The 66,394-nt window shown below is 46.1% G+C and overlaps 2 protein-coding genes across 7 annotated transcripts; both read left to right on the forward strand.

Annotated features, from left to right (window-relative positions):
* The first annotated feature begins 247 nt into the window (after positions 1–247).
* VPS36 (vacuolar protein sorting 36 homolog) lies at positions 248–27,584 on the forward strand. The gene is made up of 14 exons (XM_053916598.1): positions 248–421; positions 7,172–7,240; positions 8,901–8,971; positions 11,822–11,936; positions 13,722–13,811; positions 14,563–14,649; positions 19,379–19,411; positions 19,532–19,609; positions 20,379–20,513; positions 21,986–22,051; positions 23,504–23,568; positions 24,397–24,481; positions 25,646–25,722; positions 25,801–27,584. The coding sequence occupies exons 1-14, from the start codon at positions 326–328 to the stop codon at positions 25,892–25,894; spliced, it is 1,161 nt and encodes a 386-aa protein (XP_053772573.1). The 5' UTR covers positions 248–325; the 3' UTR covers positions 25,895–27,584.
* Positions 27,585–31,188: 3,604 nt separating this feature from the next.
* THSD1 (thrombospondin type 1 domain containing 1) lies at positions 31,189–57,162 on the forward strand. 6 transcript variants are annotated; one of them, XM_071220134.1, is made up of 6 exons: positions 31,189–31,618; positions 32,653–32,849; positions 34,869–35,021; positions 38,365–39,330; positions 45,759–45,917; positions 49,337–57,162. In XM_071220134.1, exons 3-6 carry the CDS (start codon positions 34,964–34,966, stop codon positions 50,689–50,691), a joined length of 2,538 nt encoding a protein of 845 aa, XP_071076235.1. In that variant the 5' UTR covers positions 31,189–31,618; positions 32,653–32,849; positions 34,869–34,963; the 3' UTR covers positions 50,692–57,162. The 6 variants fall into 6 exon arrangements, with proteins under 6 accessions (XP_071076235.1, XP_053772497.1, XP_053772496.1 ...); XM_053916522.1 differs by having other exon boundaries at positions 34,882–35,021; XM_053916521.1 differs by lacking the exon at positions 32,653–32,849 and having other exon boundaries at positions 34,882–35,021.
* The last annotated feature ends 9,232 nt before the right edge of the window (positions 57,163–66,394 follow it).

Raw genomic sequence — 66,394 nt, forward strand, 5'->3', positions numbered from 1 at the left:
ACAGATACGCAGAAATGATGCACAATAAGGAAGGCCAAGGAACGGTGTAGGGTCCATCAAAGTCCCTTGTATGGTCTGGGTTTGTGCCCCAGCTCGGCACGGGGTAGAGTGGGCGTCTCCGCCGACCATTGGCGAATGACCGCCAGGGGGCGCTCCCAGCACGGCTGCAAGTCCCTGGGAGCCGCGGGCCCGCGCGCTCCCTAGAGCGCCCACCTGCCGCTCCCTCCCCTCCCGCCGCCAGGGGGCGCCGCAGGCCACCCAGAGCTCGCTAGCCGTCCGCAAGCCGGGGTGCAGGCGAGCAGCTGGGGCGGGCCGGGCAGAGACCATGGACCGCTTCGTGTGGACCAGCGGCCTCCTGGAGATCAACGAGACCCTGGTGATCCAGCAGCGCGGGGTTCGCATCTACGACGGCGAGGAGAAGGTAGGACCGCCCCACGCGGCCGGGCCCTGCCTCGCGCTCCCCGCCCCCGGCGCGCAGTCGGGCCGGCCTGCCGGGCCTCCACGGCGCCGTCCGCGCCCGCGCAGCGCTGCGCCCGACTTGGACGCCGGCCCGGTTCCCAGCGAGCGCGGACCGTGGCCGCTCCCCTCCGCCCCCCGACATCCACCTTTGGGTGGTCCAGCCTGCGTGGGCCGAGAGGGGCGCTGCGGTATGCGTTCGTGGCGCGATCGCGGCGGCGCCCACTTTGGGTGGTCTCAGCATCTGAGACCCGGATCCGGGCGGAACGCCCGCTCTGGCCGGCCCCGCCTTTGTTGGGACGCGGCTGCAGTCCAGTCCCCGTACCCCGTGCCGTGGGTCCTTCCGGCGACGCCGGAGATCTGGCGCGGCCTGGCGGGGCTGCAGATGGATCGCTTGAAAGGGTTTCTGAAACGAAATGCCTCTTTGAAACCCCAAAAAGCTAAAGGCTTTTTTTTTTTTTGTAATTACTTTAGAAAGGACTTTTGTTTTGTCTAGAGCTGTAGTAGGCGGTGCCTTGTCATCCAAGCACAAGCCTTTGGAGATGGGTTTGCCAATAGAGAGACAAATAGTCGCTGGAAGGAAAGGTTCTGCAGGGACTTCCATCAGACGGCCAACTGTCGTCCTCTCCTGGAAGAAATGTCTAAGCTGGAAACAGAAAAAGATGTAACACCCGTTTTTAGTTTCCAGAAGTTTCACTTGCTGTTTCTCCTTCCTCGTTCTGTTAAGGAACTTCCTTCTGTACCTTTGCATACCTCCGGTAGCTGTGCCTGGTCTGCGCGGACGCCAGCTGGAGGCCTCCCGCTGCCCGGGGAATGGGGGGCGGGGGAATCCAGGCGCTTGCGTCCCTTAGGGCGTTTTCTGGTTTTTTTTTTTTTTTTTTTTTTTTACTGTATTTTTTCACCACCATTTATTCCCCGTACACCCACTCCCAGATTCGCCCCCTCTCTTCCCCCCATCACCATCCTGTTGTCTGTGTCCATGAGTCTTTTTTTTTTTTTGCTCCATCCCTCCACCCTCAAACCCCTCCCCCACAACTGTCAGCCTGCTCTCCATCTATAAGTCTGTCTCTATTTTCCTTATTAGTCCAGTTTGTTCATCACATTCCACCAATGAGCAAAATCACACGGTATTTGTCTTTCTCTGATGTGGCCTATTTCACTTGGCATAATGTCTCCATTATTGAGCCAAGGTCTCTTTAAGTCATTTGCCGCCTCAGCACTGTTATGAACTTGGTCTCAAATTGGGTGTGCACCTCTTGGTTGGAGTGGCTGGAAGATGTTTTTGTTTTTTAAAGCAAGGTGGCACCTTTGGAACTGTTGTAAACAGGATGCCCCAGCCTGATGCGCCTGCCCAGCCGCAGTGGGTGTGATGACTCCCCGCACTCAGAACTGAACCCCAACCAGGGCAGACATGCCCTCTGGGAGTCGAGCTTTTGCAGAACACAGCCCTCCACTGTTCTGTCTAATTCCAGCATGAAAATTAGGAACACCTTGCTGACACCTACTGGAACTTTGATACATTTAAAACAATAAAAAATCAAAACTGTTAATCAAAACTGTTAGTACCTGTGTGTGAAAAACTGTTGTTAAACCAGCAAATTCTGGTTTTCCCTTTAAATTTTTGGCTTCTTGTTTTAGCAGACAAGTAGATGTAGGTATCGGAGGGTTAAGAAAGTTAGTTGAGACCCTTTGATCTAGTCAGGAATTCTCTTACCCATTGTAAGTCCTGGGGGTGGTGAGGGTGGGGTGTGGGTGCCTTGAAGTTGAAGTGGATCTCTAAGATGAGCCAGCGCACTGGGTGGTCCCTGGGCTGGGAATAGTCTGAGCTGTTGCTATGATGACCGAGGGCCAGGCTGGGGGAAAGTCCTATGTCCTGCCTTCCAGACCTCGGTGGCTGAAGATGCTCGGAAGCTGCACATCACCCTCCAGACCTAATTGAGTTCCCTTTCAAAATCTTTCACTGGCTCCCTGGACCACGTAGCCTTCAGGCCTGTGCCTCCCGACACGTTTCCCAGGCAGGCACGCACATGGCTGTCTAGAAGACCAGCGGGATGCTCTTGGAGTGTCCTTACTCACCCTTGTGTCTTCTGGCTCCTCATGAGTGTGAAATACACGTTTAGCAAAAATCTGGAATAATTAGAGCACCTGTTCAGTGCAAGGAGCTTCATGTCCAATCTCATTTAATCCTCTCAGTGGGCATGTGAAGTGAGTATTTTACTGAAGGGGAAAGTAACTCTCGGAGGGAAGGTGACTTGCCCAAGACCCATAGGCATCAGGGGACACAGGAGTTAAGTCTGTGTCTATCAGACTCCCAGGGCCTGTACTTTGCGCATGGCGATGCCGTGTTTCAGAAACACAGCCGTCCCCCCAGCCAGACTCTTTCTGTGACATTTGATGTAGCCCACTGTCTGGAAGATGAAGGCTCTGAGACCCTCAGCTGGTAGGTGAGAAAACTGACCCGTCCCAGGTCACGCAGCCAGTAGTAACGGGTGGAGCTAGAATGGATGCGCTGTCCCCGCCAGCCAGGTGCCTCTGGTGGGTAAATCTGGGCTTGCTTACTGATACCGTCACAGTTTTCTTGGGCCCTTTATCACTGGGTAATTTGTTGTTTCCGTAAGCAGTGTAGATGGGTCTTTTGTTTCCGTTCACAGAAGCTTCTGTAGCCGCAGCTAATTGTTGTTTTAATCCTTATTCACAGATATTGATTTTTAGAGAGAGAGGAAGGGGGAGACAGAGTGAACAACAGAGATCCGTTGCATCCCATAGGCACCTCGACTGGGGATCGAACCCGCAACCTTTTGGTGTATGGGACAACACCCCGAACCACTGAGCCCCCTGGCCAGGACTATAGCCTCAGCTAATTTAAAAAATACTTTAAGAAGGTTTGTAGCATGTAAAGTGGCAAGTTGGCAGCATATACTAGAAGGTTTAGAAAGTATTTCTGTTCTTTCATCTAGCTGTTTTCACTTTTAGGAATTTACCCTTAGGAAATAATCAGAAGTACATAAAAATATAGTGAATGAGGTTGCTCATTTCAGCAATATTATGTTACATATTAGATATGTAGAGCAACTGGAAGTAATCTGAATGTCCACTGTAGGGATTGGTTAATTAAATATGGCGTGTCCTAATCAGCATGAGGAATTTGCTAATGATAGGCTGCTAAGTGGAAAAAGCATGTTAAAAACTACAAATATGGCCTCATTTTATTTAAGGATTATACACATGCACACACATATATATATATGAGGTCTGTCCAGAAGGTGTCCAGCCATGTAATATGAAAAATAGAGACATTTACTGAAGAAGATACAAGAAACATTGTACACAAGACAATGACACCTCAGTCCCCTTCAAAGTAGGCAACTTGGGACCTCACACAGTTCTCCCAATCACCATCAGCTGCCCTGTCATATTTTCCTGAATCTCATCGGTGGTCTGAAATCTCTTCCCTTTCAACGGTGATTTTAGTTTTGGAAAAAGCCAGAAGTCGAAGGGCACCAAATCTGGGCAGAAAGGGGCTGAGTCACCTGGGTGATTTTGTGTTTTGCCAAAAAATCTGCATGAGACATGTTGCATGAGTGGGCACGTTGTGGTGATGAATCTGCCAGTTACCAGCCTATAGCTGCAGCCTTCTGAATCATCTGAGTAGTTTCCATGGAGGAATGTTCAAGTTTAAGCAAAATGTGATGCAGATTTGTTGCTCTACTTGCTCAGTCATGTTGAATGCGACAGCCACACAGTACACACGCTCACTCAACAGCATGCACCACCCCTACTGACTAGTACAGCGGAGTCGTCATTGTTCACACATGTGCGTTCCAGGCCACTCTCCCTGGCTGCCAGGTGACATTGATGTCGAGCAAACCATACTTGTTACATTAACAATGGCTGGGCTTTTTCTGGACAGAGCTTGCTCACATCACATATGTGTATTGTGTGTGCATAATATGATCGAGTGATTCCATTTTCTTTTGTAGATTTAAAAAATAGTTTCCAGATTTTCAACAGTATGTTATTAACCGAAAAACATGCTAAATAAAAAAATAAAACGGGGATGATAAACGGTAAAGAAAAAACATACAATAAAAGTGAAAAAATCTTTAAAAAACAGAACGAAAGCGGGTATGAGCGTATTCACCCTACGCCTAAGTTAGATCAACTTTTAAGTAGTTAACATTTTTCTGGTGTTAGAAACAAACCAACCTAAACTTGTCGATCAGGTTCCGCTCACAGTCCCTGGGAACCCCTGAAGGGAACTGTTACACAACTTCTTCACTTGGAGCAGCAACGTTTTATGTTTTTACATTTGTACCCTGTTAATTGTCATTGCAACGGAACACACCCTGGCCTCCCCTTTAAATTCACACCCTTCTGTGTGGGTTTCGGTAAAATAAGGTACGGTTTCTTAGTCCGAACTCTCATGCTCCAATGTAGCATCAGGTATTCTTACGTTGATAAAACATTTGATGTTGGAAAAGGGAAATCTTGTTGTCAAAAAAAGCAATTTTAAAAATATCTTAAACTCAGTTATTTGGCTTTACATACACAAGATTAACCGAAACCTTTGAAGCCGCTCGGAACTCAGTGACAGCAGCATGTATGTTCGACTTCCGATTCACAGGAAAACGTGGAATTCGTAGTCATCGCTCTGTGCTGTTGAGTGATCTCTCACGGAGTGTATTTAAATTACACGGTTTCATGGGTTTCTTACCATTAAAGTTTACTAACCATATTTGTTAATACTTACTAATATTAAGATATTGGTAATACCATCATACCTTACTTTTAAAAAATAATTTTTAAAGTTTCATGTCAGAAGTGTTGGGTTTTTATTACACAGGGACTTTTTAAATAAAAGAATGTTTCCGCATATGTTTGCTTTAACAAAATTAATTTATAAACATTTCAGAGGTACGCAATGTTACGTGTGAATGTGTATTTCCCTGTTGATGGACATTTAAATTCTTTCCTACCTTTTGCTTCTAACAAACAGCAGCGCATGAGACAGTAGTATGTCATTGTGCACACATGCGAATTCACCTGTGGGATAAATTCCTAGAAGTGCAATGATTCAATTAAAGGATACATGTATTTGTATAGATTTTAACACACTTTCCTCCTCGTGTGCAAATGCTCATTCCCCCACAATTCACCAGCACAGTATCATCAGACTCTTGGAGCCCTGCCAATCTCATGGAAGAAAGGGGTATCCTGATGTTCCCTTAATTTGTCTTTTTCTTATCAGTGAGGTTGGGCATCTGTTAATGTGTCATTTGTCATCCCTTTTCTGTAGACCTTCTGTTAAAAATGGCCTTTGCCTCTTTCTAATGGATTACAAGCCATTTCCCTACTGATTTCTAAGAATATTTTATATTTTAAGGAAATCAGCCCTTGATCTCTGATGTCGGTTACAGTTATTTTTCCAACCTGTTACCTGTGCCCTTGGGGGTTTTGCCATGAAGAATTTGTGGGCATACATGTTGGATTTATCAATCTTTTCCTCTAATGCTGATTGCTTTACGTTTTTCTTAGAAAGAACTTCTCCACTCTGAGATTATTTTTAAAATTCTCTCATGAGTTTTGGAATGCTTTTATAGTTTTATCTTTTAAAAAGCTTTTATATATTTATATTTAGAGAGAGGGGAAGGGAGGGAGAAAGAGAGGGAGAGAAACATCGATGTGAGAGAGAAACATCCATTGGTTGCCTCTCTATGTGCCCTGACCAAGGACCGAACCCACAACCCGTGCACATGCCCTGACTGGGAATCAAACCCACGACCTTTCGCTTTGTGGTATGATGCCCAGCCAGCTGAGCCACACCGGTTAGGGCTAATTTTACCTTTTTTCAAGCTCAGAGATTTGATCCATCTAGAACTTACTTTGATGCAGTGTGTTCGGTATGAATCCAACTTTATGTTTGTCGTTTTTTCCTGCTGGGCGGCCCTGTTTGCCCGGTGCCGTTGGTTGGGTCTCCACCTACACGTACTTTGTGTTTGTGTCTGTTTCTGGATTTTCTGAGTATTTAAACATTATTTTTAAAAATTATATGAGTGTTATACATGAATTCAATCTCATGCGGAAAATTCAATCAATTGTGAAGTCTTTGAAAAAGGGCCCTTTGCTTCTGCCCATTCCTTCACATTTTTCTGAGATAGTCATTGCTGACGGGTCACTGAGTGTCCATGTAGAGCTTTTTCTACGACTTCTGTGTGTATGCCTGTAGGTTGGGGAATATGGAGATTATATCTATCTATCTATCTATTTATCTATCATCTATATCTATCTGTCTGTCTATCTACCTACCTACCTACCTACCTATCTATATCTGTCTGTCTGCCTGTCTACCTACCATGGGTAATACGCCCTAAGCTGCTTTCTTTCCCCCCAACTCTGTGTCTTGGAGTCCCGTGGCAGTGCACGGCTCTCGGCCTCCCCACTCTTTTCAGTCTCTGCGCGGAGTCCCGGGTGTGGAGGCAGCCCGCTCCACCCCACCTGTCCAACGCCCCCGGTGTTGCACACCTAGGCTGTTTGCAGGTTCCCCCCAATTTTAACAAGGCTGTACATAAAACTTACGAAATGTGTAACATTGCTTCTCTTTAATTTGTGATAGGCCTCCTTCCAAAATTTACTGCTGCGTAGTTTCTGAGGAAGAAAAACTGGAGCTCACGGAGTGATATGTTATTAATATTTTGTGATGATCTTGCCTTTCTAGATAAAATTTGACGCCGGGACCCTCCTTCTTAGTACGCACCGGCTGATTTGGAGAGATCAGAAAAATCATGTAAGATCCCGTTTTTCACATCTGTTTCTGGGTTTTAAATCACTGGAGTGTTTCTTTCCTGTTTCCCCTTTCTGGCAAAACTATACACAGAACCTTCCTGCAACGAACCTTCCTTTGCAGAATGTCGTCAGGGCGGTGCGTGCCCTGCGGCCTCCCCAAATGGAGTGCAGATAGAGGGTTAGTGCCGTCGCTCCTTCAGCTCCAGAGAAGTCCAGAGTCACCCAATTGAGACTCCCCTTGACTCCTTTTTAAACCCCAGTCGGACCCTACCCTGTGCCTGACGTTCCACGTGTAACAGGAAAACCTCCCATCAGTGGTCAGGGGCCCCTAAAAAGACTCATTCCTGCTCAGCACAGCCCGCTCTCCCGGTTGCTGTTGAGAACCAGGAGGACAGGTTTGCTGGGAAGTGTGCACTTCTACACGGACAGTGAGAAGGACGGCCTGGAGGTCCCTCGGCAGGAGGAGAAACCCGTTTCTTCGTTTCTGGCAAGAGAGAGCAAGTTACGTGTACAGAGCGGATAGCTTTATGCCAAAGAGCTTTAACCAGAAAGTGTGTGTCTGGGAGTAAATTTCAGTGTCACCAGTAAAATAAACAATGTCCTTTATGTTATTTGTATAATAGTGCCCCCCCCCCATGAAACTTTAATTCCACGGATAATCCGTGCCAGGGGTGTCTAACCTGCAGCCTGCGGGCCGCACGCCGCCTGGGATGGCTATGAATGCGGCCCAACACAACATCGTAAATTTACTTAAAACCTCTTTTTGCTCATCAGTTTTCGTTAGTGTTTGTGTATTTGATGTGTGGCCCGAGATAATTCTTCCTCCAGGGTGGCCCAGAGCCGCCAAAAGGGTGGACACCCCTGCTGACTGTACTGAGGTTCTTCGAAAGGTCACTAACTATGGCAAAACATAAGACTCCTTTTGCTCCTCAGGAACCAATTTTTTGTCCCCTTATTGATGATATTTCTGTTGTGGATAATGCGTGCCCCAAACTATTAATGTTCTCTAATTCTTTTAAATGTACTTTCAGGAAAGAACTCTTTTTGGGGGGATAGATATCTTTAAACTGTATGTTTAAAAAGAAAAAAGAAAAAAGCTGTGTGTCTTAAATTAATCTTAGTATAACTTTTTATTATTATATAATGAGACTAATTTAGAAATCTTTAAGCCAGCCATTGAATGCTAGTCATATATAATAATTTTAAATTTTTAAAAAATTTACTGATAAAGGAAAGCTACATTAGTATTTTCTGTTAAAAATGGTGTGTGGGTGAGTAAAGTAGAGAAAATTATAAAGAAGAAAGATCAGTAACACTCCTTAAAGCTGTTTCGATTTATCTGTTCTATCTTTTCTTTTTCATGTAAGATGTATTACATGTAAAAAGTCTTATACGAATACTGCTTTTAAAAAGAGGCACCTACTATAAAGTCAATGGCAGTCACAGCTGTCTCTAAACCTCTTCTGTTCTTCCACTAAAATGCTACCACGGTGCTGTTTTCATCCCGTTTTTCCTTACGTTTATTTCGGGGATAGAGTAACCTAGTGCTTTCACCGTTTTTACGATTAAGTGGCGGGGAGGTCCTGGCACCGCATGAAGCGCTGTAAGCCGCGGGTGCCTGACCAGTCCCGTGACCCGCGGCTTCTGTCGTCTCCCCCCAGGACTGCTGCATGGCCGTTCCTCTTGCCCAGATCGTGTTCATCGAAGAGCAGGCGGCTGGAATTGGGAAGAGGTGAGGTCCGTATTTTACAGTTTTTGTCCACCACATACATTTGCATTCAAGCGGATGTCATCAATTTAGTCGGGGTATTGCTGTGCCAGGGCCGCGTGTGTGGGCGTGGATCTCACGATGGTGTTTGGGGGCGTTATAAGTCACAGTCCTTGGCCAGGGGTTCCTCTCAGGAGGTACTGTCCCGCCTCACACTCCTGGGTCAACGAAAGTCTTTCCTCAAGCGTGAATCAAGTAATAAGGTTTGCTGTAATGTCCTTGGGTTGTCATAAATAAATGTGGTCCAGTTGTCGTTGGGTGCATTTCCACAGACCTTGCTTTTAAATGTCTGTGTGCCTTATCACTTTGTACTTAAAGTCAGAAATGAGAAAAGGAGCTGCCTTTGCCCCTATTTCTAGTTGATCATTGAGTTTCTCACTGTGAATGTTTGAGGAATCAGTGTCAGAGGGTCGCAATAGATTGTCCGGCCAGGGACGTTTATAAGCGATAGGAGCACTGTTTACAACTGGACCAGGGCAAGCCTGAAATGTGACGGTCACAGGCAGCCCCAGGGGCTGTGGCCGCCCTGGTTTAAAACCACGAGTTAAAATGAAAAGTATACCGAAAATTCTTTATATTTTATATTTTAAGTGCATGTAACTGAGGTCAACTTAGGAACAAATATTGCTGATAAGGAATTTTTTTCCACATGGGCCCATCTTTAGCTTTAGCATAGTTAGATACTTCAGTAGATATTAAATGTGTTGAACCTCACTGGAAATGCAAGGCCTGCCTTAATTGTAATGTTACAGCTCGCCTAAAAGGCATTTACTGACACAATAGCAGCCAAGCAATGTTTTGAAAAGATTAGTAAGGTATATATTTTCAGAGTAGGCTATTTCTCTAATTTATATTTTGTCCCTTGTCACTTTTTCCCATCTTATGTGTTCTCTTTTAAAACTTTTACTTTTTGATTGAGGTATAATTGGCATACAACATTGTATCAGTTTCAGGTGTATAATATTCACTATGTAGAAGTTCTGCAAAGTAAAACTTCAAGGGTGTTGCAGATCATTTGAATTTTCCTCTGCTGTGTTCCCAGGAAATCCGAAGTATAGCAAATATACTAGAAATAACTACTTTCACAATAGTGTCTTGTTTTGGAGCATCTTCAGTGAGGAGAAATTTGGTAATTTGCCAGGTTAACTTCTCTTAAATAGTCTCTTTAGTTCCTGGCTCCCCTCCCCCGCAAGCATTTACCATATCTCATTGATTTAAAGATGGATGTAATATATTTTCACCTTTTAACATCTCTGAACCCGAGATGCTTCTTTGATTTGGTCGATTTCAAACTTGATGAAACACGATATTGAATGACCCAAGAAATGAGTGTGTGAGGAAATGGGCATGGGTCTTTTACCCTGACTTTGGGATTTTTAAACGTCATGGTGTATCATAATATTTTAGCTTTTCATTAGGTTTCCTTTGACAAAATCTGACAGCAAGGCTCAGCATTTTCAATTTTAAAGATTATGTCATGCTTTTGCCCACTCACCCCCTCCGAAGTGCCATAGTTTCATCATTCCACCTACCCTGCGAGCAGCCCTGTGAGCTCGCTCGCACGCTCGTCTGCTCCGGGCACGTATGCTTCACCGCAAACACTAGGTGAAGCGTCCTCACAAACCAGTCCCAGTTCACCAAACCAAACATAGGGGCATTAGGGAGGCCCCACACCTGGTATTTCAACTTTGCAGTGATATTTAGGTAACCATATGGGCTTAAACAAAGGGAAACTGAGTGATGGGTGAATCTGTAGTGTGGCCATTAAAAAAAAACAACAACCCTGGCTGGTGTGGCGCAGTGGTTGAGTGCTGGCCTGCAAATCAAAGCGCTGCTGGTTTGATTCCCAGTCAGGGCACAGGCCTGGGTTGCCGGCCAGGTTCCCATGGGGGGATGTGTGAGAGGCTACCACACGTTGATGTTTCTCTCCCTCTCTTTCTCCCTCCCTTCCCCTCTCTAAAAAATAAATAAATAAAATCTTTAACAATAATAATAATGAAATAAAAAATAAAAAAGCTTTAAGCTAGATACGCAAAATATTTTGGCTAATTCTTTTGGTTTTGCTGATCTTTGTAGGACATTGTTTATTGAGCAAGTTAGGAAAAAAGACAAAACTGAACAAATATGGAACATTGTTTATTTGGCAAGTTGGGGGAAAAGGAGGAAGAGGGACGTAAGACTGAGCAGGTGCGGTGGTGTTTTTCGTGGCAGAGAAAATAACGGCAGCCGTAAAGACGACGGTGATTTGTGTTCCTGCCGCAGCCGCATTTTGCCAGTTGTTTTTGCTGTTGAATATCCTTCTGGGTCGTGCTGCTGATCAAGCGGCATTTCCCCCAAATAACAATATACAATGTTAGTTTTGGATGGAGTTTTAGTGAAATGTCCGCTGGTCCGTTTTACACAGATAAGTTTTCACATTTTGTTTTCGCCTGAGGAAGGTAGTGTGCTTTGGCAGAAATTACCGGCCCCCTGGTGACCCCTGGGGTGAACTCTGAAGGTGGGGAATCCCTAATCGTAAACCAGAATCGTAAATCACCTCCGGTGTATTTCCAGCCAATTTCCTAAAACCACATTTTACTGACTCTATGGACCTAGATGCTTGAACTTTTTCATTCATAGCTTGTACATGTTAAGTAGAGAGATCTTTGAGAGCTTCATTAATAGTGAATTAATACAAACTTTAAAAGGATCCTTTTCAGAATATTCTTTTTCTACATGAATTTTAAACATGACCTGACATAGATGAAAGGTTATGAAAATAGAATTAGTGATTTTAGAAAGGCAACTTGGTACATCACATTTGCTTTTTTTTAGTGCCAAAATAGTGGTTCACCTTCACCCAGCTCCTGCTAACAAAGAGCCAGGCCCCTTCCAGAGCAGCAAGAACTCCTACATCAAACTCTCCTTCAAGGAACATGGCCAGATTGAGGTAAGTCTCTATGTGAATAAAATGGACCAAAATGTGTGCTTGAATATACGGGGTCTGTCCAGAAGGTATTCAGTCATGTAATATGAAAAATAGGGACATTTATTGAAGAAGATGCAAGATACAAGAAACATTGTACTCAGGACAATGACACCTCAGTCCTCTTCAAAGTAGGCACCTTGGGACCTCACACAGTTCTCCCAATCACCATCAGCTGCCCTGTTGTATTTTCCTGAGTCTTGTCAACAGTCTGAAATCTCTTCCCTTTCAAAGGTGATTTGAGTCTTGGGAAAGCCAGAAGTTGCAGGGCACCAAATCTGGGCTGTAGTGGGGCTGAGTCACCTGGGTGATTTGATGTTTCACCAAAGAACTCTGCCTGAGATGTGATGCATGAGCGGGCATGTTGTTCTGATGAAGCTGCCAAACACCAGCTGCCCATAGCTGCGGCCTTCTGAATCATCCAAGTACTTTCCAGAGGGGAATGTTGAAGCTTAATGCAAAATTGGATGCAGATTCGTTGCTCTACTCACTTAGTCATTTTGAATGCGACGGCCACACAGTACACATGCTCACTCAGTGGTGTCTACCACCCCCACTGACTAGTACAGTGAAGTCATCATTGTTCACGCATGTGCTTTCCAGTCCACTCTCCGTGGCTGCCAGGTTACACTGATGACTCGCAAACCATTCTCGGTATATTGACAATGGCTGGACTTTTTCCTGACAGACCTAGTGTTTTTGTTGTTTGTTAATAGGATGGAAGACAATATTGTTTCTCCATTGTTAATATGATGAAGGCAACATACCAGGCTTCACCTGGTTCACAATAACATTTCTGATGCCGTACGTCTTGTCAGTAGAGAATGGGCAGTTTGGATGACAGTGGGAACGGACAGCAGGAGCGTGTGAGAGTCAAAAGCGGAGAGAGAGAGGAGGGAGGCTAAGTCACGCTGGTGGGCCACTCGCCAGGTTGGCAGTGGTGTGGGCAGTCCAGGCGGAGGGACGGAGAATAACGCCCTGATGTGGTGATCGACCTCGGTCGGTCGGCATCTAAACGCTCGGCAGCCTTAAATCAGGTGGTCTTTTGTCCCTTTAAACTCTGCACAAATATAACCACTTAAGTGCTTCTCCCATAGTATAATAGTTCATGTTTGCTGATTAATAAGTTGCTGTGTAACTGTTCTTAGACACTTACAAGAGAGTTTCTCTCCCCGCGGGTACCACACGCTGTTTACACTCCCTTTTTCTGCAGCTCCACGCCCAGGGCTCTTCACACAGCAGGCCCCAGGCACATAAGTCACCAACTCAAGTCGGTTTCACTGAGGCGAAAAATACAGTTTTGGGTGGGTTTTTTTTGTGAGCAGAGGCATGTTTTGACCTCAGTTTCTGACTACACATTTTAACTAGACAGATTATTCTCTGCTTCCTTTATGGATAATGGTTGTATATTTTTCTTGGCACTGTGTCTGTTTCACTATAGGTTGAAAACAATCCACAGAATTGTTTAAAGTAAGTCTATTTATTTCACTGTCACTCATCTCTTTGTTGAGAATAGCTCACTTTATATAGAAGGTCAGTTCCTTCTCTTTCTTTTTTCTTTGTTCTTTCTGAAGTTGATCCAAGAAAAGAACTTCCTTTGATTTTCTTTGATGTCTGAAAATTCTAGCCTTGTTGCAAGTGACTGAATAGACCTTTCAGTTAAAGAAATGTGAAGTAATGACTTTTACGAGGGTGCCCCCACCTGACCGACTCCCTCCGCGTGTATCTGTGTGTGTGTGTGTGTGACAGTTTTACAGGCGTTTATCAGAGGAAATGACGCAGAGACGGTGGGAGAACATGCCAGCGTCCCAGTCACTCCAGGCCAGCCGCGGACCCCAGGTATGGTTGCACCTTCACTAAGAAAGATGATTTCTGTGAGTCTGGAACTTCCCAGAAATAAAATACTGGTGTTGGATTAAAAATTAATTTTCACAGAACCTAATTTAGTGCTCTGCTGACAGTCGCCACTTAGTGAAACCAATGACTGCTCGGCAGAGCAACTCAGAGAAGGTGGGAGGTGGATCCCACTCACTCCGCTCTGCTGTTCGCACTCCGGGTGGCACGGGAGGGGCCCTGCAGAGCTCCTGGGGGATGTTTTCCAGGCCGGCCACACTGAACCGCCCACTAGGGACGGACACTCACACATGAGAAAGTTGTAGAATAGCCACCAAGTCCCAGAAGTTTAACTACAATTGTCGGCACATTTGAGACCCTGTTAACTGTCTGACACATACATAGTTTAAGTTTGCCAAAGAAAACATGGATAGGAAATTTCATTAATATCCCAAGGGAATTAATATCTGAGGGTTGCCAAAGAAAAAACGGATAGGAAATTTTGTCGATACCTGACGTGAAGAGTGGCATATGCCATTCACTGATTGCCCGGTGCTGCTTTGTCCTGCTTTGAAGATCACATATAGCAAGAAACTGACATATGTTTTGAAAGGAAGTGAGATGTAATTGTTTGCTGTTTTCTGTGGTTCTTTGTGGGTCCTTTCCCACCATTGAAAACACAATGCGGTGGGTTACAAAAGACTGTGTCCTTCCTATGTAGTGTGTTTTATTTTCTACTTTTTTTTTTTTTTTTTAGCCAGGAAGAATAAGGGCTGTAGGAATTGTAGGTATTGAAAGGAAACTGGAAGAAAAAAGAAAAGAAACCGACAAAAACATTTCCGAGGTAATCCTTCCCCAAGCTCCAGTCAGCTGCCTTTTCAGCTATTTGTGTTTATTCTTTTGGGTACAACTGGGACTAATTCCATTCTGTGGATCGGAGTGTATTTAGTAGTTTGCCTGAAGCTACATAGTGTTTTGTTGCATTTAACAGGTCCACTTCAGGTTGGCAAAATTTAGCCGAAATGTGTTTTGAAAACCTTTTCAAAAAAGGAACAAAACAGCAATGCAAATTTGTTTTCTGTGCTGTTAGAGGATATGATGCATTGTGGCGTGTTAACTTCCCAGTCTAGATGGAATTCACTGGAGGATACTCCTCGTGAATTCAAGGCACTCTATGTAGTTCTTTTGGACGTTTGGCTAACTTAGTTGAGGGGGAAAATGCTGTTCTGTGGCCCATAACCCTGGTCAGACCCCCCCCCAATGTGATGCGGATGGCCACTCGGGACCCAACACAGAGACAGTTAAGAAAGGATCGAACCAGGCCGTCCCCTAGGAGAGCAGCCCTGAGCGGGTACTTCATCGTCCGTGAGGAAGTTCCAACCGTGGGATTCTGCGACTGGTTAATGTGTCCACACATACCATTGGTTTCCTCTGCTAATATAAAAATGGTGTTGGGTTTTTATGAAATGATTCAATGAAGTAATTCTTTAGTCTCTGTAACAGTTTGTAAGTAAAATTCCTTTGATCAGTGCTATTCATAGAATTTCAAAGATGTATATTGATCAAATGAAGTCTAAACTGCAAATAGTTATTGAATACCGTATTAGTCAAGGTTCTCCAGAGAAACAGAACCCACAGGAAACAGGTAGATATCGACTGTAGAAACATTGATATCTGTAGCTATATGTCTCTACACGTAGAGATATCTATTTCTGTATTATCTACATCCTTCTCTCTACGTGCACCCAATGAGGTAAGGAATCAGCTCATGTGACTGTGGGGACCGAGAAGCCCCACAGTCTGTCACCTGCAGGCTGGTGACTCAGGAAAGCCGGTGGGATGAGGTCTAGTCTGCCTTCAGATGCCTGAGAGCCAGCAGGGCCAACGGGGGCAAGTCCCAGTCCGTGGGCAGGCGGGCAGGCAGGGGAACGCGGGGTCTCCCTTCCTCCCACATTTTGTTCCTTCACGCCCTGGACGGACTGGGTAATGCCTCCCCACGCTGAGACGGGCAGTCTGCTTGGCTTGGTGTGCCCATTCAGGTGTGCATGTCACGTGGCAGCACCCTCTCAGGCACACTCAGAGCAACGTCCCATCACACACCTGGGCGCCCCATGATCTAGGCAAGCGGACGTGCAGAATCACCATGGAACACTTGTTCCTGCTGGGCCCGCTGGTTGGAAGTGCGGGTCACTGTGGTGGAGGCACCAAGGGCGTTTGTCCTGCGTGGTGCCCGTGGTCCAGGCTTTGCTGATAGCTCATGTGTAGCAGAGCCATCTGTGTACCTCGGCCCTGTGTGCTTCCAGCAAGTTGTCAGCGGGTCCTGAGGCTTGGCCGGACCTGGGTGTGGGCCCTTCGGTAAGACTGGAGGTCCTTGTTCCTTCATCGGGGGCACACACCTCATGTCCCTTCTGATGGTGCCCGCAGCTGTGGGTGTTCAGTGCAGACATCAGTTGGTTCACTAGTGGCTACACATGCCGGTAGTTTATCATTTATTTTTGGTTTGTTAGTTGGAAGGCTTTTTAAAAGAGATGCTTCCCTTCATCTACTGCTTGGCAGCTCGGTGGACAGTTTATATAGGGAAGGAAGGCCCAGTGCCTCTCCTTCATCATCAGGATGCTGAACTGGTTCCTCGTGCGCCACAGGTGACTGTGTTTCTTTTATACGTATTATAATGAATTCATAAATTTAACGTATTTGATGAGTTTCAATCAATGCAGTTATTATTCCATTTAAAGCTCAGATGGTCCCATCTTTGGCCAGTGCTAGGCTCCTCAGGTTGGCTCCTGAGTGCTTTTGGTGTGACCTGGTGGACTGTGACAGCTTACTTGCAGTCTGCTGTGACAAAAGTTCCAGGACCACCTGCGGACATTTCCTGCCCCAGGTATGGAACCAACCACACCTGAGAAGCCCTGCAAGGAGAAGCCCTTCCTGATTGGGAAGTGGCATTTCAAAGCCACAGTCTACCTTTTAAGACCACGCATCTCTGTTAGATAGATCTTTATTTCTAGGCCTTTTCCGTGGAAAGAGCTAGTTTTTTCTTTTTTTTTTTCTTAATGAAAATACCTTATGAGGTCATACTGATACGTCCTGTTCAGATTTGGGATGATACTAGCAAGTGCTTATTAAAACAATTAAAAAGATATTTTTGGTCATAGCTAATGTCGCTCAGTGGATTGAGTTACAACCTATGAACCAAAGGTCACCAGTTCGATTCCTAGTCAGGGCACATTCCTGGGTTGCAGGCCAGGTCCCCAGTAGGGGGCATGTGAGAGGCAACCGATCTTGTATCTCTCACATACTGATGTTTCTCTCCCTCTCTTTCTCCCTCCCTTCCCCTCTCTCTAAAGTAAGTAAATAAAATCTTTAAAAAAATTAAAAATTTTAAAAGATTTTTTTGTATGCAAATAATTTTGCATTATTAGTGTTCCTTTTTCTGAGCACTGCCATACTGATTTAGTTTTCAACATATTATCTTTCTTAATTTATGAAATGTTACTGTGCTTCAGTCTAATTTTCACAGTTACATAGCTCAAAGTATCGCACACGAGCATTGCGCTCTCCCGTGCGGGTTCCCGATTTACTCAGCAGCTGGTCCCTGCTCTGCGCTTTGTGTGAGCTCTGCATCGGATGTTCTAGGGGCTCCAGTGAGGTGCCAGGGAGGCAGGCAAACAGCCTTCCTCCATAGTGTGAGAAATGCCGTATCGGGAGAAAATAGTGGCTACAGCAAGAACCCAACCTGCCCCCTTACTCCTGGTGGAGTCAGGGAAGGCTCGTTAGCGGAAGTGACGGAAGTCAGGGCCTGGAAGTGGAGCAGCTGCCAGCGGACGGCCAGCAGGGATAAGAGGAGCCAGGTGGAGGGAATGGAATGTGCAAAGGTGCAGAATCAAGAATATTGAAACAGAAAATTCAAGAATACATTACTGAAGCTAATAACCAGAGTAATGGCTGAAAGTCAGTAAGAAATAACGCCACAAATAGGCTTAAAAGGGAACCCCCTGGTTTTACGGTTGATGCTACTTTTTCAGAATTGGAAGGGAAATTTGGAATGCCCATGGCAGAGGGATGGAAGGTTCTACAGACTGGCAAATGAAAAAACAGAGTGAACACATGCGTCTGTACGGCTTTAATTTTATTGTGGGTGGTCTCCACCCACTTTTGGGACAGTTGGCTAATTTCAAATTTTAGAATTTAGAAATAGAAGTGAGGAAGTTTTTGTTTGTGTTTTATAATTATTCAAAATATAGGGAATTCTATAAATGTAAAATATTTATATTCATCTTTATGAACTATAAGGAATAAGGACTAGTCTATGCATTCTGTATGAACTCACTATTTTAGCATTTTTAAATGAACTTACATGTAGTAAGTTCACTTACATATAGTACAGTAAGTAAAGTGATTTACCATATAAAATTTAAAAGTGTAGTCTTCCTCATTTTCCTTAAACTTCTTTTTGTAGTCTAAATGAAGACCTAGTGTGCCAAGTGTGAGAGTGTTTCAGTTCTGGACGCCGGGCTGGTGCGGGGTCTGCCCTCCGCTGCAGGGCGAGGGGCGGCCGGCTGGGCACCCGAAGCTGGGCCCCGCGTTTCCCCCAGAGGTTTCCTGCCCTGCTGGCTGCTGCTGATAAGCCTGCAGCGCCCGGCCTTTTGTTTTTCTGAGGAAATTCCTGTTAGGTGTGTGCATATTCCCCTTTGTTTTCGGTGCTGGCGTGAGGGAGTGGGCCGTGAGGATCCCACACCACACTCTCTAGTGAAGCCCTCTCGCAGATGGGGCTGCTTTCCTGCGTGTGATTGCGGTGGGCAGGGGCTCATCCGAGCCTACGGGTCACCGCTCTGCGTGGACCAGGAGCCCGTCCATTGGTGACAACTGCTCAGTGGGTTTTATAAAGCCACATCTGTGCACATCAATCGGACAGAGGTGTTCTGCACCGTCTGTGTATTTGTGGTGATTTGACAGCACACGTCTCATTCAGTGTGGCGAGATCTTTGACGAGGATAGTCACTGCAGTAAATGAAACAATCAGTGGATTTTACTCAGAAATGTTTTTCGTGGCATCTGAATGTTCTTCTTTAGCGATAGTCACTATACCCAAAGCCACAGGTCTAACCCGCTCAGTGCTCAGAGGCTCATGGTTTCGGTTCAATCGCACCTGCTGCTGGAGCCCGAGGTGCCCGCCGTTTCCACCCAGCGAATGCGGCGGCGCCTCCGTGGGGAGCTGGTGTGGGGAGGGGCCAGTGGCGATTTGCTTGCTTGCGTCAAAGAACAGTAAAAACTGTTTTCTGGACGACTACTTAAGTCACCTTCTGTCTGCTTAGTCAACAGTAACTTTTCTCTTTGCAAATTCGAGAAGTAGTTTTTGCAGTTTGTTTTGGAAAAATGTATGGTTTCTTAGCTCAACTGACTTCTTAGAATAAGGTAGATGTATTACTTGCATAAATGTTTATGTAAATAAATTGACATTTGTAAGAAAATTTCACAAATTTTTCCCAAAAGGAAGAAAATAGAGTGCTTCATGGCTTTAAAATGTTTTAATTCTTTAGACAGATTCCAACAAAACTCATTTCTCCTTTCAGGCCTTTGAAGACCTCAGCAAGCTAATGGTCAAGGTATGTGTCTTTCATACCTATTAAATTGATTCCAACTATGGCGCAGTTTTGAGAGCATATTTTGTTAGCGGACACTTTGGGGACAGTAGTTCCTGCAGTCTCTCACTGCTCTCTTGACAGGCTAAAGACATGGTGGAGCTCTCCAAGTCCATTGCGAATAAGATTAAAGACAAGCAAGGCGACATCACAGAAGACGAGGTAAGCGGGCGGCGTTTTAAGGCATTTGAAACTATACCCATAATGCTTTGATGTTTTGGTGGTTTACCAGCTTGCTTTTTTTTTGTCTTCGTCCAAACACATGCTCATTGATTTTAGAGAGACTGTAGGAAGGGAGAGAGAGAGGGAGAGAAATATTGATCTCTTGCACCCAACCTAAGACCAAACCCAAAACCTAGGCATGTGCCCTGACCGGGAATCGAACCTCTGGTGTACTGGTTTACAGGACGACGCTCCAACCCACTGAGCCACACTGGCCCAGGACCCAATGTGCTTTCTTAATGTGATGTTTTATTTCTTTTAGGACTTGAAGATATGTGAAAATGCCAAAGAGAAAGTCAGCCATGAAAACTGTTAATTCTAGTAGGATTATAGGATATTTCTATAGCTTTTCTTGGAGTATATAAAGCAGATATCGGAATATGTAAGGAGTGTCTATTTTATACATCATAAGTTTGCTGTAGCATTAAATTTGTCTACAATCTGGTCACAGCCATTTTTCTGAGTTTGTAGTTGGAGCATTTGGTTGGCATTAACGATAGCATCCTTGTTACTTAAATCACCTGTCACACCAAACTTGTGAGGTAAAGGGAGTGAGAGATAGCAAGGTGGAAGGAAGAATAATCAGATTTATGCAGGGAACTCCTGGAAATAATGGAGTAGAACTGAATCTATGGTGGAAGGGTTTCGAGTGTCGGGGTGGAGAGACTAATTCTGGATTATCTTTGTGCATTTTTTCCTCTCATTACAGACCATCAGGTTTAAATCCTATTTGCTGAGTATGGGAATAGCTAACCCAGTTACCAGGGAAACCTGCGGCTCAGGCACCCAGTACCACATGCAGCTGGCTAAGCAGCTGGCTGGAATACTGCAGGCACCTCTGGAGGTAAAAACCAAACCTGAATGGTCTTTTGAAACTGTGTTAGATTATTTCCATGTCTTCAGAAACCTTAAGGGCATCACTTCTTTCATGGTGTGGCTACTGTTGAACCAACGTGTTATGTTTTTCTTTCAGGAATATTAAATTAGTTCAGTGTACTTATTAATAGACTCTTTGTCAACAATCTTCTAAATTGTTTTCAATTTTCTTTTCAGATATCTATAACTTTTAAAATCTATTTGATATGAAGTTTTTCTTATCTCATTTTCAAAAGGAAATATATGATCTCTATATATTTAGGTATAATGTATATACATAGTCGGTAGGCAGGGTGGGGCAAAAGCAGGTTCATAATTTGTATGGAAAATAATGCAACAATTAATAAATAATAAGCAAACAAATTGTTTAGTGTACGCACAACTGTCAACCTACTTTTGCCCCACCCTGTATGTGCCCTATTAATTTCATAGTAAGATTTCTCTTCGGGTCCAGCGTTCAGGCAATCAGAACTTTATGTATTAAAGCACCAGCATTAAGAAACACCTCAAACATATGACAAAGCAGAAGAGTATCATGGATCCTGACGTGCCCGTCACCCAGCTCCAACCAGACCATCACTCGGAGTGACCGGAGCAGGCGCCAGCCGCCACCACGTCGCTTTGTCTGTAAACACTTCAATGTGTGGTTACGATAATAAACACGCCTTTACATGTAATTAGAATCCCTTTTCACACCTAAGAGTTAAAAGTAATTTTAATGTTCTTAAGTATCTAGTTTTTGTTCACATGTTCTCTTACAGTTGCTTTGTTCAAATCAGGATACACTGCAATTGGTTGATCTGTCTCTCAAGTTTTTTCTTTTTAATCCTATGGCTCTGCCCTCCTCCCACCTCACCCCACCCCTGCCCCCAGTTTACTTACTGAAGAAACCAGTAGCTTGTCTGATAGAGTGCCTCAGAGTCTGGATTTTGCTGACTTGTGTGTTACCGTGGCTCCCTGTACAGTGGTAGTTACATCTAGAAGTTCTTTTTTTTTTTCTGATGAGAACATTTCATAAAGGTGTTGTACCTTTCCATCAAGAGCCGCGTGTGCCTGTCTTTGTGATGTTAGCAGCTTTGGCCGTCCCTAGTAGAATAAAGCATCTACCTTATTCCATGGAGAAGTAGTGAAGTGGTGCTCTCCTTACTCAGCTCTCCCGCTTCTTCCTTGCTTATCGGCTGGAGTAACAAACACTGTGGGAACACGGCGGGGAGCCCCTCTTTTCCTCTGAGTAAATGTTGAGTAATAATGACATTGAAGCCCCAGTTTTGAACTTGAAATGTCTCACGGTATCTAAGTTCTCCTGTGAGTAAGCAGTATTTTTAAAAGCTTCTGAAGACATTTTGTAATTTCTGATTGCACTCCGACTATGATTTCTAAGACATGCTAGCGGGTGCTCATTACAGCGTAATACTTTCCCCACGTTTCTCATTCTCCCAGGAACGAGGGGGCATCATGTCGCTCACGGAGGTGTACTGCTTAGTGAACAGAGCTCGAGGAATGGAGGTAAGCACAGAATACTTAGATCTCCTTCTTTTAAAACTAAATACAGACTTTCTCCATATCATACAAATTTCCCTACAGGGAACACAATTTGAAGAAGGGCAGTGACTCTGCAAACTGTTTTGACAAAGAGTACGGTGCAGCGCAAAGAGCACTACTCTGGGGCCCGGGGGGGATTCTGTGCTGGTTTGGCCGAGTGGACTCGAGTAGCTACTTGACCTCCCAGACTCAGTCCCACCTTCAACATCAGGGTTTGGACCGACAGCTGCCTTGCAGCTATAGAAGTCTGTGCGTGTGCTGTGATTAATACGGTCGCCCTTGTGCCCTTTCTCTGTGGGCTGGACACAGAGTGCCCGTAGCGACCACCGAGGGAGAGCTGCCACGCTCCCCGGGCTGTGAGTCAGCTCTCGCTGACCCTTCATACCCGCATGTCCTTGGCCACCAAGGCTCTGTCCGGCACTCCTTGTGCCCTGATGGTCAAACGTGGTTCTGCGGCATCGCCAGTGAGCCCCATCTTTCCTGCTCCCTTCCCCCCAATCCCACCCCACCCATGAGGTGAGCCTGTGCCCTCTGGTCCTGTTTGAATGTCCCTAACTGCTGTTCATTCACTCTCCCCCTGGGGGTTCCCACCTCGGCCCTCCCAGCAACCCAGGGAGGCAGCTCCTGTGACTCTCCCAGGCTCAGGTTACCTGCAGAGGAGGAAATCGAGGCTTAGACAAACGAAATGTTTTCACCGAGGCTGCCCTTGGAGCCGGTGGTTTGTCAGGGGTTTGGATCCAGGCTGGGCTGACTCCAGGGTCGTTTGGTGTGGCTCAAGGCCATGCTTGACACTCACCCCGCCGGGCTCATTCTCTCAGGCTCCACGGCCCACAAGGGGAGCCACTAGCTAGCTACATGTGATGACAGTGAATCCAAATTGACACATGTGGTACATGTAAATCACACACCTCATTTAGAAGAGTTAGTACAGAATGAAGAAATGTAAATATCTCAGTAGTAATTTTTTATACTGATTATTACAAAGTGGGGCAGAAGTAGGTTTACAGTTGTGAGTACATAAAACACAGTTTATTCTTACATTATTACTTATTAATTATGTTATATTCCATACAAACAACTGTAAACCTACTTTTGCCTCACCCTTACGCTGCATTTTTTACGTATTGGGTATATTAATTTCACCCGTTTCTTTTGACTTTTTAATATGGCTACTAGAAGATTTTAAAATTACTTATGTGACTTAATGTACATTCCATTTCTATTGGCTAGCACTGGTGTAATGAATAGAAATCTCTGCATCTTCATTAACATTTTTGCCTTGTAGTGATTAAGCCACCCAAAATCCTCGATGAGCGATCAGCTTTAAACTTCCTCTTCCGCTCAGTGATCATTACAATTGCACAGCGTCACACCATTAATTCGCAGTGTGAACTGGATTTTTTCTTCCCCCATTAGCTGCTCTCGCCGGAAGACCTGGTGAACGCCTGCAAGATGCTGGAAGCTCTGAAATTACCTCTCAGGTAAAAGCGCCTCCGCAGGGAGTTTGCCAGCTATGGCCACTGCCCTGCAGAGTCAGGCAGGAGGGCTGGCCAGGTGCACCCTCCTGGGGGCGAGCCAGCACCCGGCCCGGCCTGAAATTAATGTCAACAGAACAGACTGGGCACCACAAGCACCTCCGTCACCCCAGCTTCCATCATCTGTGTGGTCTGAGGAGCGTGGTGGCCTGGCTCAATGGTGTCGGGGCAGAGAGATAAGAATGGGGCCCCTCTCATGGGGTCACAGTCCCTAGCCCCTCTTCCCTTAGACGGTTCGTGTTTGTCTCTGGGGACTCAGAAGTGCAGATGTTCAGCTGTGAGTTGTTTCCCTTATCCTCAGGTTAAAAAACAGTTAGCCAGTCAGGGATGGCGGCCCCGAGAACAGAGGGAATACTGTGGTAACAAGTGTGTGTGGCGCCAGGCGAGTCCTGGAATTATCGGGGTGATGCTTCATAAGTTACATTGCTGTCTCACCACTGTGGTACACCTGAGCCTAGTCTAAAGTAGCATCGAATGTCAGCTATGTTTGCAGAATATTAAAAAAATAAAAATAAATGAAAACTGAAAAAATCGTAGCCAGACATAAGTATTTATTTTAGCATGTGGATGGTTGTTCGCAATTTTATGAACTGTTCATTCATGAGCTTTATAGCTCTGCCGTAGTTGCTTGTGGTTGTTAAGTTTTAGCTGTTGTTCTGTGTTACTGTTGCTGCTCTCCTACCTGGGCGTAGAAGAAGGTGCAAAATACTCGCGCCTCCTTCGTGGTCGGAGGTCGCAGGTGCTCAGCTCTGCTCTCCCTCCTGCGCTTTGCAGGCTCCGGGTGTTTGACAGCGGCGTCATGGTCATCGAGCTGCAGTCCCACAAGGAGGAGGAAATGGTGGCCTCCGCCTTGGAGACGGTGCGTGAACCCAGCTTCCTCCAGGCACCGGGGCATGGCAGGGGGACCGGTGCCCTGCCCGGCAGCTGGAGAACAGGATTTCCTTTCGGACTTAACTTTCCTCACAACTAGCATTTGCCGGCCCGGTTAAAAATGGGTTATCATGAACAATGGATAAATATCAATCAGAGTTATTCTTTGAAAGCTTTTCAAAACTTACTAACACTCAAAACATCTTAAAAGAAAGGAGAATTAGAATTAATGAGGTGCTCTCTTTTTGTTTGAAGCTCAGTCTTGAGAACAGGTTTTTAACTCTGTTAATGAGAATGTTTTCCATGACAGAACTTTTCCTTCTGCAACACCTACACAAGTAGCATTATAAAACATCACCAGTTGTTCTAGGAAATAATTGTTTCAAATAATATGAACAGCCCTGGCTGCTGTGGCTCAGTGGACTGGGTGCTGGCCTGCAAACCAAAGGGTTGCTGGATTGATTCCCAGTCAGGGCACATGCCTGGGTTGCAGGCCTGGTCTCCAGTGGGGGTGTGGGAGAGGCAACCACTCATTAACGTTTCTCTCCCTTTCTTTCTCACTCCCTTCTCCTCTCTAAAAATAAATAAATGGAATCTTAAAAAAATATACGAACAGCAACTGTAGTTTAGGTGGATTTTATGGCCAAACTGCTAATACTCGTTAGGGTACTGGAAATAGTCCTGCCTGCATAGACTCTCTGGTGAGCCTGTATAATTTAAATAACTCACATTTATTACATGTTTTATTTTAAACTAGATGAAAAAACCCAAGACTATAGATATTTTGACCACATATTTTAAACCAAACCTATATATATGGTCCTTCACTGGATCACGTAACATGAATTCAGTTAGAATTTGTTATATGTTCCTTTTCAGAAGATCAAAGTTTTTTTTGACCTTAGTATAGTGCCTTTATTATATTATAGAGGGCTCTATGTTATTTGAGCCTCTACATGATTTGACCTGGGTCCCTCAGCTTTTGTAGAATTAAACATTAGTAAAGAAGACTTAGCTCTGTAGTGAGTGTTCGCTGGACTCTGGTAGAAAACTCAGGAAGTTATTTCCTGAGTGTAATGGTAGGCAGTCTCTCTGTTAGTACCTGCATGGTCTCCACGGTGACGTTTTTTTTCCTGCTGTGTGTTTCTGGTAGGTTTCAGAAAAGGGGTCCCTTACATCAGAAGAGTTTGCCAAGCTCGTGGGCATGTCTGTCCTCCTGGCTAAGGAAAGGTAAGTGGGGTCCTCACTCCCTGTCACAACCTGTGCTTCTGAACGGGCAGATGACTGGCTTTCTCCCTCAACCCCCAGGTTGCTTCTCGCAGAGAAGATGGGCCACCTTTGCCGGGACGACTCCGTGGAAGGCTTGCGGTTTTACCCAAATTTATTTATGACACAGAGCTAAGGGTCTTTTGTATGTTAAATACTTCTCCTCCATATACTTGCGTTGTATAGAGTTTGTATGATATCAAGCTAAGAATAAACACCGATAAACTGAGAATGCACTGGAGCTCTGCAGTACAACGTAAAACCCTTTTATTTTCTCCCTAAATATTATGGTCTAGGAAGTTGACTTAGGGCAAATATAGGAAAATAGAGAAAAATGAATGCCAGTGTGAATTTGAGATCATGCCACAGTTGTGTTGAACCCTTGTAGTTTAACTTGAAATATGGTGAGTTTTAACTTGATCATCAGATCTAACCACTTTTTAAAGAAAGAATTTAGTTCGTGGGGGAAGAAAAAGAGAAGCTGCGCATTTGGACAGGTTAGGTCGTTATTTTGGTGTGACTAAAACTCACCGAACTGTAAATAAGTGAAGTTTTTCTGTGTCTAATGCGCCCCTTTTGGGGGGTTTCCAAGAAGCCAGCTCTGCCACCGAGCGGTTTAAGGACCCAACACTGTTGGAGCAGAGCAACCGAGCTCAGGGCACCACCAGAGGCTGCCCCCGGGGGCTTTCCGTCAGAAGGGGTCACGGCGTGTCTTCCCAGACCAAATGAAGCACCTTAAAAACGTAGGGAATTTTATTTGACTTACACAGGTATTGTCTGACTCATTTCTTTTTTTTTTTAAGTGGTGATTTCATGGCTGGCATGCAAAGAATGCAACTATGTCATTTTGTTTAAAAGATGCTGTGGATTTTGAAACTGAATTAAAGAGCTGTGTGGACATGCCCAGAGCTATGACTGCAAATTCGGGAAGCAGATGGCTCAGGAATCCCCTAGGACCGTGTGGAGGGGCTGGGAGAAGCTTTGGCCTAGGGACCTTGGTGCCCTTTGACCTCAAGGCCAAGGCATAGGAGTGGAAAAGTGATACGTCTCCTTTCCCATCCCTCAAGGAGTTTCCACACTGAACTTTTAAAAACCTTGCTGTCATATTCTAGCAATTATTTTTTCTTTGCCCGATACATAATATGTCGCGTGGAGAAGCTTTCCTGCCAAAAAGTATTGCGGAGGTGACAAAAACTGGCCGACACCCAATTTAGGTGGCTCGGGTGTTCAGGTGGCCTCCCCGACTTCCTGTGTTCTGGCCGTACAGCTCACAGTGTGTAGGATGCACCTCCAACTCAGGGCCTGATGGCCACCGAGGGGACCCTCCTCCTGAGACTGAGTCACAGGGGTAAGGGACTGATGGGTTTTGGCCAAATGTCCGGAGGGAGGGACGGACGGGCTCTGTGTGGAGGAAACCATTGAGACCCAGAGGAGATGGTCCCCAGGGTCACACACCGGGGTCCCCGAGATATCCTCACCGAGTGAGGAGGCTGCTCCAGATGCCCGCTGGGAGGGGTCCTCTGCCGCAGGCCCAGGGGGTCCCTCTAGGAGCAGCCACAGTCGGTCCCCTGATCCAGCCCGAAAAGTGGCTGCGGCCGCCTCACCTCCTCCAGCGACTCAGGAGCATGGTGGCTGAGGCGTCCTTCTCCAGGCTTCACTTTGCAGACCCGTCACTGATTCTGCTCTGTGACGTCAGTCCCGATTCCCTCACCACGCAGCCTCGGGCTTGTCTTGGGGAAAATTCAGGGTCCGGCTGCCCAGGTCTTCTGGGCCTTCGTGGAAGCCTGTTTGCATGTCCCCTCTACCCCCAGCCCCCCCCCCCCCCCCCCCCCGTCTCTGGGCTGCAGAGCTGAGACTGTTTGAGCCACTGGATGCAGCGCTGGTGGTGCACACTTGTGGCAGCAAACTCCCACGTTCAGCACGTGCATGTACGTTAGTGGTTAGTGTGGCAACACAGTAGCAAACATGGAGCAACCTGAATGGTGTAAAGTGAACTAAAGAGGCAGTGAAGTGACATGTGAATATATTTTGCAAACAAAAAATAATTAAAAAACAAATATGATTGCTTTCATTGTTTTACTTTAAAAGTGGGCATTCTTCACTCTTTCCAGACCTCAGTATGTATATTTTTATCTCTTTTTTATTTTTGTCCTGTATTGGTAGAGGTTATGTTAAATACAATCAATTGGGCTCTAAGAGCAAAAAAGTTCTGTCTTGGTGCTTGTCAGAGGTATAATTATCGTTTTTGTTTCCTGACTTTGCTTGGGGGCATCAGTCTGTTTGCAGCTTTACGGTAACGGAACATTTCTAGTCACATACTGTCAAAAAACTTTTACACTGTACAAGTGAAGATTGTTTTCAGGGGTAAATGATTGGTATTAATGTATGTAAAGTTATTGCAAAATTTAAAAGTGATTTCTTAACTTGGTGTCTTTTTAAATACTCTTTGAAAAAATATATGAAACTGATAAACTTTTAGTCAGCATAAGCCAGTATATGTTACAATGTTATAATCAAGAGTTGATTATAAATATTAATGACCTCAAGCTCTTACTATTTTAGTGGTTTTAAAAGAATGGCGAACGGCTCATGAATTGTTTTAAAGTTGTGGATGTGATTCCACTGTTGATCGACCGGTGTGTTCACGGGAATGTACTCCGTCCTCCTCCCTGTTACCGGACTGAGATGACCAGATGTGAATCCGTGTCATCACTCTCAGCCACTTACCATGGTGCTTCCTGGTCCAGCCATCTCCGAGTTTCCGTTCTGGTGCGGCAGAGCCGCAGCTTATGAGATGGCTAGGTTCTGAACGCTGTGCCTGAGTGTAAAACCGGACATGCTCAACATGATCCTCGAAAATCTCTCACGTTGCCAATAAGGTTCTACGTATAGTCTTACATTAGGATTCCTATAGTGGTACCCGGGCATGAACATTTTGTGAATTTAAATTGTAAGTACAATACATAATAAAAACTGCGTATCAACTGCAGACTTTTACAGCACTGATAATTAAACTCTTCAACTGTGTGTGTCTCTTTCTTAGCTGGTAGGTGTGGTTGGATTTATCTACATTTACCGCTAATCCAATCTCTCAGATCTAGAGTAGACGCTCCACAGGGGCAGAGATTTTTGTCTGTTCGTGGATATATTCTCAGAGCCTGCAGCAGGGCCTGGCACACAGTAAGCACTTAGTAAATGTGTACCGAATGATTGAACTCTAATGTGTTTACCTGTTATAACTTGGCTTCACTTCTTCCTACTTTGTCTTCCATTTAATTCAATTAAAAAATAGATTCTTTATTACGTACTGACTTAGTGTGAGGAACTGTGTGGGCCACTGGTGGGCGTGGGCTACGAGAGCAAATAAGATGCAGCTCCTGCCCTTCAGAGGGTAGCCTAGTTGCGGATATGGACAGGGGAGAGCCTTCGCTGAGGATGGAATGACTTGTGTGTCGTGGAAGGGGTGTGCGCACTGGGCTGATGGAAGAATCTGGGAAGGCCTGTGGGAGAGAAACAGCTCAGTAAACTACTCACGAGGACCAAGTGACCAGCAGTAGGTGGGAGGCACTGGGTCAAGGGAACAGCACGAGGTGCCCCCCTTCCTATTTCTGGGACGCATTTCCCTTGTCTATCCAAACTTCCTTCTTTCTTCCCACTCGCTTACCCACCCCCATCCATACTAACCAATCCCACCTGCTCTAGAAAAATTTGTTTCCAGTGCACAACTCTACGATCTCTAAACTCCATAAGGGTTATTGTCTGTCCAATAAACTTGACTCTATTTTGTATTGTTCTCTAATGGTTGTCTGAATGCCATAAGAAAATAGAGAAATTGGTTTCCTTCAGGTTCAAGGATTGTCAAATCACACTTCTTTTGAATTCCGATGGGCCTAAGTCAGTGATTGTACATGGTAGGGTCCTAGTTAAAGTGTTAATGAAAATGAGGGATTCTGGATTTGTGTTACGAGTTGACTCGCAAACCTAAATCTGCGTCTTTTACCCACTTCCCAAGAGCTTCTCAACCAGACTCATCAGGGCCCAGCCCATCTGAGACACACTTTGTCTATTTAAATTGTATAACATGGTCCCTGTCCATGGCTCAGTGGGTTTGATGTCCTCCCACAAACAGGAAGGTTGCTGGTTCAATTCCCGGTCAGGACACATGCCTGGGTTGAAGGCCAGGTTCCCCAGTGGGGGACATGCAAGAGGCAACCTATGGATGTTTTTCTTACACACTGAAGTTTCCTCACTCTCTTTCCTCCTCCCAACCCCTCTCTCTAAAAATAAATAAATACCATCTTAAAAAAAAAAAAAGACCAGAAAAGGAAAACACCAGGGACTATGGTATGTAGTTGACAAGGAATCCCAACTCGATAAATGGATATTAGTCTGGGTAACTCTACTGGCAGTGAAATTGAATGATGGCGTTAAAGCCTTTTTTTTGAAACTTTGGATGGATTTAATTAATACTGCTAGAATTAGCAATCCTGGACCTTAAGACAACCTCTGAGGACTGAATAATTGTGCTACCTTTTGAAGGCTAAGTGACAGATCCAAGGACCTGCAAATGTTGTTTTAAGAGTTTTAAAAATTGAGGTAAACTTTACAAAGTGAAATCCACAGATCTTACTTAAAGTGGATACTTTTGACAAACGCAAAATCCATGTAACACACATTCCAACCAACGGAACTCATCTGTCACCCCCAAAAGTTCGCTGGTGGGTCTTTCCAATCACTTGCCCTCCCCCCGCCCCCTCCCCCCGGGAGGCCACCACTGTGCTGGGACTTCTATTACCGTATTAGTTCTGTCTGTTAAATGGTGTATTTTGTGTAAAAGAAAAGCAAGTGGTCAACGGTGTCACACATTGCACTGTACTCAGCAACAACTGTTACACAAGGTGGAACAATATTCTCTCCTGTTCTTTTAGAAAAAATTTAACCTGCCGATTAGAGTGTTCTTAATGTTATTCTAATGAATGTGTGCCTTCCCCTGAATTGTTTTCTTTCGAAATGCTTCCGTGACCTTTAGGAAACCAAGTATTTGGGGGAACAATGTCTCCAACCCACCAGTTGTGTCATTTCAATGGCTCACTTTGTGTGCCCCCAGAGGAAAATGACACTGGAAGGAAGCGACTGAACGTGAGATGTCGGGAGACCGTTGAAAACCAGGGTCCCTCCTGCGGGCTATGGGTGTGTGCGTCTGCGCCCTCTCCCGCTGGCCCCGGGCGGGCTGCGCGCGTTTCCTGCGGGGTTTTCTGTCCCCAGAGGGCTGGCGGGGCGCGGGCAGGAGAGGATGCGCTGCCCAGAGCCCGTGGGCGGGCCGGGCCGGCTCGCACAGGCCCCCGCCCTCCGAGGGCCGCCCACCCCCGCCCCGGGCCGTCGGGGGCGGGCCCGGGCGGGGTCGCGGCCAGCGCAGCGAGCCAAGGCGCGCAGTCCCGGACGCAGGATGCTCGGCGCGGTGCCTTGCGGGCCCTGAGGCTTCTCGCCCGCCGGTGCCCCTCATCACCGAGCTCGCCCGGGCCCGGGCTGCTGCTCCGCCAGTCCCGAGAGGTAAGAAGAGCCTTCCGCCACCAGGCGGGCGCTCCTGTGCCGCGGAGGCTTCCCGGACTCTGTCGCCCCCACCCTTCCAGCTGCCAGAAAGCACAAGCCCTCGGGGGAGCAAGTGATTGGAAAGGTAGACGGTGCCAGGCCCTCGACGTACCCAGTCGCCTCCCCTCACTACTTGGTGCTCTGCCTCCACCCCCAGGGGACGCGCTCTAAAGGTGTGCATCCCCGGGTCGGTCGGTTCCCGACTTTTAACCTGCACCCGGCCCTCCCCCGGCGCAGGTGTTGGCGAGCGACTGAGGCTGGCGGTGGACTGGTAAGTCCGAACAGTTGGAACCCTTGAAGAATAGAGCCTGAGGACACTAAGCGTTTCTAAAAGTTTGCTTTTTATTCCCCCCAAAGAAATCCTTTCTGGGATGTAAAGAGTATGAGATATGAGCATTTCAAAACAATCCTCATTTTTAAGGGACCTTTGTTTGACGACATGGACAGGGCTAGATTTCCAAACATGAACTTGACTCGCGGGCCTTTGGAAAGCTGAGTGGAGGTGGGGAGTGCGCAGCTTCCCTGGGAGGCTGCGTCCCACCGCGGGGGACCAGGGCGGAGCCGCCTGGACTGCATGTATAAATAAAGCCAGTTTACACGAACTGCTTTGAAATTAGGGATTTCCTCCTAATAAATATTGTTATTAGATATACACACACGGGCATGTGCAGTTTGTTGGGAGGGACAAACTCATTTTGCTGCTTTTTCTTTTCCCTTTTATTCTTTAGTAAGCCATTGGTCCATGGCCTTCAGGGTAATTCATTGTCTTTTTCTGCAACTAGGAAGGCCCTGCGGGGGTCACTAAAAACATGGAATCTGAGCTTGTGTGAAACCATTAGTCAGTGAGCATATTCACAACTTCTGCCTACCCTATAGTTGATACATTTAAAATGTGTCTGTAAACGGTTGTCTGTGAATGTTATCTAGAAGTATTTTTAAATGTGTGTGAAATCCACCTAAGTTCTTATTTTCTCAAAATGATTCTCAAGTCAAACATTGTAAGTAGCAAGTACTGTATTGGAAACAACACGTTGGGATTAAGTGAAGCAAGTAAGTTTACAAAAAAAAAGCATGCTTTATTTTTTATTTTTTATTTTTTTATTATTTTTTTTAATGTAGTACTTTTTACCCAGCAATTCATTCTATTTTGGGATGCTCTGTTAAAGTCTTCAAATTAGTGGTTGAGCTAGTAAAAATTCAACTTGAGAATATTAAAAAAATCTATATTATGATTTCAGGTAGACTGGTTCATTTTATAATCCCATTTCTACTCAGTACTAAATATGGATTATTACACTATTCTAGGTTTTACCGGTCATTTTCTGAAGGAGGAAGATTGTTATAATCACAGTCACTTGTAATTAGGAGCTGCTGCTGCTTTTTTAACCCTCACCAGAGGATAAGTTTATTGATTTTGGGGCGGGGGGGCAGACACTGATGTGAGAGAGAAACATCCCTTGCATCCCAGGCACACCCAGACCAGGGATCCATCAGCAACCCAGGTATGTGCCCTGACAAGGGATTGAACCCGTGACCCTTTGGTGTATGGAGATGGCACTGCAACCGGAACACCCTGCCAGGGCAATAATTTGGAGCTTCTTTTAAAAATAGCTATCATGGGGAAACAAGCAATTCGGAAAAGCTAGTCCACCTTTTGGGAGCTAGGGACGCCTTGTTCCTCCTTACGTTGGTGACTGAGTATCGCTGACTTAAAGGAAGCGTTTGAATTGCCCTAGGTCCCATGCTTGCCGGGGCGTTACGTGATGCTCACCTGCTGTCTTTGGCCAAGTTTCCCAGTCCGTGTTAACAAAAAAAAAAAAAGACTTACCGTATTTTTCAGACTATAACATGCACCGCCCCCCAAATTTGGGAGGAAAATGGGGGTGTGTCTTATAGTCTGAATGTAGCTTACCTGGCTTGCTACGGGATTTCTGCTTTAAAGGATGTTATTAAATATTTTACCACATTTTTTGCTTCAAAAATTTTTTGCCTATTTTCCTCCTCTAAAACCTAGGTGCATCTTATGGTCCCCAAAACACAGTAGGTCAAATCTGTGCCTAAGTCCAGCAAATGAATTTTCTTTTTATGTTGGGGAGGGAAGGAAATGCTAATCATCTGCATAATTATGCTTTAAATCTCTGCTTCCCTTTAAGGAAGTTCAGTACTTCCTTTGTTCAGCCAACTCCCACTGAAAGGAAGCTAATAGAGACACATCATCAGTTTTCGTCCCCTTGAATTTTTTATTATTCCAATCAGTCCCTTTAAGTCCATTATTTTCTGTCTTATTTGAGTGGATATAGCATACTTATACTTGGAATAAATATATTTATTAAAATTAATAAATATAAAATTATATTTGTTAAAATTATTAACTGAATAAAGGGAATATAAACATTCAAAGTATATATTTAGTTATGTTCAGTAGTCCAGTTTACTAAGTTCTAGTATGAAAAAAAGGGTACTTAAATACCCTGCATCTTATCCCATGGTCTAACAGTTTTTTATATCAAAGTGAGTGCCTCCTCCCCCAGATCCTTGGGAAGCACAGGCCAGCAAGGTTTTTCCGGCCTGCCTAGGTGGTCTGGGAAGGTTGCTGCATGAAGTCATCCATCTCCTGATGCGCACCAGCAGCAACAAGTACTAGAAGAATGACAGATGATGCTAATTGTTATTTCTCTGTTTTCTCTCCCCACCCCAACCCAAGGATATGTTTACTGATTTTAGAGAGAGAGGAAGGGGGCGGGGAAGAGAGAAAGAGAGAGAGAAACATTGATTGGTTGCCTCCCATACACACCCCTATCAGGGATTGGAACCAGCAACCTAAGAGTGTGCCCTGACTGGGGATCAAACCCACAACCTGTTGGTGTACTGGATACACTCCAGCCAACGGAGCCAGCAGGCCAGGGCTCTGTTTTCTTTTTACAATGCCCAGAATGGGGAGGTCGGGCCACATGGAGTTCACATTTAACCGCAATAGCCTGGGTATCTTTTTTTCCAGGTTTGGTAGTTTGGGTATAGCTCCTAGGCATTAAGAACGAAGCAATTCAGATAACACACTGATTGTGCGGGAAAGATAGCATGTCCTTTTCCAGAAGCAAGGCAGAACTTGCAGGCTTGTGTCTACACAGCACCATACAAAGTGAAAGTTTGGCAAAAATGTAGTAAATTTACTAAACTGTAGTAAGTCAGTGTGAAATACCCAGCAGATAAGTAGGTGAGGAGGTATTATCAAGATTGACTTAGCTTTGATGAATTTAAGCAAATTACAGCAAAATCTCCACTTCACGCTGTGCTACAAAGGTGTTGGGTAAAGATAACCTTGGTGTTGGGCATCCTGAATGTTCTTACCAGGTGCGCTCTAAAGGGACAGAGGGAAGTGTGTCATTACAGATCATGTCCCCAGTGACAATTGGTGTCCTTCCTATTTTCTTTTCACTCTTGCCTAGGAAGTTTGACTTCTTAATAGAATGGTCTTTGTCATTTCGCAATTACTATTTTAAGAATCACATCACTTTTCTGAGGTTCTAATTTCAGGTGTTTTTGGGGAAAAGAGTTCACAATTTTGATGTGAGAAAGGACATGAGGAGACCAAAGCCCTGGGATTTTGCTGATCAGAATGAAACAAATGTTGAAAGACTTTTCAAACCTGTTGTTGGTGGTTCTCTGTGACTACGGTGAGTATTGTGAGTGTAATAACGCTACAGGAATCGAGACACAGAATCGTGAAGTTTATAAACGCATTGGTGTTGATGGCCCTGAATGAGGGAGGCAGGGCAGTGGAGTACCTTTTACACTGTGATCCTTGCAACCCTGGGTTCTTTGAAGGTTTGACATCATTGATTGAAATAGATCATTAAAAAAAAATCTCTTTCAATTTAACAAATTGGAGACCAGCCTGTTACACACACATGAAATGATGTTGTACATATTGGGATTTTTTTTTAAAGGAGTTATTTATTTATTTATTTTTAGAGAGAGGGAAAGGGAGAGAAACATCGATGTGAGAGAGAAACATCAATCAGTTGCCTCTCCCTGGACCAGGGACTGAACCTGTAACCCAGGCATATGCTCTGATCGGGGATCAAACCAGCAGCCTTTCACTCTGTGGGACTATGCCCAACCAACTGAGCTCACCAGTCGGAGCTTTATGGGGGTTTGACATAAAATTTCACTTGACAGGAGAGTTTTGCTGCTAGAATATCTTTGGAACCCATTCGAATTTCAGTCCTTGCCAGTTGCGTGCCTTCGATAATTTCTGAATCCCTTTCCCCCTTAGCAGTAATATTGACTTCACAGCGTTGTTGTGTTGGTAAAATAAAATCAATAATATGAAACACCTTGAATGGCTGAGCATACAGTAGGTGTTCAATGTGAGATGTTAGTTTTCTTCATTCAGTTTGTCTCAACTGAATATTGAGTTCTTTGCTTATACATGCAACCACTGAACCAATAGATTCAGTAATATAATGCTAACTTTGATGATTTTCAAATTATTTCATAAACATTTAAGTAGTTGATAGTGCGAAAGTAGAAATTTTTTTCATTTTCATGAAAAAATTATGACCCCAGAGAAAGAGAATCCTGGCTCGGGTAATACCAGTGGCAGAGCAGGTAAGTGCACTCGAGTGTGTACTGGTCGTTTTGTCTGGCGCATCTCCTTCCTCAGTCATTTCTTTTTAAAGAAGTTTATTTAAACAAGAAGACACTCAGTTTATGGAAAACCAATCTTGGGTTCATTTCTTTTAAAGGCATTTGTCCCTAATTAAAAACAGATTGTTCTGCACGTGACAACCTCATACAAAAAAGTGATAAAAAGTGTCCTTGGTTTCATAGGGGTAAATAAAGACATCAAAATCTTCCATCTAAATAAATTCTGCAAGGATATTTGTCATTGTTGAGCATAAAATATCTCACTGGAATATAAAAATAAAAGTTGAATGAGCATATAATAGAGCACAGAGCATAAAAGTTGAGTGCTTGGGCTACTACTAATGGAAGAGGAGATATTTTCATAGACCTGGGTTTTTATTTCCCTTCCTCCACTTGATGTTGATCAGAATAAGCCAGCAACATGTTTGTATTGAGACACTGATTTCTTTAAATGCAGTGAAAGGATGGGGAGAGAAGAAATGAAAGAACAGAGAAAACCATACTGCAGTAGTCAGTATGGTGTACCAATTGTAGTTTTCTGAACGCAACGGTATTCTTGTCTGGAAAAGTGAGAGTACACTAGGCTGGAACCCATTGTATGTTTTCTCTCCATTCGCAGCTGGGCATGTGTGTGTCTCTCTCTCTGATTGGCTGCCCATCAAATCAGACTCTGATCGGCCTCACTGACAATCCCTGTCATTGGCAGTAGGCTCCCATTAGTGAACTAAGGGGTGTGTGCTTCTTAATCTTCATCCAGTGATCACTGAAGGCTCTTTAGCCTCCTGTTCACAAAAAGGTACCAGAATCAGCCACTTTTTGCAGCCTTAACCTTGAACTGTCTCCATCCTAAAGGAAGTATCCCTCAATTTCTGGTTTGGCTAAATAATTTTTTTTTTTTTTAAAGGACTATCCTACCAGGGCTTTCAAGCAAGTTGTGACCAAGCATTCAGGACTGTCCCAGTTTTATATCTTTTATTTCACCTCATCTTAAATAAGAAGTGGAAGAAGTGCAGAGCCAATTAAAAGAACCCCCCCAAATCTCTATGTGCCTATACATTCGTGTGCTGATTCTAATAATCATTGATTGACTACATGTCAGGGTATATTTAAAGACAACTAACACTGCCAAACAACCCATTGAGGCCCTTTGGACATATATATGATATCATGTGTGTATACTGTATATGTATGAGGTACATGTAGTAAGACAGATGACTGAATAGTTACACGTTGTTTCACACCAGAAGGACACTGCGCAGCCCTTTACACCTGGAGTCCCTTACACGGGCCAGCCAACCGCAGCATTGCCAATCTATCTCTTTTGATATGTATTTGGATAGGGTTCAAAATGAAACAAAGATTCTGCGTGTCGGTGTTCTTTTCCAGTCTTTACTTTAGCTTCTCTGATGGGTCTCTTTAAAAAGGTATGACTGATCCCAACAGAGAGATACCTGAGGGCCAGTCGTCATCTCTCCTGTCTGGGTCAACTGCAGTTGCTGTGACGTCATTAAAATTGCCACGGACCAGTTAGTTGCACTCTCTCCTTGGATGACCCATGGAGAACAGTGTCAACATTTCTTATTTGTCTAAAAACTTCTGCTTCGTTTAAACCAAGGGCACTGGTTCCTTTATGGTGAAAATGCCCAATTAAATATTTGTATGTCAGAAAATAATAATTTTGAAGTATGTGTGGGGTCTTAAATTTTAAGCAAGCTAGAGCAGTTTTTGTTAAATTATTTAAACCAAGCTTTCTCTCACTTCACTGTAAATCCTTTTCCCCTCAAATCCCTAAGCACCAGAATATGATTAAAATGAGAAAAGTGAGGTGTTGGATTTTTATCTTGATTGTAAATCATTACACTTGCTTTATAGATTTTCACTGTGGATATTTTCAGAGTATTTAACACTGTTTATTTTAAACCTCACCATATAAGATGAAGATAAAAGAACAGAGCCACTTTTATTTAATTATTTATTTAAAAATTTTATTTATTTATTTTTAGACAGAGAGGAAGGGAGGGAGAAAGAAAGGGAGAGAAACATCCATGTGTGGTTACCTTTCTCACACCCCCCACTGGGGACCTGGCCCACAACCCAGGCATGTGCCCCAACCAGGAATCGAACCAGCGACCCTTTAGTTTGCAGGCTGGCACTCAGTCCACTGAGCCACACCAGCCCGGGCAGAGCCACTTTAAAATGGAAACAGTACAGGGCCTGGCTCCCAGAATCAGCACTTAGCATCCTTTTATTTTATCCTGGGCTCAGTCCGAACTTTCCTTGTGTCTACAGAGCTTTTTCTCGTTGATGTCCCTCACTGCGCTGCTCAAGTAGCCCTCTGTAAAACCCATTCTGACCGTTCCATTGCAGTTCTCGGAGAAGCGGAGTATCTCCTCTTGGGGGAGCCCGGGCACGTGGCGCTGAGCAACACCAGCGTGTCCCTGGACTTCCAGTACCGCGACGGCGCTAACGGGACCCTGAGGAACGTGTCCGTGCTGGTGCTGGAGGCCAGCACCAACCAGACTGTGACCACCAAACACCTCCTGACCAACCAGTCCCAGGGGACGCTTGAGTTTGAATGCTTCTACTTCAAGGAGGCCGGTGACTACTGGTTCACCATGATGCAGGGAGGGGCAGAGAGCAGTGCACCAGCCCCCGGCTGGGAGAAAGGGGCCTTTCTGAAGGTGGAGTGGCCGGTCTTTCACGTGGATCTGAATAGGACATCCAAGGCAGCAGAAGGCACCTTCCAGGTGGGCCTCTTCACCGATCAGCCACTCTGCCTGTTCCCTGGGGACAAGCCTGACCTCTTGGTGGATGTCATCTTCACCAACAGTCTTCCCGAGGCTAGAACGAGTCAGGGGCAGCCCCTGGAGATAAGAGCCAGCAAGAGGACAGAACTCGCTCAAGGGCAGTGGGTTGAGTTTGGCTGTGCACCTGTGGGGCCAGAAGCCTACGTGACCGTAGTGCTGAAGTTGCTTGGCCGGGACTCAGTCATTACCTCCATCGGACCCATTGACCTGGCCCAGAAATTTGGATACAAATTGGTGACGGTGCCGGAACTCACATGTGCGTCGGGGGTGGAGGTGTTGGTGCTGCCCCCGCCCTGCATCTATGTCCAAGGAGTGATTTCGGTCTTCAAGGAGGCCCCCAGACGTCCAGGGGAAGGGACCACGAGGCTGGCTGCAAACAACCTGAGCCTGGGACAGAGGAAGACAGTGTTCAACTGCACTTTGTTCGACATGGGGAGGAATAAATACTGCTTCGACTTTGGCATTTCAAGCAAAAGCCCATTTTCCACAAAGGAGAAGGAGTGCGTGCTAATTCAGAGAAACATAGGTTGGTATTGAGATTTAATTTTTTTAAATTAAATCGATGCCTTTATGTCGTCCAAATCATTATTTTGAACTTAGCTGAACTGAATCTTCTATGAACTATATCATCATTTTCAGGGATCACTCCTCATAACAGCACTGATGTCACATAGGATGTGACATTAGCTATTGTCACACCCTATGGCAAGTCCATGGCAGGTGTGATCACAAATCAAAGCTAAATCCCAAACTGTGTTTAGTAACTCGCTGGCTTGCTCTAGCTGAGTATGTCTTCTGTCTTTCATTATAAGGATGAAGCCTCTTTAGTGAGATTTCAAAACAAGATTTCTAGATGCTTCTTCAAATTCTGCATTCTTCGCATAATGCCCTACCTAATCACAATAAGTGGTGTTATTACAATTCCACCCGTGCCCCACGCCTTATATCTCTCTTTGCCCTTGTTCCCTTTTCCTGGGTGCAGGCCGGGACTGGGCAAGAGGGTTTACTGGAAGATACTGTCCAGTTCACTTACATGTCACTTGTCATCATCCCCACCAAGCCGCATGCCCCCTGACAGCCCAAGCCTCCCACCTCCTTTGTGAATCCAAGTGTCTACTGCTCCAGGTTCGCCCACTTCCTCTCCTTAAATGTCCCTTTCCTTTTCGTGTCTGTGCATCCCCTATCCACTTCCCTGCCTAGATTACATGGCTCATCCGATCAGTCCTTCTACTACTGACACCCTAAACTCTGCCTTGTTGTCCTTCTTGTGCATCTGCCAGGCCACAGCTCAGCTCTGCCTGGATCCAGCCAACTGCTGGTCACCCACTGCACTGAAGTTGCACAGGAAGGGAACACCAGGGCAGACGCCCTGGCTGGCTCCGCCTCTATGCTCCACAGCAGCTCTTCCCACCTCCTCTGCTTGCTTCCCCCCAGCCTCACCTCTGTCCCCCAGTCAACTCTCAGAGCTGACTTTGCCTCCTACCACACCGAGCAGCTGGAGGCCAAGGTGCAAGCTCCCTCACCCTCCCACCAAAACCTCTCAGCCTACGGGCTTGGGTCCCATCCTCTTCACATCCTGCTGCCACTAGGGAGGAAGTGACATTCCTCCAGCACAAAGCCAACCCTTCCCTCCTCTGCGGAGCCCTGCCTCTCTGCCCATTTCAGGAACCTTCTGCTAATTATCCCCCCTCTCTCCTGTGTGTCTAACTGTCCCTTCTTTGCTGGCTTATTCCCATCAGCTTTGAAGTGTACTTAACTCTCATATCTAAAAACAAAACAACCCCTCACCGCCTGGCTCATCCTCAGAAATCACCCTCGCAATCTCTTCTTCCTTTTATAGCCCAGGTTCTTGAAAAAGGCGCCTAGACTTTGGGGTTTGTGTACTCACCTCACCTTTACTTTTTAGACTTCAAACCCACACCCCTCCCCTGAAAATGCTGTCACTAACACAGCCAGTGGATGACATCCAGGTCCCCAAATCCATGGGTGTTTTCAGTCTGTATCTTCACTGGCCTGAGTCTGTGATGTCACCCTTGCCCTTTTTCCTCCTACCTCCTGGCTGTCCTTTGTGGACAGCCTGCTGGTTCCATAACCAAAAACAACGCAGGTCCAGCTGCCCGCCACAACAAAAGCCAAACTCGTGAGGCAGCTGCTGGTGCAAAAGGAAAGGGATTTGTTCAGGTGCTGTGTGACCTGGGAAAATGGTGGACTCCCATCTCAAAGACCATCTTATTTTCTGCCCAAGCCCACCATTCCTTGTAGGGATAAAAAGGGGAGGGCTTTTTCTCCTATGCAATTATCTTTCTATCTTTTGGTGGGTGGGAGCCAATCCATCTTTCTAGCTTTGGGTGCACTCAGTGTAAGAACCTCCCCCAGCTGCTGTCTTGGCCAATGGGGGACACTCCCTGGAGCTCCAGCTGACTGTATATGGTAACAACGCACCCCCTCGAAACTCTGAACCCCTGTAGTCTTACAAGGGTAATGGATGAAGGTCTCGTCGTCTGTAGTTTCTTTCTGCTCTCAAGGGCTGTAGTCTTACGTGTTCTCAGGGGCAGAGACTCTGGCATCGGGATGGTGAGTGGCATCTCTCCCCTACATTCAAGCGGCACTGACTAGCTGTCACCCTTCAGATGTCCCTGAGCCACCTCAATAGCAACATACCTGGAGTTGGACTCATCCTTCTACCCCCTAACCCTGCTCCTCAGGACAGGACTCCAGCACCCATCGTTATTCAAAGCAAACACCCATGAGTCTTCCTCTTTTTCATCTTCTTCCTACAAAAATTTCCCCATGTCCTCTGGAGGCTGTCTCCTCAAAGAATTTCCGAATGTCTGAGTTTCTCCACGTCTCCCCAGTTTCACCAACACCAGTTGGCCTAAGCCTCCATCATCCCTTACCTGAATTCTTGCAGCAGGCTCCTAATGGGTTTCCCCCATCCACTTCATTCTCTGTGAGGCCACAGGGGTTGTTTAAAATTCAGGTCAGCGGAGGCTGTCCCCTGCTTAAAGCCTGACAGTCACCTCATTTAACAGGAGGTTGAGAACCACAGGGTCCTCCATGGCCGCACTGACCACCCCACAGTCTCAGCTGTGAGCCTGGGACACCCTCATCCACCTTAACCTGGTCAACATTAACCCATCCCCCAAGTCTCCGCGTGGGCCACTCTTTCTCAACGCAGACTAGTTAAATTGCCTGCCGTAAGCTGGCACCCCACCCTTAGTTCCTCTCATGGCGTTGACCCTTCTGTCGTTGTTCAAGGTCTTCCTTCCCCGCTGCCCTCCCTCCACCTTCAGCCCCCCACCCCCTTCCTCTGATTGGGGACGCTCGTTTGGTGGCAAAAGCCAACCTGTGCTGCCACGAAGCTATTTATGATTTTTCTTTGGCCCACTTACTGTGCCTGGCACATTAAGAGGTGCTCCATACACGCTGATTAGAGTGAAAATTGAACTCAGAGGCGGTTAGTCTCATTAGTAGAAAAACAATGATATTAAACTCATTAAAATCATTCAAGATGGGCTTGCCTTTTCAGAAGAAGTTACTTGTTAAGAGGGAAAAAAATTGACATGACTGAATTTCATGGGAATTCAAACCAAGGGGAGTGAAGACATCTGGGCCAGGTGATGAAAGACTCTGGAAGCTGCTGCTTCTCCCAGCTGCTGGGCCTTCCCCAGATCCTTCCACTCACAGTCGAAACACTGACTGGGGGTCCCCCCAGTCTCCCGTGATCTTAAATGTGAGCACAAGAAAAAGGATAAACTATACATTGACTTAATTTTCCTTTCAGATTTCACAGTAGTGGAATTCCCAGTAGATTTTTCAAAGATAAATCACAATACTTGAAGTCTCAGAAACTTTTATAATATCAGATTCTCAAAGCTTGGCAAATGCTGGGGGCTTAGTGTCTGAACAGCTCGGAGGCTCGAAGGCAAAGCCAGGCCCCCGTTCTGCCATGTGAGGGGTGCGGGGTGGTCTGGGAGGCACAGAACCACTGTCCTGTTCAGTTGAACCTCTGGATGGAACATAATTACCACACCCCAGTTTATGTTTGTCCAGGATACAGGTTTGTAACACTCCTACTCTTGCGTAAAGCCAAGAGACTTTTAATTGGTGTAAAGAACTCATCTTCCATGACTCATTCCCAAGATTGCAACACTTGGCTCACCTGAGAATGTGTCTTCCTTACATACTCTCCTTGTTTTTGTAGTGCTCTGCGTACCTTCGACTGCATCGTGAGACTTTGCTCATAAAGGAGATGAAGAGAGACCTTTATGCAGAGGATGTTTTGGAGCCTAGTGCTGGCATGACTAGTTGGCTAGGTCCGCTGTTGGATGGGTGCTGAGACAGGAGGGACTTGGGGTAATTCTTCAGAGGGGACGATTCAATTATTCCATCTGGCAGTGATTGCGTACGTGCTTGGAAGAGATGGTTGCATTTATCTGTCAATAACGACTGTCCTGGGAGTGATTTGGGTGTATTTTGAAGCTCTGGTGTTAGGTACATGCCCAGTTAGTGGTGTTGAAGCCTGAAGCTCCCTGTGCAGTCGACCCTTTTGTCATACAGAATGTCCCTCTTTATCACTGACAATATTCCTTGTTCTGCAGTCTATTTTGTCTGATACTAATATAGCCACTCCAGTTTTCTTTTTTATTTCCTGAAATCTTTTTTTAAAATTAAATTTATTGGGGAGACTTCAGTTAATACAGTTATATAGACTTCAAGTGTACATTTCTATGGTACAGGGTCTGTGTATTGTGTGCCCACCACCCGAAGTCAAATCATCTTCCATCACCATATATTTGGCCCCTTTTACCTTTTACTACCCTCCCGCCCACCTCCCTCTGGTAACCACCACACTGTTGTCTGTGTCTGTGAGTTTCAGTTTTATGTCCCACATGTGGGTGAAGTCATATGGGTCTTAGCTTTTTCTGAGTGACTTATTTCGCTTAGCATGAAATTCTCAAAGGCCATCCACGTTGTCGCAAATGGCAGCATTTCATCTTCCTCACGGCTGAGCAGTGTTCCGTTGTGTAGATGAACCACACCCTCTTCATCCAACCCGCTGTCAAAGGACACTTGGGTGGCCTCCATGTCTTGGCCACCGTGAATGATGCTGCAGTGAACACAGGGGTGCATGGATCTTTGCAAATAAACGTTTTGAAATGTTTCAGGTAGATTCCCAGAAGAGGGGTTGCTGGGTCATAGGGTAACTCTAAGTTTTTTGAAGAACCTCCATACTGTTTTCCATAGTGGCTGTACCAGTTTACATCCCCACCATCACGGAATGAGGGCTCCTTCTCCACAACCTCTCCCACACTTGTTACTACCTGTCTTGTTGATAACAGCCCTTCTAACAGGTGTGAGGTAACATCTCCTTGTAGTTTTGATTTGCATTTCCCTAGTAGCTAATGAAGTTGAGCATCTTTTCATATATCTGTTGGCCATTTGTATGTCTTGGGAGAAGTGTCTGTGGTGTACTATATGGTTTTCTTTCGATTAATGTTCACAAGGTATAACTTCTCCCATCCATTTACTTTTAACATATTTATGTATTTATACTTAAAGTTAATTTCTTTTAAACAGTACATAGTTGGGTCATTCTTTTTAAACCCAATCTCACAATCTCTGCCTTTTAACTGGTATATTTTGGTTATTTATATTTAGTGTGAGCATTAAGTGCTTAGATTAAGATTATCTGACTAGTTTTATGTTTATTTGATCTGTTCTTTTTTTCTCTTCTATTCTGTCTTCTTTTGGGTTAATTGAATTTTTTTAATGTTTAGTTAAACTACTCGATTGTTTTATTGTTTATATCTTAAAATGCTTTTTAGTGATTGTCCTAGATTTTACAATATACATCCGATTACTTTCAATCTACCTTCAAATTACATTATTTTGCTTCATGTGTGGTGTGAGGTCCTTACAACAATACACTCACAATTCTTTGCTCCCATTCTTTGTGTGATTGTTGCCATACATGCCTGGTAAGGAACTGAGCTGTGTTTGGGTTCTGTGCTGTTACAGCCACCTTCCGTGCATAACAGAGTCCAAAATTCCCTCTGTTACTTTGTGGTCAGGGTAGGGTTTGGGTTGCTGGAAGGCTTTACTACATGCTTCTGTTGTACCCTCAGCTCTAGGCTTGAGTCTGCTCGTCAGAGAGGTTTTGACCCATCCCCTTGTCCCTGCCGCGGTGGTAGGCTGTTGTTCTTTGCTACTTGGCCATTGCTTACTGGGCGCAGGGTTGGGGATGGGCGGTCAGAGCCGGAGAGCACACTCCTGTGCCAGTTCGGTCTTCGTCTTCGGTGCATACTATACCCTGAGTCTCAGCAGTGGGGCCTTCCTGATGATCCTGCCCCTCCCTGGTGGTGGGAGCCCTCTAACAACCTGGGCCCAGGGTATTTTCTGCCCCTCTCCAGGAGCAAACTTCTTTATTTATTCCCTAGCGACACCAGGTGCTCTTAGAGTGATGGGGTTCTCTGGTCTTGCGCCTCCCCTCAGTCCTTCTTGGGAGCATCTGGTGAGATCCGTGGGGAAGAGCCTGAAAACAGGCACAAACTCCCCTGGAGTGTGTGGCTCCCAGGGGTTCTGTGTTTCAGGGGCCCCCATAGGCAGTCCATGCCATTTTTAATGACTACTTCTCCCCAGCTTGTGTGGAGCCTGGCACCTGCCCCAGGAAGCCATGTTTGCATATGTCTTTTCTTAGGGGGGCTTGTCTTTCCTTATATTCCAGGCCATCCTGCTGCCCTGTGATGGGTTCTGGAACGGTTAATATTTTGCATGTATACAGCTCTTCGTGTTAAGGGTAGGAGCAAAAACACTCTTTCCAGCTAACATCTTTGGGAATATTTTACTTACTTGTCAAGGCCCAGGATTTGAGTTTCGCTGCCTCATGGGGTTGCAGTTCAGTTCTGATTCTCAAATGAACTCACATTAAATGCCTGGCTAATGTCCTTGCAGAAACCTGGGGACTGTGGCAGCCGTGGAGCAGGTGTAGTGCCACCTGTGGGGACGGTGTCCGTGAGCGTCACCGCCTGTGCCTGACTTCCTTCCCTTCCCAGCCTGGCTGCCCTGGAATATCCTCGGAGACCTCCCGGTGCTCCCTGGAGGAGTGTGCGGGTAGGTATTATTCTTCCTTTGGGGCCTCTCCCCAGAGAGGCTGTGGAGCCAGTCTGCCTGAAAGTCACCGGTCCTCGTTCAGGAGGGGACTCATTAACGTCCTGTGATTGCTGTTGGCTGTATGAGTCCTGTCCGTGTCCATGAGTGTGTCGTGGACTGGGGACAGCTTGCCAGTGAGCGCCAGGGACTTAACACTAGAAGAATGGGAAATGACAAAGCCATCTATCTCAATTAAAGGTTCAGACATACAAAATTATTTTTAAACGTATAAAAATGGAAGAGATGATTGTTTTCCCCCCAAAATTTTCTCTTTGTTTTTACTTTTGTTTTACATCCTCCTCACCAAAATTGTGGAAAAACTTTAAAATTTAAAAATTGTTTTCTGCCCATCATCCCAGAGAAGCTCCAAGGGACCATGGAGAATATTTTTTGTCAGAATGGGACAAGACACCCTGTCTTGTCCCCGGGGTGGACCCATAGGCATTCTTCGCCAGCCTGACCCAGGAGGGGGAGGCGGGGAGTTACTCCTGCCGTCTCCTGGAGACTGGCCTTCCCTCCATCCTCCGAGCATCGCGAAGGCACATGCTAGCAGGTGCGCAGTGAGAATCTGATGTCATTGTCTCTAGATGTGATGCTCACATTGGCTCCGTTACATTTGCTGTAGCTCATGGAGCTGAATCCCATTCGTCTGCCACAGGTTATGGTAATAACGAAGCCTCGGTCTCCCCACACACCTTCTGGTACATAACCAGCCCCCGGTTGAGTTGGCTGGCTTTTGCTCTGATCCTGACCCTTAGAGAAAGTCCTCCAGTCAAGCCCTGGCTTTCTCCACTTTCAATTTCAGGTTAGGAAGCCATCCCTGGTTCCTTGTCCCATTCCTATCTGGGGAAGGTAGATGTTTCTCTGTGCTTGGATCTCAGGGGAGCTTTTAGCCAAAACTACAGGCATCACCTTGGTCAGTGTCCAGGCCTGTGGCCTGCGAAAATCATTCTTCCTATCTCGTCTTTCCAACCAGGGCTACGGTGCCTCTTCGCTTTACTCTAGTATCCTAAGGATGGGCTCTCCTCTGTGTTTTTTTCCTTCTTTTTAAAAAGATTTTATGTATTTATTTTTTAGAGAGAGGGGAAGGGAGGGAGAAAGAGAAGGAGAGAAACATCAATGTGTGGTTGCCTCTTGCATGCCCCCTGCTGGGCACCTGGCCTGCAACCCAGGCATGTGCCCCGACTGGGAATAGAACCAGTGACCCTTTGGTTTGCAGGCTGGCACTTAATCCACTGAACCACACCAGCTGAGGGCTCTGTGTTTTTGCTATTAGAGCTTCAGACCCAGGCTCTTTTCCTAGCTTTGAGCTTGCGCCTCTTTTTTCCATAAGACTTGGGCCCCATCCGGAATCTGTTCTTTCTCCGGTTACATCTCATATTCCTTGATAAGGCTCTCTTCTCTGTATACCCTTTTCTTTATAAGTTCCCTTCACCTGCCACCGTTCCTTCCTTGTGTATCACTTTCTCCAAATACACCCGTTCCTCTGAAATCTGAGACGGTGTGTTGTGTTAAGACATTTCATCTGGACTTCCATAATCATCCAATGGCTTTAAAGCCAACTCCACTGGCTTTTACTGCACCTTGATATTGTTGAAGTGACAACATCATCAACCATTTATGAACTGTCTGCTATGTGCCAGCCTAACTTTAAATACATCATCTCACCTGAGGCTCACAAAGAAGGATAATGATGCTGGGCTCCGTTCCTAAGAGCTTGCTGCTGCCCAAGCATTTTTCTAGGGCCTCGCACACGTGAAGTAGGTGCTTCATTACCTCCACATACAGAGGACAACTTTGTGGCTTAGCGGGGGTAAGTGGCCCACCCAAGACCATAAATCTGAAAAGCAAGGGTCTAGACCTGACCCCATACTGAGCTACCGATCTTGAATACTTTGCCTTTATATGCAGGCCCATGTAGTTTTCTAGAAGCACCAGCAACCTGAAACTAGCAATCTTTTGTTTTAATCTTTGAAATTTCATTTTTTATTTTTGTGCAATTACAGTTGTCCCAATTTCCCCCGTTGCTCTCCCCTGCCCTGCCTGAAACTAGCAATCATTTTTGAGGACATGTGGTGTTATTTCATGTTCTGGCATCTTAACTCTTTAATGCTGGGTGGAAGCTACAAACTTGTATGTAATAAATTAGCCAAAAGGGTAAGTGCTACAGGCACCCCTACATCTTCTCTAGGTGGTCCTCAGATAAACGCTTCTGTGGATAAATAGGCTCATTTCTTTCAAGTGTTCTTTTTTTCCTATTCAACCTATCTTCCCCTCCTTGGAAATACAGAGATCTATTTGCAGGCTGCTGAGCATCAGGAAACCTTCATTTCAGGCGGAAGAGGAAAGACTGGTTGAGGCGGCAGCCTGGGGCTGTTCTCCAGCTGTGGTTTAAGGGGACCCGGCCAGGCCGCAGACAGCAGCTGAGGGAAGCTAAGGGAAGGGCAGGCAGTGTGGAACAGCCATGCCGCTGTCCCCTGGCGTCAGCAGCCACAGCAGATGGAAGAAGCCATAAGTCAGGAAATGGGTTTTTCGTCACTTGACTGTGTTCACTTGGTTGAGAGTTTAGAGTTTCGTTTGGCTTGGAAAGGCTGCCTTCACGTCGAGGTCTGAGTCTAGCTCTGTGTTAATTTGGTTCATCTTGTTCAACACCAGAGCAGGGGGACCCCCGTGCCACTGCACCCACCTTCCATCTGATGAGATAGTGGTTGTTTTGCTATTACCTTTTTAATGATGAATCAACGGATCAGTTAATCTTCCATTTATTGAGTAGCAACTATGTGCGAGTTACCGTGGCTGGGGGTGGGAATATACACATAAGACAGGTCCTTGCTGTGAAGGGAGCCCTGGGGCTTTCTCCAGCTGTGGTTTTGAAAGGCCCTGGCCAGTGAGTTCCTTTGTCACAAGCCCGTTCATGTATGAGCTTCTCTTGACATGTGCTAATTTAGGTACAACCCACCTAAATCATACTGCATTTCGAGTTTCAAACTTGTGAGAATTTCCCCATGTCCACCTCAAAGGTACACCTAACTGCAGGTGTCCCATAGCTTAAGTGAAAACTTTGATTTTTCCTGGAAACTCTCCTCAGGCTGCTTCTCCGTAGAAGATTGGAGGCAAGCGCCAGCAGGACCTGGGGGCACTTAGTACCTCATACGGTCACCTCGCTTCTACGCTTCTATGGGTCTCTGGTTTTTCGTTTGGCTTAAGCTGCCAGCAGAGAGAATAGGCAAGACTACAAATCCTAGCCTCGGTTAGTTTTACTTCTTTCTTTAACTGCTAGATAATGAGAGATCTTAGCACCACACACCTCTTAACACCACTCCCAGAAAACAGCCCCTGGGAATGGCCACAATACCCATTTGTTCTTCCTTTTCCCCTAGCGCTCCACGCCTCCAGTCCTCCTCCTCTGCCGCCCCAGGGCCCCGAGAAGTCCAACAACATCGTGACGGTCACCGGGATATCGCTGTGCCTGTTCATCATCGTGGCCACCGTGCTCATCACTGTGTGGAGGAAGTTCGGCCGCGCCCCGAAGTGCAGCACCCCCGCCCGGCTCAGCTCCGCGCACTCGCCCGGCTTTCGGAAGAACTCGGACGAGGAGACCATCTGCGAGCTGGGCGAGCCGCGCGGGAGCTTCTCGGACGCGGGGGACGGGCCCGCGGGGGACCCGGGCATCCCCCTGACCTACAGGCCGAGCGCGCCGGCCGCGCCCGACGACGAGGCCTCGGGCAGCGAGAGCTTCCAGTCCAGCGCGCAGAAGATCATCCCGCCTCTGTTCAGCTACCGGCTGGCCCAGCAGCAGCTGAAGGAGATGAAGCAGAAGGGCCTGACCGAGACCACCAAGGTCTACCACGTGTCGCAGAGCCCGCTGACCGACACGGCCCTGCAGGCGGCCGCCCCGCCCGCGGACCTGCCCGTGGACGTGGAGAGCCCAGAGGAGGCCGCGGCGCCCAAGTTCCGGCTCAAGTCCCCGTTCGCGGATCCGCCGGCGGCCGGCGCGGCGGAGAGGCCCGCGTCCCGGCTGCAGGGCCCCGGAGCCCCGGCCGCCTGTGCGGTCAGCCCGAGCCAGACCCTGATCCGCAAGGCCCAGGCGCGGCCCGCGGGCGGCCGGGCGGGCCCGGCGGACAGGAGCCAGCCCCGCAGCTCGCATTTCCGCCGGACCGCCAGTTTCCACGAGGCCAAGCAGGCGCGGCCGTTCCGGGAGAGGAGCCTGAGCTCCCTGCCCCCGCGGCAGGTGCCGGCCCGCGCGGCGCGGACGCGGCCCTGGGAGCCGGCGGAGGACCGAGCGCGGCCGCCGAGTCGGGGCGCCGCCGCGGGTCCCGGGACGCTGGAGCGCGGCCCAGCGAGCCCCCTCCCCAAATCCTACCCCGTGGCGCAGCCCGCGAGGAGGCCGGAGCCCGGCGTCCGCCAGGCGGGATCTGCGGCCGGAGGCGACAGAGCGGAGCCTCCCAGGGCTCGGAGGGGCCCGTCCCCCAGCCACAGGAGCGGCGCGAGGAAGCAGCCCTCGCCCACCGCCCCCAAAGAGAGCTACCCCAGGGCCGGCCCCCTGAGCCCTTCGCAGTGTAGGAAGGACAGGTGTCAGAGCTTCCCGGCGCACCCCGAGTTCGCCTTCTACGACAACACCTCGTTCGGCCTCACCGAGGCCGAGCAGAGGCTGCTGGACCTCCCGGGGTATTTTGGCTCAAACGAAGAGGACGAGACCACCAGCACGCTCAGTGTGGAGAAGCTGGTCATCTAGACCCAGACCAGCCCCGCGCTCCGCCCGCTGCCGCCCTGTGCCGGCTGCACACACTGCTCTGTGGGCCGTCCCGCGTCCCCGTTCGGGCAGGAGGACAGACGGTGGGCAGCGAGTGACTCCTGCGTGCGCACGCATCTTCAGTCACAGGGAGAGGTTATCTGTCCTGACTTTCCCCTTGTCGTCCTATTTCTGTTGATTTATAACTAATAACTACGTTAATAACATTTAAACAAGAGTGAAATAGGGCTTGGTCTCGTGCGGATATGAGAGATGACCAGACGTGACTTGTGTGACATGCTTTGAACACGTCATTGGCAGTTTCCAACTTGACACAAACTTGACCCTAAAAGGGGCTGGGACAAAGTCAGCTTGCTAACTTGACTCTGAATTGTAATTTATTGTTATAAATACTTCAGATTTGGGCACCTGTTTCATGTTTGGCTAATTAAGTCAATTAGGACTGTTAGGTACTAATTGGTGATACTGCGAAATAGTCCAGAAGAACGTTCAGGCCAGAGTTGGGTGATATCTTATTTTTTTAAATGCAACAAAGAGTTCTGGTAACTTAACACAAAATTATGTGAGTGAATTCTGCTCCGGAAAAATAACAAAAGAAGCTGATTATTCAGGTAGTGAGTCAAATGAAGACCTATCCATCCATCCATCCATCATTGTTCTGAGCAAAAAGGAAACATTTTGGGAAGGAGAATATTGTCTCCTGAGAGAGCATCACGGGCAGCGTGGGCTGTGGGTGCCGTCCAGCACCCTGCCCGGCATCAGGCTGCTGACTGCGTGCTCCTGGACCTGCGTGGCAGCCGAGACCCCAGGGGTGTCGTTCTGACCCTGGGATGGGTGTGTCTGAAGATAACTTTATCATGTTAATTAGGAAGCATGTGAGTTAATCACGGTGTATGGAAAGCAGGTGGACTAGATTATGCTCTGACAGCTTAATCTTTTTGGAAGAAAGAACAAAGGAAAAAAGTATTTTATTTTTTTTAAAGATTTTATCTATTCACTTTTAAAGAGAGGGGAAGGGAGGGAGAAAGAGAGGGGGAGAAACATTGATCGGCAGCCTCCCCCATGTGCCCTGCCCTGAACCCAACCCGAGACCCAGGAATCAAACCCGCGACCTTTCGCTTCACAAGATGAAGCCCAACCAACTGAGCCCCACTAGTCGGTGAGGGGAAAGTCTCTTAGAAATTTAGAATCACTTCTGTTTTCTGACTCACTCTGCCTGCCACATTTTACAGATAAAGAATTCGAGGCTCAGGGAGGGGAATGAACTCCTTCAGGGCTGGATGAACTTGGACTCATGCTGACTCTAACTACCGCACTCTGCTCTCACAGCCTTTGCAAGTCTTCTCTAACGGGAGCAATTTCCGGAGGAAGCTGGCCCTTCTGCAGTCAGAGTCACAGGCAGATGCCTTTCCTGGGTTTCCCAAAGAAAGGAAGCGCTCTACTGCTTGATGTTAAGGCTGGCCTTGCAACTTGCTTTGGGTGGAAGAGAGGGCTACACCCAAGGGCCTACAGGCTGGGCTCCCTCGCTGGAAGTCTGCCCTCTGGCACCCCGTGGGCAGTCTGCAGTAGGGTGCGCTCGCTGTCCGCCCTTGAACCCAACGCCTTATCTGCGCACGCTGGAGCAGCTGCACTTCCCTTCTTGTTCCCCATGACCTCTCCGGCTGCCACACCTCCTCTGCCTTTTAGACTGTCCTGCCTCTTCCTTTCCATATTTATCAGGATGTCAGCCTGCTGGCGAGATTTCAGGGACCCTCGGAGAGAGTGGGATGAGACGGGACCCCCAAAATCACATGCAATACTGCACTTTTGACGGTTTCTATTGTATCTGTGGCGTGAGCACTTCATTTGTGCCATTATTCGTGAACGTTAAAACACACTTCCTTTTGTCATCGCTTTAATAATAACCGTCCCGGCATGGGAGGAGTGGAGTTTTCAGCGGTGTCTGAGGACCTGGATGTGCTGATACAAAGCAGAGGAAACCAGACTTTTTAATTTCCATTTTCTTTGTTTATTACACTGGAAAGCTTTGTTCCCCTTCCAAGTTCGCAGGCTGTGTGCCACCCTTGAGGACAGAGGGTACGGACTTACTTCAGAATTCACAGTGGATTTCTCTACCGTGTCAGCCTGAGAGCGGAACAGCCACAGGGAACGTGAAGAGTCAAGGAAAACACTGTGAACAGAAGGATTTTCTGTGAGATTATATTCTTCCCCAGTATCTATGTATCTAAGTGGATATCACAGCGGCCGAATGCCAGCCTATAACACACTCACTGTCGATAGCCCAGTTTTCTGTGGCTCTTACCAAGAGAAAACCTTGGTGACATTTCATGGTTAATTTGGCCTCAGCTCGGAAAAAAGGAAAAGTAGATGCTACAGCCTTGTCTTTGGTGGCTACGTGCCAGATCTGTTAGAAATAATTTCCTGTTCTGCATGTCGTGTCACTAGGTCCTAGTCCCAGTGGCTGCCAGTACGTGGGAGCTGGATAAAGATCTGTGGAATAAATAGCTATTCAAAAGCCCTCCTACTATATTTGTGGTTGAACTAGAACAATTCTAATACTTTACATCTTAAGCCATTATGAATAGGATGTGTTCCTATGTGATATTGTAGAATTTCAATTTCTAGAAGTCTCCCAAAGTGAAACCCTCGTCTTTTGGGGATATGACCCTGGCTGAAGGGGAAAGAATCCCTGGAGCCTATTGTAGTGTCTGTACACGGTAGTCACTTAATAAATATTGAATGTATGTGAGAGAGTGGCATCCAAGTGAACATGGTCCCCTGACTTCCTAGCAAGTCTGTTCCATTCACTCCAGTGCTCTGGAATCTGCCCCACCACTTTGGGGCAAGTGCTCCCCAATCGTGACTTCTAAAGCGGATTTGATAGAGCCGAGAGCAGTCTGTATGCGAGGCCCTAAATGATAGATAACCCAGCCCTGCCTATCAGTTTCCTCCCCTTCAGCTCCATTCTACTCCGACCTGACTCAAAAAATATAGAACTGCTGTTTTACAACTTTGACGATTTCTCCTTTTATTTTAGGGATGTAACTTGTGAAACGACACTGTACATACCCTTAGTCTGTGCAGCTTCTGAGTCATTTATATATGCAAATAACAATGTATTTAAATCTTATGGTATTATGGGAACTTGCAGTATTGTAGTAGTATGTAAGGCCTCCAGGTCATACCAGTTGAGTCATGGTTTGGACAAGAAGTAGTAGTTTGGCACAGTCGAAAGCAAACAAGTTTAATCCTGGCCCTTCTCTTTCTGGCCGTGCAATCTTAGGCAAGTCACTTAATCACACTAGTCTCGGTTTTCCAGATGTAAAATGAGATCATTGTTACCCTTGCTCTTGGTTTAGGATGGGGACTTGAGTACACAATTATTTTGTTTACCTCCTAGGACTCAAAGTTATAGAAAAGGTACAATACCAAAAACAGTTTAGAAAACAAAAGGGTGAGTGATTTCAATGGATTTCCGTAAGACGAAGTGCCGGAAGAACACTTAGCGGAAGAAGCTGTAGCCCAGGATGTGCGTGGAGGGTCATAGACAAGATGTGGGAGCCTCCCTGTGTGGTAGGTCCTTGCAGACGCTGGGGATTCTAGGTTACCTGAATGACGAGAAGACAAGGACAGTGAAGATCTCTGCATGAAATGGTCTTCCTCCTTCACTGCTCCGCAAGTCCGGTGCCAAGAACCCCCAGCAACTAGTTCTTGAACCACAGACAAAAACGAACCCAACCAACCAGCAAATGACCAGAGGGGACTTTTCTAAAGACACTGAAGAGTCTTTCCGAGAAGACTTGGGCAGATGGGGTTGTCACTGGCATGCTGGCTCAGAGCCGTCGGCATTCTGGCATCGAGAGGCCTCAGCAGTGATCACCAGCAAGTTCCGCGTGTGCTTCGAGTTCCCGGTCCGCCTTCCTCCTGCCTTGTGTTGAAGAGCAGCCTGACAACTGAGAATCACCGAGCCTTTGAGAAAGCCTGTGGTGTGATGAAGAATGATAAGGAGAGAAGAACGGGCTCCAGAGGAAAAAGATGTAATTCAGGAAATCTGAGAAGAGACACATAAACCCCCACAAAACTATCACTAAAAATATATGACATGATGTTACATTTATTAAAGAAGAACATGATGATGTAAAAAAAAAAGAATGAGAAAGTGGGAAGGAACCCTTGGGAATGAAATATTTCATAGGAAATTGTAAGCCGAATTGCAGGCAATCTCCTAAAGCCTGGAGCAAAAATATGTACAATATGAGAGAATTAAATACACACACATGCATACAGAAGATCAGTCCAGAGGCGCGGCCAGTAAGAGAGTAATAAGAATTCCAGAAAGAGCAGAGAAAGCCAAGGGGAAAAGACATTAAAGAAATAACACAATGAAAACTTCCAGAACAAAAGCTGTGAGCGTTCAGTTTAAAAGGGCCTCCTGGGTGGTGATTAGGGGCAGTCTTAGAACAATCAGCTCTACGTGGAAGGCCCAAGAGCTTTCCTGGGCTTGGGGAACAGAGTCTCCTACAGGAAACAAAAATCAGGTTGGCATCAGATTGTTAGTAGCTATTTTAGAAGCAGCGGTATAATAGCTTCCTAATTCAGGGGGAAGTGATTTTTAACCAGGGAAAGCTGTGCTTGGTCAAGTTATTTGTGAGAGCAGCATAAAGACACTGTTAGACATGCAAAGACTCGGGTACTTGCCTTCCACCCTGTTGTGAGAAGTTATTTGAGCATGAACCCCATCAGTGGAAAACAAAATAACACAAGGGGGACATAGGATTTAGGAAAGAGCAGATGTGACCGAGAATGTCAGCCGGGGTGCGTGACTTAGCCACCAGTGCATACTTGAGCAAGGATATTGGAGCAGGCTCAGAAATGGCAAAATTACAAGCAGCTGCACTCTGATTTTACTCGAGAGTAACAAGGAAATGCCATACTGCTCCTGATAAATGGGAGGCATCGCTACAGGAGACTGATGGACTGATTGGCTACGCCCAAATCCTATTAAAGAGGGGTTGAAAATTGGAAAAACCTGCCTGGCTGCCTTGGTGACGCTTGGTTTACACTCAGGGTAGGCACTCTGTAAACACCTGCTAAAACCAGTACCGAATGACCAGTTATCCAATGGATAGCGCTTTCACGAGGTCCTAGCAGCAGCTGGCCGTATCCCGGAGTGGTGCCTTACTGCTGACAGCTGCCCTAGCCCCATTTAGGTGACAGAAGAAGAAAAAGGGCCATCCTGAATAAACCTCTAGGAACTCAGTAAGTGTGGTTTAGCAAAGAACTGCATAAAACTGCAAAAAAAAAAAAAAGACTAAATACTGGTTAAGGTAAATCTCATTCGGTTAGGTATACAATTAAAAAAACAAAAGCTGATGTCCGATTACCCGAGGGTTGACTTTGGCCTACAGATGAGTTTTGGACAAAATGTTTTAATTTGAATCCATTTTTTGGTGGGGCCTAGGGAATCCAGTTTTCCACAGTTCCTCAAAATCCCTATTATTTTTGTTTTTCTCGTTCACATAATTCATGAGAGCCCTGCAGGCAGGGAGCCTTGGGTTAGCGTTAGCAGAAACCAGGACCAGACCTTGGGGTGCCAAATCAGCCTAAAATTAGAATTTTGTCTTCAATATTGGTTTAACCTAGCTTTCAGAACTGGTGGGCCCTGTTTCTTCACTTGCTTTATTTTAAGACAAGGGTGTCAAACTCATTCTCACTAGGGGCCATATAAGCCTCGAGGTTGCCTTCAAAGGGCTAAATGTAATTTTAGGACTGTATGAATGTAACTACTCCTTAACAGTTAAGCGAGACCTTGGCGCAGCTGCCAGGTAGAAACAAGGTGTCAGGGGCCGGATAAAACAAGGTGGAGGGCCGGATTCGGCCGGTGGGCCTTGTGTTTGTGTCTTCAGAGTTTTGTTGACTGCTACAACTTGTCAAAAACATAAAGGGCTTGTTATGAGTAATTTCCCAGAGGATCTTACAGATACGCATTTTCCCCAATAATCAAGACTCACTTGTTACTTAACCCTGTAGGTAGCAGCCTAGGTGCAGGCGTGTGTGGAGTCTCATTGCGCAGCCATGAGAGGCTCAGGGAGCAAGGACTCACCCAGGGGTACACAGCTGTGTCACTGCGGCTAAAAAGAATCTCCTGATGCCAACACTGCTTTTGCAGTCCCTGGTCCCTGAGGCCACACATGATTTCCTGTCACACTGGGCACTAAAAAGAAGGATAGTGATTTTATAATCTATAAATGATCAGCCTGAAGGAAGGTCGGCTGCAGGATCAGAATAAAATAAAAATAGCTAGTATTGGTGGAGTGCCCACTAAGTGCTTACATGTATTAAGTTCATTGAATTCCCACATCAACTCTGAAAGGTATTATTCTCATTTTACAGATGAAGACAGTGAGGTACAAGGACGTTAAAGACCTGGCTTGCCTGAGGGCACAGTTAGTGAACCGCTGAGCCAGGGTTCGAACTCCGAAGTTTATATATGTGTAAATATAATAAGCTATGCCATAGCTATTTGCCTTTTATTTAACTGTGGATGGTGAGGGTGGCGGGAGACGGCAAACGAAGCACTAGCCTGCATCCAAAATCCAGTGAAATTTTTCTGGTATAAAGACAACGATGTGAGCTTTATTGATATTTTGATTGGCATCCTGTGATTCGAACGCACAATTTCTTTGGACAGTTCTAGGGCTATAAAATATTTCTGAAGCGAGTGAGATAGAGCCGTCTAAACAATGTCTTTGTTTTCCTGGTTTTCTGTCATTATTAGGAAAACCAGGGGAGGAGCTGGGACGAGCAGCTCTCCTTCCACGGAGCTGCGGTCTGTCTCTACTCTAGCAGCGCTGAGAGCAGACACTGTACTCCCCCCGCCAGGCCCCGCCAAGGATGTTTTCCAACGGGGACTTCGTGTTCCAGCAAATCAACGCGGAGCAGTGTTTCATGTAGGTGGAACTGGGGCTGTTGGGGGCCATCCGTTATTAAAAGACAATTCGGTTGCTTTTGTGCTGTGTTTTCCATCAGTGACGTGGTCCCCCGTTCATTACATTAAACTTTGGCTTCTGCATGTCAGGAAAAACATCTTTAAATTTCAAGTCTGAGATAGTAGAGGGGATGTTTTTACTAAAGGATGAGAAGCAGCAGGAACTTGCTATGCGTTCCTTGCTCACAGTTGGGAAAAGGGACATTGCGACAAGGATGCTGGCTTGACCTGACTGGTGAACAGCCACCTCCGGAATCATCAGGGGATATTCTTGACTCATGATTGTTTGGAGGTTCTCTGAGTCCAAAGAAGAAAGTCACTAATGAGTGATTTTAAGTTCATTTCCACGTTTTAAAATCCAGTTTAAGACTAAAGGAAGCTTTTGAAGAAGAAAAATGGTCTCCCAGATTCCTACCACCCCTGTTCAGTTTGGGCATTCCTTTCCAGACTGCGGTGTGGGTGAATGATTAGTGGATACAATGCAGGATACATTTATTTTGCTGGGATAAAATATCCAAAATTCTATTATGTAAAGTTTCATGACCCATCCCATGAAACACAACTCAAGTGAAAGAGGAGGCTCCCCCCCACCACCATTTAAAAACAATTTTAGCCCTGGCTGGTGTGGCTCAGCGGATGGATTGCAAGCCTGCAAACTGAAGGATCACCCGTTCAATTCCCAGTCAGGGCACATGCCTGGGTTGCGGGCCAGGTCCCCAGCGGGGGGAGGGACGTGTGAGAGGCAGCCACACATCGATGTTTCTCTCCTTCACATTCTCCCTCCCACCCCCTCTCTCTAAAGATAAATAAATTAAAAGATAATAAAACAATTTTAAATGGATACCATTTTTGTGCAAATGCAAAATTCGCTTTCAGTGGATTTGTTTTCTAGAGTTTGAGAGGGTGTGGTGACTATAAAAACCAACAAGCGGTGTGTCAATTTTGTGTAGAAGTTGTACAGGCTGGCAATGCAGAATGTCTGGAAGAATCTAAAAGGCCAGTCTGATAGGCATCACGGCAGCAGGACTGGGCTCTGGCGGATGGGCACTGATGGGCCAGAAGGATGCGGAGGCAGGGTCTCTGCAGTCTGCCCTGTGGGGACCAATGGGAGAAGAGGACAGAGGACAAGAAGGAGCTGCTAGATCCAGTTGGATTAAACTGGGCCCTGAAATGAATGTGGGGAATTACATTTCCATGAAGAAGTAGCTGCGAAGCCATATACTAGTTACTCTTACAGTATTATAGGGTATTAAGGAAATAACTTGCCAATGTTTTTTTACCAGAAATTAGGACCACTGTTTTTCTAAGTATTAGAGATAAATGGGTGTGATTTGGACATTAAAGGGTTAAGGCACTCCCTGGGAGGAGCAAGGATGGTGGCAAAGGAGCCACCTAAGAGTAGACAGCTACCAAGGAACAACCAGACAGAGCCCCAGGCCGCTGTAATCCCAACAGTGCTGACTCAAAACCATTACCTGTAATTTCCTTACGCCCTTGCCACCCTACCCCCCACCCCCTCCAAGGGTGCTGAGTAATGCTGCAAGGTGTGCTTTCCCTGGGGCACCCAGCTGTGGGCACCCCCCAGGGTTGGGCCCATGAGGGGGTCTTGCTAGTTTTTCTGAAACAAAAATCATTCAGCATGGGCTTAGAGTGTTTTCTGGGCAATTTCTACTCTACAGAGACTTGACTGCAGAAAATTTTCAGTAAACATAAAACCCTTTGCTGCCTATAACCCTTTGAAAACGTGTCAGGTGGGGCCAGGTATTAAAAACACCTGTTGGTTGCATTGGAGGAGACTAATGGGTAGAACTTTGAAACAGAGAAGAGTGGGGAGCGGTGAAGAGGAGGAAACTTTTCTTATGATCAGCGACTTGAAGACAACCTTGCTGAACTCGGAAAGCAGGAGGAAAGTGGGATCCCTTCCGGTCTGAGGTACTTGCATCCTTGAGCTCAGATGCGTGCTTGAATTAGATTCAGCGTGTCGGCAGGAATGACGGGCCCCGAGAGAGCGAGAGCGGGGAGGGGAGAGCGCTGGAAGGGGAAGCGTGGAATGTCCGCAGTGGCCAAAGGAGCTGCATGTGTGAGTGTGTGGGAGGGTATCAAGGGAAATGAACGCGGCCTAGCTGATTTGTTTTCTAACCGCCCAAGCATTCCTGGGACATTTTTGGTGGTGAGTTTCAACAATAGGCTTATCTATTAGAAGTACAACCATGTTTTAGTTTTTTGGCAGATGCCTTTTTAATCCTAAAGAGACAGTGAAGACATAAATGAAACTTTGAAACAACATGACCCCTCCTGATTCCACTAGTCTTTCACTGGTAATATTCTATTTTTATGTTTTCTTCTGGACTGACGTTCTCCTTCTGTAGCTATGTTTTTTTGGGAGAGTAAATTTCCTCTCGGCATAATATGTATTAAAGCAGTTTCTCACCCCCTAATACGCTGGGGACATTTCTCTAGGCCTGGAACTGCCTACTTGAGCTGCTGAGATGACTACCTGCAAACACCATTTCACAACTCAAGATTCCTCCTTTCAAACACTTCATCCATGGTCACTGGGCCTGTTCAGTAAGGAAAGCAAGGCCCAGGAAAGTCGCAGAGCTAACAAATGCTGGCACTCAGGTTTGAGCCGCCCTCTTAAAAAAATAAAACTTTTCATTTTAAATCATTTTAGATTTATAGAAAAGTCTTTTTTAAAGTAGTATATAGAGTACAAGCTCCTCCTAACCAGAAAATTAAGCTTGGTACAATACTATTAATTAAACTGCAGGTCTTATTTGATTTCATTAGTTGTCCTTCCCCTGCCTTTTCTTTTTCTTGTCCTTCCCGGATCCAGTCCGGAGCGTCACACTTAGTTACTGGTCTGGGTAGTTTCCTCCAGTGTGGGAGGGTTCCCCAGGCTTCGTCTCTCAGGACCTTGACAACTTTGAGAGCAGTGATCAGGGACTCCGCAGAATGTCCCGCAGTCGGGTGACATTTCCCCACAATTGGATTGAGGTCGTGTATTTTTTGGCAAGAATGCCACAGAGGGGAAGTGTCCTTCTCAGTACACTTAAGGTACCAATTGCAGCTTCTTGGGGTTTGTGAGGAGTGCAAGACTGCTTCTCTGCTGTATGTATAGTCACTCCGTAACTTATTCGTAATTTTCTGAAAGCGACACTACCTTTTCTTCCCTATGTACTTATCCTTCTGTCTATACATATGTGTGTGTGTGAGCGAGAGAGAACATACCAGTTTCTTACTTTTACTGGACATTTAATACCTGTCAGCATAAACCGGAGGCTGAGTCATGGGGCAGGGAGAATAGCTCACATGCCAGAATCAACAGAGAAAAGGGTAAGATCTCAAGGAGAGGGAGCAGGTGGGGAGACAGTTTACAAGTTAAGATATGCAGTAGAGGCACTTTATTCAAATTCTTTTTCATTTCCCATAGTCATGTTAACTTTTTATTCTGACCTCCACAGCACTTACCGTAAACTGTCTCAGACATTCCTTTCTCCCTGCTGACCCCCAACCTATTCCTCTTTCTCCGCCCCGTGCACATTCATGTCCTCCTTTCCATCCCCACCTGAATCACTTGGTTCAGGCCTTTACCAGGTTTTGTCTGTACTATTGCGATAGCATTCCTCCTGTGCTTGTCTCTCTCTCAATTAGCCATCCTTTCAAGCTCATCCCAGGCAGCCCTTCCTGCCCAATGAGAGCTAGCCGCCCCTGAACCTTGGGCTAACCCGATCAATAGTTCTGCCCAGATACATTCTAATTGATCGCTTGTGGACCCGTCTCCCTCCTTGACGGAGGCTGAAAGCTCCTCAAGAGGGGTGTCCTCCTTATTTCTGTATCTCTAATGCCAACCAGTGTCGGGCAAACTAGGGGCTGGATAAATGCAGGGTCCATGAATGACAAAATGAACAAATGAGTGGGTCGATAAATGGAAGAGTCCGCTCAGTTCACTGGTGACCTGTTTTTAACTAGTAAACTAAACGCTGTCTTCCCAGCAAACCTTTCTCCCTGGAGTTGACTGTTCTTACATGGGAGACATATCCTTTAAGATGACATCGTGCAAGTGATAGTTTCTCTTCCACAAATAATTATTTTCTCAAAACATCAAGTTATTTTTTCCTTTCTGAAGGCATCTGTCATTATTATGCCTCATAACTCCACCTAGTGAAACGAATTGGTAACACAGCCACTAAGGAAACAATTGTGAAAGTTTGTCGTGCCCAGATGGCCTATTTCTGTAACATATCTCTACAGTCTCATGCCACTGCAGAATAATGTGGGTACATAAAATATACTTACAGTTAGTCTAATCTCTCACCACTTCCAAATCAAAGAGCCCCTCCTATTTACTAACACAGAATGTTATTTAGATATCTTGTAGAATAACATATTTGTACACTATGCAAACATTCCCAGGCATTTACTTTAATATGTCCTGAGTAGTGTTTAGTGATCAACATTTGCTTCAAGGTAAATACCAGTTCATCACGATGACCATTTTTATAAAGCTTGAAAATAAATGTAACAAGATAGTATAGTTTAGGTAAATGTCTGTCTGTCTGGCAGTGTGTGTGTATATGTATGTGTGTGTGTGTATCTAGTCTATCTAGACTACACACATAACCTTCAGAACCTTCAGAAGAATGGGCACCTCCACGGATCGGGGAGAAGGGATCGGAGAGGAAGCTCCGGTAGCTTCCATAGGATTTAGAAGTGTTTGCCCTCTGTGTGAGGTCATGGGTTCCAGGAGGTCTGTTTTATCATTTTGCTTGGTAGCTGAGATGCACATATTCTTTGACCTAGCAGCCCCACTTTTGAGGGGAGCTCTTCCACAATCCAAGCACCAGTATATAAAGACATTCATAAAAAAAGGGAGAACAGAGAGACAAAAAAATGAAGAAATGAATACAGTCACACAGAAGCCCCATGTATATTCTACTTTTGTCCTCTTACCTAAATGTGATACAAATTGGTTTTTCATAAAGGAAAGGTTTAATGATAAATATTATGAGCATTGTCCTAGGATATGCTTCAATACAAATTTATGTGTTAAACTTTTTTTTAGATGTATTTAATTATTTTTAGAGCAAAGGGCAGGGAGGGAGAAAGAAAGGGAGAGAAACATCAGTGTGTGGTTGCCTCTCGCATACCCCCCACAGGGGACCTGGCCCACAACCCAGACGTGTGCCCTGACTGGGAATTGAACCAATGACCTTTAGGTTCACAGGCCAGTGCTCAATCCACTGAGCCACACCAGCCAGGGCTAAACTGTTTTTTAAACTTTAAGCAATATTATACCAAATGTATCATTTGATATAAATAGATGCACATGCATACATGTAATAAGACATGCTGATAAACGAACACTGAGTATGACAGAGTGGAGAAAGACTGGCCACATGAAAAGGAGGTAAATGAAATACGGTGCTTTCATATGGGGATTTAAGAAGGTTAAATTGTAACTTCCCACTTGCTCTATATTATGGGAACACAGTGGTCTATTTTCTTCAGCCTGTGACTTTACTATGAATCAGTAGTCGTTCCCCCAACTTTATGTATTGTGCAGGCAGGAGTGACATAGGTTAATAAAATGACATAGGTTCCAACTGTACAGTTCTATAATCCACCATCTGTATGTTGCATTGTGAGTTTAACATCCAGAGTCAAGTCTCCTGTCACCGCACATTTGATGCCCTTCACCCTTTACCCCCCGCCCCCCTTCCCTCCGGTAACTTCAAACTCACTCATAAGAATCAGGGAAGTCCAGGTCTTCACCTCCGACATCAAGCCTGGAGAGCTGTTGTCTCTCAGTCCGTCTCTCCATCACGTAGACCTGCTTCTGGCGAAACATAGCACGTGCCGCTGCCTCCCAGGATCTGTGGGAGCCTGTCTTCATTCAGCCCCATCTCTTTCACGCCAGTGGACCATGGGGGGGGGCATTCTCTTCAAACTTGGCCAGCAGCCGTGTTGCCAGGTACTTTGCTCGGTTCTGGTGGCCAAGGGTGATATCCTGTGGGCCAGAGTGCTCACCAGGAGGTGGCCTGTCTCCTCTGCAGCCCTCGGGTACTCTCTCCTCTTCTGATTGACTGGTTTTCCCCTCTTTCCAGCACCATCCAAGTGCTCTTCCTTCTTATCCCGGGGAGAACGCCGCCCAGAGGGGGTCTGCCCAAGGTTGCTGAGGAACGGGGTGAGGGACCAGAGCATCGAGTCCTTGAGCATCCGTCCAACTGGGTCAGGTGCATCACCAGGGGCAGTTTGGCGGGCTCCCCCCACCCAGGCCCTCTATTTGCCTGTCATGATGGGAGAAATGCCCAGCTCCTTCTCTGCAATACCAAAGACCAGCTGGTTCTGCTTCCTCACATTCAGAACAGTGTCTGCTTCCAAGTCCCTGCATTTGGTTGTATTCCTTGCTCCACTACAACCTCTGGACCACCTGGAACCTTTTGTTTGGGGTTGCCATGGACGCAGGAGTTCTTATTCCAGCACTGGCCCTTTACCAGCCCAAGGTGAAGACCTAGGGTGGGGAATCTAGACAAGGACGGCCCATCTTTGCCCTCTGTGGTATCTGATGTTGCCTTTTCAGCTCTCGTCCTTATGGAGAGTGGGAAGAGGATGATGTTTTAGAGGTATGTGGGACAGCAGGGAGGAGGATGAGGGGGGAAAGGGCAGGAAGGGGGACTTTGGGGGTGAGGACAGGATGGTTTGCCTTGTGTTCAGCTGTGGAAACTACTAATTAATGTTCCTCCCCCCTCCCAGACCCTCCCAGACCCTCCCAGACCCTCCATACTCTCAGGGAAGGTGGAATGGGAACACTAGGCCTGCATAGGACCAAAGAGCACTAATCTGTTGCTTCCCAGGAATTGAGCCAAGATTTGACTCAACAGTCTTGGTTTGGGGAAATAAAAACATTTTTTTTAATGAAAAAAAAAGGGGAAAAGATATGACCCAGAAAGGCAGCGGGAGAGAAAACTGCTACCAGGATCTCCGGGAATTTTCCTAAGCTCCCACTTAGGAAAAGCTGTACCAAAGTCCCAGGGTCCGAGTCCCCCTGCGTCCCCCTGCACTCCAGGCCCCAGCCCCTTCCAAGCCATAGCGCCTCAGCAAAAGCAGCCTTGTTTGCAGATAAGGGGATCCAGGGCTTTCACAGAGGGGGACCCCCAGAATTCGGCTCTCCCTCAGTCTGACAGCCCTGGTTCGTAGGGCCACCTTCCTGGAACAAACGCCTCGGAGCTTTGGAATTCCCACTCGCACGGTGTAGGAGCTGGCAGCCCTCGAAGGTACGGCATTTACAGGTGGCTGGGTCCCAAGCCCAACACTCAGAGTTCATGCCCAAATTGGTATGTTTTTTTCTCTGTGTTTTCATTTTTGTCTCCTTTCCAGAATTTAGGGGCTCACAGCATATCTCTGGCTGCCTCAGTGCGGATGGAATGTGACTGCTTGTTAACTTGACAATGTTTAGAATTCTGCGATGACTTTCAGTTTTCTTGCCTGACAGAAATCTCTCTCCAGGATCTTGAGGGGTACGTGTCTTTGCTTCCCTACTCCTTTGATTTATTGTACAGAATATTGTACAGAAATACCATAAATCACTATGATTGGATAAAATTGGTTTGAAATGGGCTTTGTTTTACTTCCTGGGTCCCGTATAGCGAGTGGGCCATCTTCAAAGTGTTCTGCACTTGAGCTAAACTTAAACTTTATTGAACATTCAAAAAACATTTTCCTTTATTTCTTGAACTAAAATACAGACAGCAAATACAGAACATGTGTCCTAAGGTTGATTAAATTGCACAGTAGTATGGATTCTATGTTTGTGTGTTTGAGACTTTGGAGAGGCTGATCCACACCTAGTAAGTCTCTGTGGGACTTTTTAACTGGGGGGATAGCATGGGCTTTAAACACTTTGGACATGAAATTCTCGTGTGGTTTTCCTTCTCCTAGAGTTATCTGTGCAACTACCATGCACAGGGTAAAGAGGAGCCTTGGGTGTCAGTGGTTCGTGCCTAAAAATAATGGCAGGTAAGTCGTGAGACTCACATTCACTGAGTTTTAAGCATAATTCTCAGCCTTGGTTAATAGACTAGGGAATATAGGTGTACTTTCTTTCATAATGAATGTAAATTAATTTCGGCTGACTCACAATGTAGAATGTTGTTTGTGCCTGTCATTTCCTTAAAAATACTCCAGCTTGGGCAGCGTGCCAGTAATATGCGTGTGCCAGTCACGGTCGCTTTAAACGTCTCTAGCGGCGTCTAGTTGCCCTAAAGGGGGACACTTTGTCCAGGAGTGGTGACCATGTTCCAGAGATGGCCACCGCCAGGGCTTCAGCTGTTGTCCCATTTGGGTCAACCTCTAATACACTGTAAATTACCACAGTGAAGGTCACAAATGGATTTCTGTTGGTGCGATTAGGGGCTTTCAAATCAGCACGAGGGACGTTAGGACTATATGAAAATTCAAGATCCGTGATGTGGTTACAGTAAAGGCGGCCACAAGGCCAGTTGGAGTCATGTTTGTGACACATCAGGACAATGCCTGGCACTTAGTAAACACCATTTAAACGTGTGTTAAATGGAATATCACTCCTGTGATATTCTTTCTTTAATTCTGGAAGATGTATCCTTATTATTTTTTAAATATTTCCTGTTTCCCACTTTCTTTTTTTCACTTATTCTTAAATGTCTCTAGTCCAGATGT

This window comes from Desmodus rotundus, chromosome 13, assembly GCF_022682495.2.
Source record: "Desmodus rotundus isolate HL8 chromosome 13, HLdesRot8A.1, whole genome shotgun sequence".
Lineage (NCBI taxonomy): Eukaryota > Metazoa > Chordata > Mammalia > Chiroptera > Phyllostomidae > Desmodus > Desmodus rotundus.

Coding starts and splice junctions, on each gene's coding strand:
- VPS36 (XM_053916598.1), top strand. CDS start 326: ATGGACCGCTTCGTGTGGACCAGCGGCCTCCTGGAGATCAACGAGACC. Junction 23,569..24,396: donor GCTCTGAAATTACCTCTCAG/GTAAAAGCGCCT, acceptor TGCGCTTTGCAG/GCTCCGGGTGTTTGACAGCG. Junction 24,482..25,645: donor TGGCCTCCGCCTTGGAGACG/GTGCGTGAACCC, acceptor TGTTTCTGGTAG/GTTTCAGAAAAGGGGTCCCT.
- THSD1 (XM_071220134.1), top strand. CDS start 34,964: ATGAAACAAATGTTGAAAGACTTTTCAAACCTGTTGTTGGTGGTTCTC. Junction 39,331..45,758: donor GCTAATTCAGAGAAACATAG/GTTGGTATTGAG, acceptor ATGTCCTTGCAG/AAACCTGGGGACTGTGGCAG. Junction 45,918..49,336: donor CTCCCTGGAGGAGTGTGCGG/GTAGGTATTATT, acceptor CTTTTCCCCTAG/CGCTCCACGCCTCCAGTCCT.